The sequence below is a fragment of the Ochotona princeps genome, chromosome 31 (assembly GCF_030435755.1).
Source record: "Ochotona princeps isolate mOchPri1 chromosome 31, mOchPri1.hap1, whole genome shotgun sequence".
NCBI classification, from domain to species: Eukaryota; Metazoa; Chordata; class Mammalia; order Lagomorpha; family Ochotonidae; genus Ochotona; species Ochotona princeps.
In genome coordinates, this window is record NC_080862.1 from 13,536,396 (window position 1) to 13,608,484 (window position 72,089).

At 43.2% G+C, this 72,089-nt stretch overlaps 1 protein-coding gene across 1 annotated transcript; it reads right to left on the minus strand.

The window, feature by feature from the left end:
- Positions 1-3,297: 3,297 nt before the first annotated feature.
- LOC101532669 (integrin beta-1-like) lies at positions 3,298-38,174 on the minus strand. Its single transcript, XM_058657309.1, is given in 16 exon segments — positions 3,298-3,363; positions 9,173-9,339; positions 10,712-10,938; positions 12,331-12,361; positions 12,364-12,579; positions 13,539-13,733; positions 14,586-14,619; positions 14,745-14,885; positions 16,566-16,655; positions 16,960-17,055; positions 18,421-18,576; positions 21,413-21,660; positions 29,472-29,627; positions 31,188-31,414; positions 35,218-35,299; positions 38,034-38,174. Coding segments are annotated over 16 exon segments (2,199 nt in total). The 5' UTR covers positions 38,101-38,174.
- Positions 38,175-72,089: the final 33,915 nt, after the last annotated feature.

Genomic DNA, 72,089 nt, shown 5'->3' on the forward strand with positions numbered 1-72,089 from the left:
CCTTATGTTCACTTGAGGGTAGCTTGAGGACCACATGTCTGGGTGACGATCTGTTTGGATCATATCTACTGGGGGTCCTTTGTCCTTCCTGAATTTGTGTTGGATTTATATTTCCAGTGTTCTGGAAGTTCTCCTGTATTATCTCATTGAGCACTCGTTGCAAGCCTGTCTCCTTTTCCACTCCTTCGGGAAGGCCTATTATTGTAATATTTGATTTTTTGAGGTTGTCTTTCATTTCCTGTATGGACCTATTGGCTTTCTCTAGATTTGTCTCCAACTGTTTGATGAGCTGCTGCCTTTCATTCTGATTGTCTTCCAATTCTGATATTCTGTCCTCTGCTGTGTTCATTCTGTTGGTTAGGCTTTCAATTTTGTGCTCTATATCGAGGATTCCCTTTTTGACTTGATTTATTTCTGCAGTGACATGGTTTTCAAATACCTTGGACTCTTCCCAACGCTTCTCACTGTCTCTGTTGAATTTCATCACTAGTTTCTTAAATTCCTTATTTGGTATTTCCTCTATGTCTTCATCTTGCATCTCAGATATTGGGATTAGTTTTTGGTTATATTCGGAGGGAGTGCTTGATCTTTCCTCTGGGTCATTGCTTTTTCTGATACTTCTCCTCATTGTGTTTTTGCTTCTTGTTGTTTTGGGATTTTAGCGTTGATTCAGCTGAGCTGGCTCTGGTTTGGGTTCTCTGGCTGAGCCCAGCTGAGTCACCAGCTACTTTCAGGGTCTGTAGATCACAGCCCCGAGCTGGGTCAGGAGGCTTTGTGGGCCAGCCCAAGTGCTAGGCCCCTTCCCCTGTGGCTCCCTCTCAAAGGCGGTGCCCCACAGAGATTCACTCAGCTCTGGGCTAGCACAGCGGGGGTTTCTGCCTCAGTGCTGAGCCGAGACTCTCCTTCAGGGCTTGAGGTCAGCACAACAGAGGCCCCTGCTGATTGAAGCCTGATATCCCCAACTTTGAGCTGGGCTGGGCTAGAAATCTCCGCTGGTCCCAGTGCCGAACTGCGCTCTCTGGGATTCCTGCTCAGAGGCGTTGCTCCACTGACACTGCAGGCAGGTCTTTCCTAGCGGGTTCCTGCTGGGAGAACCTGTTGGGCCAATTCCCCCAAGCCCGCTCAGGTCAGGCCCTTCCAGCTGCGCCCAGCATGGGACTCCTCCCCAGAGAAGCCACTTCCTCAGCTGCACTCTCTCAAGGGTGAAAGCGGATTCCCGAGAGGCACAGAGCTGTGAGGGGCACGCAGACGTGTCCCCACTAGTCTGCTCCTCTGCCCAGGACGTGAGGTCCCTGCCGGGCGCTGCCCGGCCTCTGGAGCTCAGGCTGAGCCCAGCAACAGGATCCACTGGACGGGGCCAATCCACAGCTTGGAGCCGATATGGGGATCTCTGAGCCCCAGTCCCTGAGCGCGGCTCCTGTTCCCTCTGCACTCTCCCAAACACGCTGTGTGGCTGAGAGGTGCACCTCTGGGAAATCTCCCCTGCTTGTCCTCCACTTCTGCAGGGGATGATGCCCCCAATGATCAGTCCAGTAGCCTCCTCTCGGGGCTCCTGCCCTCCAGAGGACTGGTGCCCCTGCCGGTGTGGGCGCCTATCCTTCTAGCCGCCTCTGTCCTTGGGACGGTTGAGTCTCTGCCGCCTTCCCCCTGCCTGGGATCGTGACTCACCAAGTTCCCCGCAGCGTGCTGTATTTTCTTTCCCACTTTTTGCGGCTGTTCCTTCACGTCGTGTAGATCTTCTTGCTTTAGTGAGCTCCAGTGACCTTCTCGCTCTTCTCCCTACAATTTTCTGTTTCCTAGCCTGTTTCTCTGCTGGATTGGTTCCCCTCTTTCCCTACTGCAACCTACACCAGCTCTCTGCAGTCGGCCATCTTTCTCCTTCCCATGAGCTTGTACTTTCGCAGTGCTGTCACAGAATTAGCCTGCTCCCCACAGCAGCACGCCAGGAGCTGTCCAGCAGCATCCGGGCAGCCCGGCCGGCCACAGTCACAGGGTCTGTGTTTTGCTACATCCCCTGCTCCATGTCTGTGGCTCGTATCTCTTGACAACTGAGGATTAAGGGTCGCACAGGAAACTAACCAGTCAGAAATACTATTCCTCAACTTTTTAACCTATGAATTGACATAAAATATAACAACATGCTCAATTCAAGTATTTTAGGGTTTTTTATTCAATAAATAACTTCAGAAAATAGCACTGTAAAAAGTGATCTGTTAAAATTAGAAGGCACTTAAAATAAGGTGGTGAGGAACAAGTCAAGCTGTGAGAAGCACAATACATGGTGGGGTGGTCCTTGTGGCATTAACTGAAGGTAAGTATGGCTTGTATTTGGGGAGAGGAACTCTCCCACAAGCCACAGGAGGACTTCACAAGTTCACTGAAAAGCAAATTACAGCTAACATTTCAAAAGAAAAGCATTGATAGGAAGTCTTACCCAACATGGAAACAAATATGCTATTAGATTCGAAGAGGAGATAAAAAAAAAGTACCAGGCTCCAAACAAAATAACAAAATAAAATTCAATGCAAAAGATCCCCCTTGAGCAAATGCTGTGTAAATTATGGCCTGTGTGTACAGTGCTAAACCAAGGACGTATAATCAAAAACTGTAGTAATCTTACCCAAGGCTGGAATTTAAAGAGAACGCATAAAACGTACCATGACTAAGTAACTCTTATAAAGGCACACAGGTTTTAAAGCTATTGGTTTTTCCTTCCTAACTCTCTGAACCTTCCCCATGGCCTTTGCAGATCAACCATTTCAAAGCTGTTTGATCTCAGTAACTCCCAACACAATTGCCTTTCAGATATGTCATCAGGTATGTAATGAAAGGCAATTGGCAAAATAGCAGGTTTAAAATAATCCTAAACTAGCTAGTGGAACCTTCACTTTTGGAATCTGTAGAACTGAATGCGGATATATCTGTCAAGTTAAAAATTCATTATAACACATGATTAACAGAAATTCTCCCCATGCTCATTCCCCTACCCCTTGCCCTTCCAATGACCCCACAAGTATCACCAATGCAGTGGCAACGTGATTTCAGCAGTCCAGGAAGAAAAAGTCAGAAGGCACAATGTGACCTTGGCTGACAAGGCTAACATTCTGTCTCAAGTCTCTGTCAGGCCCTGGCATGCATTAGAACATTTTTTTCAAAATAATAAAAATCCTTAAAAATTATGCATACTGTACATTTTCAAAACCTGCCCTTAAGTAAGACCATAGCGCTACCTCCCTAGAGTGACTACACTGTGACTATGAGGACAGCTACATCAGTGCTTGGAGTCTGTAGGGCAGCTCACTTTCCCTCATAGTTTGGGTTGATCACAGTTGTCACAACTCTCCTGTAAACAGGATTTTTACCCTAAAAAGAAGAAAAAAATATTGCACTACAAAATTGTGTGGTATTTATACATCAAGATTAAATGGTAGTCATGATAAGAAGTCATTTCTATCTTATTTGGAAAGCATTAGTAACTGCCTGCACAACTGAGAAATGGAAGCTGTGCTCTGCTATGGTCGGTCTTGGTTTGGCTCCCTGTCACTCTGTCTCTGGGTCCTTCCTGCAGTGGCAGATTTGGAAGCACCCTCCATCCTCAGCAGCCAGGACACGGCATCCCCGGACTCACTCCTCCTTAGGGAAGCATCAACGGTGCCTGACTTCTTCACTGCTTGTTGGACACCCAGATGCTTGGTAATCAAGAGACCCACAGTTTCCACTGCAGGGAGGGAGGCATGGGTCCCTCCACTGAATCCACTCAGAATGCTAACAAAGACAATCATGGCACTCAGGATACAGCTGTCATCCCAGGAGAAATGCTTACTGCAATGCCAGATTTTAATGAATAGAACTGAAATCAAGCTTCAAGCCAACCAAGCCAGTGACTCCAGGCCATAAGCTCAAGATCTTTCAACATGCAAATCACTGCTGGCAACATTTTCAGCAGAAAATGAATAACCACCATTATGCCCCCAAGAAGGATACAGTTTGGAGAATGAAAGAAAACAAGCACTCTGATACAGAACAAAGTAGAATTTTGCACAACACAATACAGCAAGAGAACAGGAAAAGTGAGCACCAAATCAGCGGCTGGTTCATGGTGAAATTTTACAGAGTTAAAAATACCAATCAAATCAACATGTAGGAAACAGAACAGTTAGTTCATACAGAAACGTACATAATTCAAAAGTTCTTAGGTGCGGGAAAAGGTCTACTTGCTGAGGTGCTGAGCAAGGAGAGGTGACAAGACAGACAAATCACCCAGGTCCTGTGTGTCTGAGTAGAGTGTGGGCATGTTACCAGGGAGAGGGGGGACAAGGGCAGGGAAGTCCAGCACACCAAGGGTGGGTCCTGTAAGAAGCCAGACCACAGAACAACCAGAACAACCAGGCCAGAACAACCGTGCTGCGACATGGGCTTAGGGTCCCTCTCAAAATGGGTCATGCATCTGTCAAACTCAACAGGACATCCAACCCCATGTCCCACCCTCATTTGGAGCCAATCCACTGCTAACCAGACTCCCAAAATGGGTTTTTGTGGAGTCGGGAAAAGTGGATCCAATGTTCACTCTCTTAGAAGGTCCTGGAGCATGTGAACAAGACTCAGACTACCTGCACGAGACCATTTACTTGGGAACCACTCCACCTTATGTTTTCTAATTAAGAATAGCAAGGGATTAACAAAAAAAAGAAAGAAAAAAAAAGAACACAGAATGACAAAGACTATTACTGACTGATGGACCCCAAGTACAACCTAAATTATACTTTGCATAGTGAAGAAGCACTTGCTTTTGGGAAAATGTTTATTTTGTTATTACATTATCTCAAAGTCCATCCCAACAAAAGTTGAACATGCAAGGTTAGAGGTAAAAATAAGCTCACTCTCTGTATTAGACATCTTGGAGGTCAACTAAATACCTGAGATTAGTCCCCAGCAACCCAAGTGCAGTCCCATGGCAGCAACAAGAAGCAAGTCTAACGTGCTGAAGTACCACCGTGCCCAGCAGAACCCGCACATATTCCTGCTGTCAGTAACATCATCATGTCCCCCTCAGATATGTTCTTGCTGTGACTCATTAATGAACCAGCAAGGGTTGGTCCTGTACAAGAAAAGTGCTTCACAATGCATCGTCATTTCACTTGCTTGATTAATGGCTTATCCCTTATTTTTTTAGACATTTATTTTTACTGGAAAGTAAGATTTACAGAGAGGAGAGAGAAAGAGCTTTGTCCACTAATTCATTCCCCAAGTGGTTGCAATGGCTAGAGCTGAGTCGACCTGAAGCCAGGAGCCAGGAGCTTCTTCTGTATCTCTCAAGCAAAGGCAGGGTCTGAAGGCTTTGGGCTGTCCTCCACTGCTTTCCCAGGCCACAGGCAGAGCTGCATGGGAATTGGGGAGGCAAGATATGAACTAGTGCCTATATGGGATTCCAGCACATGTTAGGAAAGAACTTCAGCCACTCATCCCTTAATTTCTACTTTGTTTTTCTTGAGGACATTTCAGAATAATTTGCAGCCAAAACTTTAAGCTACATTTGCATGGATTTCACTGGTACAAAACATTTTTACCAAGCTTTGGCCTCTTCTGTGGTATAAGATGCCTAATTTGGTTGAACAAGTAACAATTTAGGCAAAACTTTAGTCAATAGTACAGAAATTGGACTTAAATAATAATTCATATTTTTTGATGTTTTCGAAGTTTAACTAAACATACAGCAAGGGTGAAAGTTTGAGTAGGACAAACAGAAGTAACCGCAGACCTGTGGTGTCTGCTTGCTATCCACCTATAAAATCAGTACAAGGAAATATGCAAGGAGCTTGCTATTCCTCTCAAAATCAATTCTGGGGGTTGGCACTGTAGTGTAGCATGCTAAACTGCTGCAACACTGGCTCGTGTCCCAGCTGCTCCACTTCCATTCCAGCTCCCTGCTAATACGCCTGGGAAAGCTGATGCAACCATTTGGAGAATGGACCAGAAGACAGAAAATCAGTATTTCTTCTCACCTGTGCCTTTTAAACAAATGAATAAATCTTTTGAAAATGATGAAAATGACTTTCTGTGGAAGTCTTAGAGTACAGGATGCAATGAGTTTCAAATTAAAATACATGAAAGTTTCTTCCTGTATCAGTTTCATTGTACTCTTCTACCCTTCTGACACCAAATGTAACTTTAAGAAGTCTTAACATCTGCTCAGAAATAAATGAGAAATCTAATAAGTAAAGACTTTGAATGCTATCCCTTAAAAATACAGAACAACTCTGTATTTCAAGATCTCCAGAGAGCTAAGTGGGTACAGGACAGAGTTGACTTCTATGCAACAAAGTAACTTCATCGTGAAAATATTGCCTGCAGCAGAAGTCACTGTGCTAATAAATTGAAAAAGCTCTATGCTTCTCAAGAGTTTCTTTGTAAAAATGCTCTGGGATCTGGTGTGGTAGGTGGCTGCCACCAGCATGGAGGCCAGACCATGAGCGTCACAATGACCTGTGATGCTCTGTGCAACAGGCAGAAACACAGGCCCCACTGTTTTCAACAGGAACATACACACAAGTGAACTGGAAGTCAGCATGAAAAGGTGGCAAAAGTGAGAACAGACAAATCCTTTATGTACCATCATAATCCATGAGGTGAGACAAGCAACAAGAGCTCTGATCACACCAGGAGGGAAACTGGGCTCCAAACACCATTTTCCACTCTATTGGTCTGAGGAGCTTACAATTATATTAATACGTGTTTCAAAGTATGCCATCCAGAGTTTGGGACGACACACTGTGCACATTCCTGTCTTCTGCCTCCTAAAGGAATTTCATGCTGTAATCACTAACTGAAGAATCTAGAAATCCTAGAATTATTAGGTATAACACTGTAGTTTTGTACTACACAAACAGCACAGCAAGTCATGCTTTTTCACTTTGCAGTTTGGACTTCCCAGGTCCAATAGTCACTGTTTAACCCTGACATTGACAGCAAATTGTTATGCCAGGACATTCCCACCTCAGGCATAGGACTGTCATGAGGGTGAATACTGGCAGAGTGACTGCATAACTACAGAGCATTGGCCCCAGTCAGTTACTCCTTCTCAGAGAAATGCCCACCTCCTACCAAAGACTAGAGGAGCTAATGCCCTGTGAAGTGTGGACACATGGCTGTCCTGATTAGTATGTGGGGAGCTGGGCTTTGACCCCAACTCTGGCTCATCACCACAATCTAATTGTCCCTTCTATATTCACCAACTCACTGTGTTGGTGAATGGCATCACCCCGAAGGAGCAGCATAGGTCTTCCAGTGTCCAAACTACTCCATTTCTGTCATTAACTTCGCATATCATCAGCTTTAGTTACAGCTCTCCCAGAAACCCTGTTGTGTCCCTTCTCATTCAATGCCATTTGAGCCCAGTATAATGAAATCAAGCATGTTGATCATCACACACAAAACAAGGATGTAGATTATCACTCGATGTGCTAAGAACTGCACATCCAGAGAGAAGTTGAGCGCCCGAGCCATTCTCAGCTACCATTGAAAACAACTGCTCTGGCACCACACACTGCTGAATGGGCATGTGACACCAAGGGAACTCAGGGCCTTGGTGAATGGCATCATCCCAAAGGAGCAGCACAGGACTTTGAGTACCAAAACTACTCCATTTGAGTCATTAACTTCACATACCACTTTTGTTTAAAAGCCCTTCTATGAGACTGAGTGTACACACAAAAAACAAAAGCTGCAGTTTAGACCTATCAATAAAGCCAGACTTCCAAAAATGTAGCAGCAACAGTGATAAATGGACACCCAGTGCAGTCAAAAGGGCAAGATCTCACATGCAAGGCAGAAAGGGAAAGGAGATACTGGTGGCAACTCGGGGGCCAGCTTTACATCCATAGTTTGGATTCTTGAAATTATTAATAGGACTCTTGTAAATCGGATTTTCTTGCTAAAGCAAAAGAAACACTTTCTAATGATTTCATCAGAAAGAAAATGGACATCCCAAGTGTTAAAACACTATTACAATTTATTATTTCCATGCCCCAGAAATTGACAATTCTTAAAAAGTTCAAGCAACCAGTAAAATGTAAATGACTAAAATACATTTGTATCTAAATACACTGTCTCAGCTTTCCCCTGTTAAGAAGACAACAGTGGGCGTGGTGTGTGTCATGCCTTACCCTGATTCCCTGTCTGCTAGCAGTAAGCAACTTGGAAACATTCACACTTCAGAGTCATTGTATAAAGCCAATTTCCTGAGGTAACATTTGTATAGAATAAAGTACCTTTCTGAGCAGAGAAAGGTACCCACATAAACATATCCACATACCTAAACATACCCACATACCTAAAGGCAACAAGACTCCTGTGCCCCTGTGTGACTGACCCTTTTCCACAACCCTCAGCAACCGCTGGTCTGACTCCTGTCCCCACAGACTTCTCTTTTCTAGAGCATCATGGAAATGGAGTCTAGCTGCTCGCCACTCAACCATCACTGTGTGGAAGGAGAAGGAGCCCTTCACGGAATAGCTCACCACATAGTGACACTATTCAGGGTTATCTACCAGACAGTAAGGCAGGTTTAACCCCCAAACCAGTGAAGAATCAAACACACTGGACACAGTAATAAGAATAGCCATTCTTTTTTTAAAAAAAATATTTATTTATTTTTATTGGAAAGTCAGATATACAGAGAGGAGAAGAGACAGAGAGGAAGATCTTCTGTTTGATGATTCACTCCCCAAGGGACTGCAACGGTCGGTGCTGCACCAATCTAAAGCCGGGAGCCAGGAACATCTTCTGGGTCTCCCATGTGGGTGCAAGGTCCCAAAGCTTTGAGCTGTCCTTGATTGCTTTCCCAGGCCACAAGCAGGGAGCTGGATGGGATGTATAGCTGCCGGGGTTAGAACCGGTGCCCATATGGAATCCTGGAGCATTCAAGGCGAAGACTTTAGCCACTAGGCCACAGCGCTGGGCCCGTGAATAGCCATTCTTGCAAAGTTTTGGTTAATAGAAATACATTTAAGATGGTTTTTATTCCTCACTAAATGCTAATTACTTGAATAATAAACTTTCAGAGAAAATTCTAAGCCTAACTAAACAGGCAGTCTCAGACCCAGGCACAATCCTTGCATTGTCCTCTTTAGTAGTGCATGAGCCACTTTATATTTTTAGATGTTTTGCAACTTACTGTGTCCCATTTGGCATTCATTTTCTCCTTTTCAAATTTAGCAAATTTCATTCTGTCGTGAATTATCATCAGGAGCTTCCAACTCAGCAGCAACGCGAGGCCAATGAGGATAATGCCAGCGACCACACCAGCTATGATTGGAATGATGTCAGGACCAGTGGGACACTCTGCAAAGCCAGAGGGTTGGATGTAAGCACAGTGCAGCCAGAGTGACACTGAGTCTGCCATAAAGCTGCTGTGACCTGGGAGTCTGCCAGGTCCCAGGCTAGATGATCCCAAACAAAAATCCTGAATAAAAATATATTTCTGCATATTAAAAATGGCAATTTTAAAGTCACATTTTAGTGCCATCAAAATCATGAAAACTATGTTAGTCTCATAAAATACAGGAAAGATTTGTACATTTAAGATTCCTAGCAGTATTAAAAGCAATAAAAGTAAATTGAAATAAATAGACAATCCCTGTCCAAGAACTGAAATCAGCCCTGCCATGATTATCACTGGTTCCCAACTTGAGCTGTAAATACAAACTATTTCCAGTCAAAATCCTGATGGGACTTCTTTGAAAATCAGCAAACTAATTTATATGAAAAGTGAAGAACTAGGTAAGAGTTTCAGAAACTCTTTGGGAGAGAACAAAGTCTGGAGTGCTCACACTAGCTATTTTCAAAACTCAGAGGAACAGACTAAGAGCCGAACATAGTAAGAGACATGTCTGCACACATGCATCAGGGAGACAGTGGTCCAGTTAAAAGGACCCACTGAACCCTGCTCCACATGCTAAGACACAACCGTGCGTAGGATGCTCTTAGGCACAACAGTCAAGTGGGATCCACGGGAGAAATCTTGGCCAATTATTGCTCGAGATCACAACCTTTGGTGTTGAATGGACAGTGCTCAGGAATGACCAGGAGGCGCACACTAGGAAGCAGTACTTGCACAAGCTTGTCTGAAAATACACTCTATGCTACAACATGACAACCACTGCAGAACGACTGGACAGTTCACTACCACATTCAACACAGGCTTGCCACCTGTTCCAGAGTTCTAGTCCTAAATTTATCTGAGATACAACTGAGATTTTTGCATTCACAAAATCTTGACTACTTGAGAAAAATCTGAAGAAATCCAGTAAAAAGTTGTTAGAAAATCCAAGAAATGCTCCATCTGCCGAGAAGTGGAGCAAATTCAACACTTCCATTCATCCCTCCACAGATTATCTTCCCCAAAGTCCAAACCCAATCAAGCTCAAATCTCAGGTCATCAATGGTAACTGTTACTGAGCATGGCCTGAGTCTGCATGTTCTACATGCCTGCATCACTCATCATGACATCTCCACACTCTCTACTCAGAGAACCTGAAACTCAACTTCCCTTCTCCCTAATACTACACCAAGAGATGAAAAATGCCCCCAGATTGAACATAGGTAATTCAACTGGAAGCTGTTTCTGGGTGCCTGGGAACTTGACAGTGAGCCTAAGCAGTCTGGAGAAGACAGGAGAGGATGGGAGGGATTTCTGGGATGCTCAGGTTCTGACCCGGAGTCTCTATGACATGAACAACGGCCTCATTGTTGCCACTCACCGAGTACATGAAGTAGAACCAGCAGTCATCCGCGTCCTTCTGCTTGCAGTGGGACAGGGGGTCCACCTGGCCAGGCTGAGGCAGCTGGTCCCAGTTTTCCACCTTGGTGATGGTGAAATGTGAACACTCTTGTGTTCACTTCTTTTCTCCTTTATTGAAGGCTTGACAATGAACACATTCTCTGTAGACACAAAAACCATTACATTTCACATTTCCCATTTAAGCTAAGTGTTTTCTTAAACATTACCTTGAGTGTTAAATTTGGGTGATCAAATTCAACCAAGTGCAATGAAAGGGAATTTTAATCAGCAGAGGCATGTTGTCTCATGGATGGGACAACTGCATCAGAAGATGACAATTTCTGGGAGTGGGCCTTTTGCATAGTGGTTAAAACACCCACATCCCACCAGAATACCTGGGTTTGATCCAGAGCTCCAGATGCTGACCCCAGCTTCCTCCCAGTGCAGACCCTAGGAGGCAGTCACAGTGCCTCAAGCTACACTTTTTGCCACCCTTGTGGGAGTTGCAGATTCAAGCCAGCCTAGTTTACTCATGAAGGACATTTGAGGTATGAACCGGCAGACAGAAAGTCTTAACAAATGAAAACTTAAAAAAATGGTAAGTTTTCTAAGCCAAATTACAAATTAAAGCTTCAAATTAAAATCACAATAAAGAAATAAAAGGTCAGCCTATGGAACTGTATCATAAAACAATAATAATAATAATTAAAAAAGAAGCAATTTTTTTAAAAAATAAAAGGTCATAAAATGAAAGTTCTGTAACATAGTAAATACATTAATACAAAATTATTATAACAGGCCTGGTGCAGTAGCCTAGTGGCTAAAGCCCTTGCCTTAGATGTCCCGGGATACCATATGGGCTCTAATCCTGGGTCCTAATCCCAGCAGCCCCACTTCCCATCCAGTTCCCTGCTTGTGGTCTGGGAAAGCAGTCGAGGATGGCCCAGGGCCTTGGGATCCTGCACCCGTGTGGAAGACACGGATCAGGTTTTGGGCTCCTGGCTCCAGATCAGTTCAGGTCTGGCCATTGTGGCTACTTGAGGAGTGAAGCAATGGCCAGAAGATCTTCCTGTCTGCCTCTCCCCGTCTCTGTATATCTGACTTTCTAACAAGAAGAAGAAGAAGAAGAAGAAGAAGAAGAAGAAGAAGAAGAAGAAGAAGAAGAAGAAGAAGAAGAAGAAGAAGAAGAAGAAGAAACCATAATAATTTAAGCAGTGTATTACTGGTAAAATAATGTTCCTTCAAAGGAAAAAAAAGCCTTCTATTTTGCCAAGTCAAAAAATAGTACTTAATAAATTTAACAACAACAACAAAAAAGGTAACTGAAGAGAGTCCCTTAGAAAATTCAAGTCAAAATATCCTTACACCTCTCCATGACACATTTCAGTGTGCTAATAGTCATTAGCTGCTGAGAAAGAATATTTAAGGACTGAAGAGTGGGCTTCCACAAAGCAGACATTTAGTTTGGACACAGTCTAACGCAGTCCATGCCCTGTTCTGGTGACAGCACCCACTTACGCATCAACGCTCACCAGCAATCAGGAAATGCGTAGTTATGTTCACCACAGACACCCAGGCAGGTCTGCACATCTCACAGGTTTGCCCTTGAAACTTGGGATCCGTGCACTTGCAGATGCCACACTCACAGATACTCCAACCGTTGCAGATCTGCCCGTTTGTGGCCATGCAAGAAGTCGTATCCAGAGAACAGTCACACGCGCTGCCAGTGTAGTTAGGATTGCACTCACACATGCGACACTTGCAGACGCCTTTTCCTGCAATTAAAAATACAATGTTTCCAACTAGTGGTAAAAACATAAAATCATTCTAACTATAACCGAACTATGGCCCTATTTTTACCTGAAAAGTACAATAACTCCCTCCAAGAAAGTATAGGAAATTGAACAGAAATGGGCCAGCCATATTGGCTAAAAATGTGACGTGTTCTTCAAAAACAAAGTTATCCAACTGAGCCAGACTTTACGGAGTTTTTAAAATATAACTAACGCTCATGGATACTGCCAGCTGATTCTGCATGTGGTGAACAGAGAAAGAGAAGAAAGAGAAGACATGTTCATGGGAATTCTTCAGGCTAAACATTTCTCTAAAGACACAGTCACATGACTCAAAGAGAGCACATCCAGCAGCATGGAGTAGGAATTGATAACATCTGGATGGCTCTGCACACAGACAACTGCACTCAGGGCAGCCATGTGTCTTCCTCATGGTTGGCACCCTGCCAGCCCAGTCACCTACAACCTACATGGACATCAGATGACCCCATCTCCTTCTAAAGAGAAAGCTATATTCAGGATACATCCTGTTTCAGTTTTTAAGTTAAAAAGTAATTAGAGTGTGAAATAACTTTACTGATGTTACATTTTATATTCTGAAAAGTATCATTATTTTAATTTTATGTCACATACATATTTTTAAGATTCCAACAGTGCAGAAGCACAAGTGGTGACAACTGAACATCTTTTAGCACAACATCATCAGTCCTGCATGTCTTTCCAAAACATTACCTGGGCTTATTCACTACAAATTCACAGTACCGTCTCATGACAGAAAAACAAAGTGCAATCTTAGACTATGAGGTTTTCATTTGAAAGATGACAGAGACAGGAAAACAGAATGCCATGTGCAAAATCACCAATTTGGAATCCATTTCCTCATTTGCTCCGGGTAGAGCTCCCCTACAGCAATCCCAGTGCTCTGCCCACCCCGTGCACATCTGGGTCCTGCTCCACGATCCTGGCTCACCTGCAGGCCCCACACTCAAACGTGCCATTCCCATCATGGCACTGGGGACTGGCCGTGATGCCTGCGTCCTGGCACTCACACTCACAGATGAACTCAAGAACCACCACGACCTCCTCAGTGAAGCCCAGAGGCTTGATTTTAATGGTTTCAGAATTCTTATTCGGACACTGATTTGAAGTTGTTGGGGTGCAGCCTGTGATAGCCAGCACCCATTGACAAGTGGACAAATGAAATTTGGCTGGGTCCCCCAACCTCTGTCCTGAAGGTGGGTCCTACAGCAATGGAATAGTAATTGCATCCTCAACCACTTCCCCCACATCCTAAATGAGCCAGGATACTGGAAGTCCAATTAGTCTAGGTATTTTTAGCTACCAGCCCTCTTCCTGTTCCTGTCCATCCTAACGAGCACTAATCAACTCCTTAGCCCACAACACTTAAGTATTCGCTCCTGCCCACCTGTGACTCACCTATCAACTGAGAGGGGATGGTATTGGGTTGTGTGTAACCACTCCCCTCACAAGCCCCTTTAAAATGCCCGAGAAGCAGGGGCTCTCTCTCTTTCTGGCCAGGTGCTTCCGTTGCTCTGGCACCTCGACTCTTGGCTGACCCAGGATAGGTAATCCCCTGAGCATGGTCCCTGTGTGCTACTTAGATGGGACAATGGTTATAATGATGTTGTTTCTGGTCTGTGTACTATCTGGAGTTCCAGGAGGGGTGAGGCCTAGCAGTAGTAGAATGTGGGCAGAGAAGCCAGGGAAAGGTGACTGTCTGCAGCTTTGTAACTGTGTCTTGGTTCTTTGTGAGTGTGTCCAGGTTATTTGTTGCATGTCTCTTAGGATAACATATATTGTTGGGGAAGCTGGAACATAGGTCTTCAGCTTAATGGATGGACTTAAGGATGATGACCATTTGTTTCTTTTGGGATTATGATTAGGTGGATTGCTGTATGGACTTGTAATTGCTATTGTGCTCTGTTGTCTTCAAGCTTGATTAATAAAGACTCCTTAATAAACCTTAGACATGTCTGGTGTGATCTCGCTCGCACCATGCAACAAAGTAATGCTGATTTCAAACTGAACCTTTAAGGAGAAGAGCAAGATAAAGTGAATAATATGCTTAATAATACTAATCCACTGAAAATATTTCCAAAAGCCTTCATTTCTTTTAGCATTTCTCCAGATATTTGTTTATAAACATGCAATACCTCATCTCCAATGGAGATGTTGGAGCACTTTCTTCCATTATCCCCTGTGCCATTCACCCCATTCTTGCAGTAATTTTTGTAATTTATGGTTACTCCTTCTGTCAATTTGCTGTTTTCCAAGATGACTTCTGAGGAAAGGGACTGAAACAAAACATGATTATATACAGGAAAGCCAAACAGAATATACTGGGATGCATGAGACCAACAGGTAAAATGCTGACAGGACATATCCATTCAAGACAGGGTTTTGAAGCTCAGGTCAACATAGTGGTTAGGAAACAGAACTCAGACCAGGCAGGCTCCAGTCAAGCAGGACTGGATCTGCAAACACAGACGCTGTAGAAAAGAGCATTCTGCCCCATGCCTGTGGTGAAATACCAATGAGCATGCAGTCCAGGCCTGACCCAATTACCACTGCTTGCCTGGGAAACACACACAAACAAGCCACACCTTAAGGGAAAAGACTCAAGCCAATACTTATTTAAAATCTCAGGGGAGGTCAGCCTGGAGGTTAACAGTCACACCTACAACCACCACCCCAGTTGAAGTAGGATTCCAGGCTTTTGATTTCAACCTCCCACCACAGCTCACTCAGGACAGCAGCATTTCCCAGCACCCTCCTAGGACACTCCTGCTCTCAGCTCCCAGCTTCAGCCCATCCCAGCCCAGTGCTGTGGACATCCAAGAGAGGAGTTCCATCTCTGCCTCTAATAAAACTAGCATTTTGTTTTAAAAAAAGAAAAGAAAGAAAAGCAAACAAGTCAACCTCTCAGGACAAATAGAGAAGATGGTAGCGGGAAACGACCTGTTACTCACATTCTTGGACAAGACAGAAATTGGGAATACAGTCTGGTGGGGGAAAAAAACAGCTTAGGGAGGATGTAGGAATTGCTGACAGCCTGAATTCCTGGGCAGGTGTTTGTCCTAGTGCTCACAATACCAACTAGGTTGCCCATCAGTGTTTGTTTCCCAGCTGAGCAACTCCTGGTCCACTGGGAGACAGCAGCCAGGACTGAAGCAGTCTACTGCCTGCGGCAACATGGGAGACCTGGGTGGAGTTCCCAGCCCCAGCTTTTGGACCGCAAGCCCGATAATGGAATGAACCAAATGTTCATGTCTTCAAACCAGATCTTTCCAAAATATACTGAGATTCCCAAGGGGAAAAAAAATACTCAAAACTCAACCAACACCAATTCACCAAAGGTTAATGGGAGATCAAAGGAGTATGCAGTGCATGTAGAGTTAGGATAACGCTTCCAAATGCCTGCTTACACAATTTTTCATGGGAACCAAAGGTTTACGTTTGGAGGGAAAGCACAGCTCCTCCTAATATCAACTCAACTCTCCCAGGTGAAGAAAAAGAATTCCATTATCCTTTTAAAGTTGCCCTGTTGCAGACAAACTCATATTTAGATTTTATATATATATATCCACTTACATTTATAAACGAGTGCATACACTTACTAAAAATAGAAAAAAAAGTTCTCTGCATGTGTGGGAGGAAAGAAATGGCATAAATGCTTGTCCACCACAGTCCAGCAAGCACAAGAATGTATAAAGAACACTTTGGAAAGGGAAGGAAGACTGAGGACCCCCACAAATCCAGGTTGCTACCTAGCAACCTTGCTTTCACATAGTGACACACAGACTAGAATTTTCCTTATGTGCTTTTATACCATTTTTGCTTGCTTGAGGCTATGTTTTTCACACAGTACCGAATGTAAGTTTTGTGTTGCCCCCTGGGCTTCCTGCACTGTGTTTTTGAGGATTTCTACTTGCACAAGGCACAGTGCAGAGCCCCTGGGATCTACTACCACTCACACTGTAGGCATTGATGATCAGCTGGGTGACATTGCTGGAGTTTGCAGACAGTATTCCCACTGCTGACTTAGGGATCAAGTTTTTCACTTCCTGCAATTAAACAATATAACACATCAAGCACATCTACTATTCACTAGCTGACTAACACCTACTGAACAAGCAACCTGCCTCTTAATAAATACCCTTGGCCTATACATCTCCTAAGAAACTCTGGGAGTTAAACCTGAAAAACACAAGTTTCAAGGTATGAATAACATCAACCTCTTTTGTAAAATCCAATTTACCTAGCTTATGGCATCTTCCTACATTTCAGTTCATATATACTCCTCTATCTCTCTAAGGCAACAACAAAAATGAACCAGCACTTTTGTCTCTCTTCTTAGCTCACACATACCTTGTAAACAGGCTGAAACTCTTCAGTAACACCAGACATGGTCTGAATGTTATTTTCACTGAGTTTCTAGATGAGATGAGCAACAGAAGGATAGTCCTAAGAAATGAAGAGACGTAGCTTAGAGCACAGGTCCTCTTCCCAATCTGTTCTCTGAAATGTTCACACCTGTACAGGTGACAGGATGATGGCATCATCAAAACTACCTCCAGGTAACAGTCTCCATGCCAGTGACAGCCAAAGTGAGTGGGACACACAACAAGGGTACCCAGCTGATCCCCTATTTTATAGGTACATATAAGAATATCCACTCTAGGGTCTGGTGCAGTAGCCTATCGGCTAAAGTCCTAACCTTGCATGTGTGGGATCCCATGTAGGTGCCCATTTGTGTGCCAGCAGCCCCCACTTCCCATCCAGCTCCCTTCCTTTGTCCTGGGAAGGCAGTGGGGGACAGCCCAAAACCTTGGGACCCTGCACCCATGTGCGAGACCCAGAGGAAGATTCAGGCTCCTGGTTTCGAATCTGCTCAGCTCCTGCCACTGTGGCCACTTGGAGAGTGAATCAGCAAATGGATAGTCATCCTCTCTTTCTCCTCCTCTCTGCATTTCTGACTTTCCAATAAAAATAAATAAATCTGAAAAAATATGGATTCACACTGGACAAAATCTAAAGCAAGACAGTCTGTGTGTGTATACTGGGTGGCCAAGAATTGGAAGGGTTATTATCTGTCACTTCAGAAAAAAAAAGATTCAATGCTGTTCATATTTCTTCTAGAACTTGAATAATTTGACAATATTTTCAGTGAAGGCAGATGCCTACTTTAAAAATCAACTAATAGGGACCAGCACAATAGCCTGGTGCCTAAAGTCCTCTTGAATGCACTGGGATCCCATTCGTATGCCAGTTCTAATCTTGGTGGCCCCATTTACCATCCAGCTCCCTGCTTATGGCCTGGGAAAGCAGTCGAGGATGACCCAAAGTCTTGAGACTCTGTATCCACAATGGGAGACCTGGAAGAAGCTTCTGATTCCTGGCTTTGAATTAGCTCAGCTCTACCCATTGCCACCACTTAGGGAGTGAATCAATAGACAGAAGATCTTCCTGTATCTGTCTCTCCTCTACTCTGTATTTCTCCCTCTCCAATAAAAATAAATCTTAAAAAAAAAATCAACTAAGATTAAAAAATGCTTGAATGAATCATCAACCTTGCCAACCAAGTGTTCCAGCAAGCAGACAGGGCAAGTCAGGTGTGAAATTGTGTCTTAGGCAGCCCCTGCTTCCCGGGCATAGACCTTCACTCCACAGAAGGAAGCAGATTCAAGTCACTCCCCACAAACAGCGCCTCCAGCATCCCTGTACATTTAAGTTACCATATCACCAAACCCCGAGAAACACACAATGCAGTCACCCACCAAATGTGCAGAGGAAGCACTGCAATTCACCCTGTGAGAAACCAACACTTACATAATAGCAGTTCATGGTATACATGTTGTTTTCCAGGTGGCACTGTCCATTGTTGGGTAAAACAATGCCACCAAGATTCCCATCTCCAGCGAAGCGGAAGCCAGCATCCGTGGAGAACACCAGCAGCCGGGTGACATTCCTCCATTTGATCAGTGACTTTAAGAGAAAGGCAAGGCTCAAACAGCGTCCCTGGGGTCTGAGCACAGATCTGGTGGCTTTCATGCACTCTCCTGCTGATTCTAGGTCGTCTTCACTCTCAATGCTGCTGCTTATGCTCAAGAGTGCAGCATCCACTGAGACTTCTCCCACCCAGCATCATCCCTCTGCCTGGCTGTCCCCATCTCTGCTTTATAAAAACTGGTTTAGGTTTTGCTTATCATCCTTTTCTCTGGCAGCTGACACAGAGCTTGGCATACAGAATAATTGCCGAGTGAAAGCATGCCATCCTGCGACTGTTGCCATGATCCATCTACATGCGCTCCATCTTCCACACCATCTGCTCCTGCAGTGGCTCCCTCTTCCATTACAGAAAAACTTAACAGTCCAGGAACTTGCCTGCTCAAGCCTACCCACTCAGCAATCAATACTGTTTATTTGTTCCTTTACTTTTCTTATCTAATTCAACAACAGCAAACTTAAAAGGCTCTCTCTAAAATTCGTTTTATTTGTCTCAATGTACTAAATTTAACTGTTTGTACCTTTGTGAATCCAATCCCAGAAATGCAAGGAACTGCATTGATGCTAGAAGTCCATCTCCTTTACATTACAAAAGCAGAAAACATGGTGAACATGGTGAAGATGGACAACAGCCATGACCATGTGGCTGCTGTGCTTTGGTCCTTCGGGTTTAGGCATTGTTAAAAGGCTGCTCAAACATGGCCGGTGTTGTGGCACCCCACATCGATACTCCTTTATAGTCTGGCCAAGCCCTGGCTGTTGCAGCCATGCAGGGAGTGACCCAGCAGCTGAGAGACCTCTCTATCCCCCACTCTGTAACTGCCTTTCACATAAATAAAACAAAAATTAAAAGGAAAGAAAAGGCTGCTCAAGTATATGACTAGAAACTAAATGAGATGAAACATTGCTGAAATTCTATTTTCTAATCTTTAAAAGCAGTCAAAACTAATAACTTCTTAGCTATTATTTTTGAGAGCTAGCTGATACTTTAATAATTACCGTACTCGAAATTTACAGCAACCCTGGAGAGACTAAGCAGTCTAGGAACAACAGTGTGGAAAAATTCTTACTGCTCCATAATGCTGTACTCATTATCCTGGATACCAATTAGACCTGAGTAAAAGTTCACCGACAAATAACCACTGAGAGACACCTAAGGGAAGGTGCTGCTCCAGAGCTGGACAAACCTAAGATAACCCACTTTCAAACCAGCTTTCCGGGTCAAGTCTTGGCAGGACTTGGGGGTCTCTGTCACCCATGTGGGAGAACCAGTTGGGAATTCCAGGTTCCTGGGGATCAGCCTGCCCACCGACCCTGGCTGTAATGGGCATTTGGGAAGTGAACCAGTGGATGGCAAATCTCTCCAACTCCCAGGTGCTGTGCCTTTCAAATACAAAGAAGGAAGGTGAAAGAGGGAGAGGAAGGGACGAAAGGGGTAAAGGAGGAAGGAAGGGAGGGAAGAGAGATTGAGAGAAAGGCCTTCCATGGATAGGTGTAATACAAGGAGGAAAACAGACAACAACAAACATTCAAGAAAAACTGCCTCCAGGTGCTGGTACAATGGCTCAACTGGCGAATGCTCAGCCTGCAAGTGCTGGCATCCCATATGGGCATTGATTTCTGTCTCAGGTACTACACTTCCTATCCAGCTGCCTGTTCATGGCCTGGGAAAGCAGTGGAGGATGGCCTAAAGCCTTAGGATCCTGTAACCCATGTGAGAGACCAAGAAGAGACTCCTGGCTTCAGATAGGTTCAGGTGCTGTCACTGCTGCCAACTGGGGAGTGAACCAGCAGATGCATGATCCTTCTGTCTTTCCTTTTCTCTGTAAATCTGCCTTCCAATAGAAATAAACAAAGCTTTAAAAATTTAAAAAAAAAACAAAACCTATATCTACTGCCCAATGCTCATTCTTAGTCTCATCTCAAAACCCTCAGATACATACAATGTCAATACTGGGACAGGACAGATGAGCTCACTACCACAGAGAACCTTGCAATTAGAAATGCTATCTTGGGGCTGGCACAGTGGTGTAGCACACTAATCCGCCATCCTGTGGCACAGGCATTTCACAAGGGTGCCAGTTTTTGTTCTGGCTGCTGCATTTCTGATCTCTGCTTATGGCCTGGGAAAGCAGCAGAGGAAATCCCAGACCTTTGGGTCTCTGCACCCATGTGGGAGACCCAGGTGAAACTCTTACTTTTGCATCGGCTCAGCTCCAGCCATTGTGACCATTTGGGGAGTGAACCAGAGGATGGAAGAACTGCTCTAGACATCTTTCATCCTCTTTCTGTAAAGTCAAAAACAAAAACAAAACTTTAAAACTTTAAAAATGCTATCTCACTTCTAGAAGGCATGTTCTCTTCCAGCTTACAAATCAAGGCTTACAAGGTCACTGGGACAGCATCAGCAAGTGAGGAAAGAAAGCCAGAGCTAGACACTCCTGCAGCTAAGCCCTTTCACAGTCTCTGTGACACGCCACTCAGCACTGATCTATCTCTAGTATGAAGCCTCTACTAAAACCCAGGACAGCAACAAAGACAGCCACTGCCACAGATGAGCACCAACCTCAGAACTGAAGCCACTGCCTGCTTGCCTGCTTTAAATGGGAATTAATGATTAAAGGAATTTCAGAAAGCATTTATAGCTGGAAAAACAGGGCACATGTAGCTGAAGGCAATTTAAAGGGCTAATAACTAGATTCTGCTGGGATAATTAAACACTACAATAAATAAGGCCACTTTTTCTGCGGACAGTAAAATCACACTTCACATTTATACAAGTAACACAAGTGACATCCCCTAGTAAAACACAAACACACTCACCCCTACACACTGCAACTTGCATGATGGCATCAAATCCACCTTCTGGAGAGTCCAGATTTCTGGAAATATGCTGCTGCCCGACGAGCCTGTTAAACACTGTTCCATCCTCCATGAGGCTGAGTACATTCTTGCAGTTGAAGAGGCTGGTACAGTTCTGCTCACTCGTGTAAGGGTTCCTGAGCTTAGCAGGTGTGGTGCTAATATAAGGCATCACGGTTTTCTCCACAAAGGAGCCAAACCCTAGAATAGATAGATATACAAATAGGCAATAACCCTGGTCCCTACACAAGCTGCTATGGACTCAATGTCTATGTCCATGGAAAGCCCAATTTTCCATGTGACACAGAGACATGCATCCCTGTGCCTTACCATGTGCTTATAGCAGCACAGAAGGACCAGACCATGCATCCAGCTTCTGCCTTCCCACTGCCTTTCTTGCATCTCAGTTCTTCACACTGCCATGCTGAATGAATGAATCAAGGTTCTAGAATTCTGACCATTTCCTATTTCCATGGTCCTAGATCTAGATCTGTGCTTACTGAAGACAATGGAACTATAACCAAATGCTATTCTCTCGCGGTTTCTGTTGAAACAGAGTTCATTTTTAAAGGCAGCTTTTCAGCTGCAAGGAGGTGTCAAGGCTTCCCAGCACCCTGCTGCTGTACCCCAGGTGGAGCAAGGGCTGGAAATAGCTTGCAAAAAGAGGTGCATCTGGAGACCACCACACAGGAAAGGGAAGGGCTGGAAAGAGGAGCATTCCAAAATGGCACACTTGGCAGTCTGGAAAAAGATGGCCGACTGCAGAGAGCTGGTGTAGGGTGGAGTAGGGAAGGAGGGGAGCCGATCCAGCAGAGAAACAGGCCAGGAGGCGCGAAACTGTAGGGAGAAGAGCGAGAAGGTCACTGGAGTTCACTAAAGCAAGAAGATCTACACAGCGTGAAGGAACAGCTGCAAAAAGTAGGAAAGAAAATACAGCACGCTGCGAGAAACGTGGTGAGTCACGATCCCAGGCAGGGGGAAGGCAGCAGAGGCTCAACCGCCCCAGGGAAAACAGAGGCGGCTGGAAGGATAGGCGCCCACACCGACAGGGGCACCAGTCCCCTGGAAGGCAGGAGCCCCCAGAGGAGGCTACTGGACTGATCTTTGGGTGCATTATCCCTGCAGAAGTGGAGGACAAGCAGGGGAGATTTCCCAGAGGCTTGCCTACCCGCTGCTCAGCGGCTGTGGGAGAGTGCAGAGGGAACAGGAGCGGCGCTCTGGGACTGGGGCTCAGAGATCCCCGTATCGGCTCTGAGCTGTGGACTGGCTGCGGGAGAGTCCGTGGATCTTGTTGCTGGACTCGCCCGGAGCCCCAGAGGCTAGGCAACGCTCGACAGGGCCTCACGTCCTGGGCAGAGGAGCAGACTAGTGGGGGCTCTGTGCCTCTCAGAGATCCGCTTCCACCCTTGAGAGAGTGCAGCTGAGGAAGTGGCTTCTTCAGGGCGGATTCCCCAGCTGGGCTCAGCTAGAGAGGCCGGACTGGAGCGGGCTCAGCTGAACTGGCCCAACAGGTTCTCCCAGCAGGAGCCCGCTCGGAAAGACCTGCCTGCGGTGTTGCAGCCCTCAGCGGAGCAGCGCTTCCGAGTTTGGCACTGGGGCCGCAGAGATCTCCAGCCCAGCACAGGCCAGGATTGGGGATTTTAGACTCCCAGCAGCAGGAGCCCTTGCTGTGCTAACCTCAAGCCCTGAAGGAGAGTCTCGGCTCAGCACTGAGGCAGAGACCCCCGCTGTATTAGCCTTGTGACCCAAAGCCCAGGCGCGGCTCAGCAGAGTGAATCTGTAGGGCACTGCCTTTGAGAGGGAGCCACAGGGGAAGGAGCCTGGCACTAGGGCTGGCCCACAAAGCCTCCTGACCCAGCTCGGGGCTGTGATCTACAGACCCTGAAAGCAGCTGGTGACTCAGGCAGTAAGACCTGCTGGGCTCAGCAGGAGACCCCAAACCAGAGCCGGCTCAGCTGAATCACCGCTAAAATCTCAAAACAAAAAGAAGCAAAAACACAATGAGGAGAAGTATCAGAAAAAGCAATGACCCAGAGGAAAGATCAAGCACTCCCTCCCAATACAACCAAAAACTAATCTCAATATCTGAGATGCAAGATGAAGACATAGAGGAACTATCAGATAAGGACTTTAAGAGGCTAATGATGAAATTCGTCAGAGAGAGTGAAAAGCGCTGGGAAGAGTCTAAGGCATTCGAAAACCATATCACTGCAGAAATAAATCAAGTCAAAAAGGGAATCCTCGATATAGAGCACAAAATTGAAAGCCTAACCAACAGAATGAACACAGCAGAGGACAGAATATCAGAATTGGAAGACAATCAGAATGAAAGGCAGCAGCTCATCAAACAGTTGGAGACAAATCTAGAGAAAGCCAATAGGTCCATACAGGAAATGAAAGACAACCTCAAAAAATCAAATATTAGAATAATAGGCCTTCCCGAAGGAGTGGAAAAGGAGACAGGCTTGCAACGGGTGCTCAATGAGATAATACAGGAGAACTTCCAGAATATTGGAAATATAAATCCAGCACAAATCCAGGAAGGACAAAGGACCCCCAGTAGATACGACCCAAACAAATTGTCTCCCAGACATGTGGTCCTCAAGCTACCTTCAAGTGAATACAAGGAAACCATTCTAAGACAAGTAAGAAAAAAGGATAAGATTACTTTCAGGGGAAGGGAAATCAGGATCACAGCCGACCTATCAGAAGAAACGCTCCAAGCAAGGAGAGAATGGGGTAAAACCTATCAAATCCTGAAACAAAACAACTGCCAACCAAGAATAATGTACCCAGCAAAGCTCTCATTTATATTTGAGAATGAAATCAAATACTTCAACAGTAAAGAGAAACTCGAAGAATATATCAACACGAAACCAGCTCTGGAAAATCTCCTCAGGAAGGTGCTAAACCCAGAAAGAAAAAATACAAACCAAAATCAAAGATGGCAAATGGGAAGACCTCCCCACTAAAATCCATACAAGAAAAGTCAACCAATCAAGAACTCTAATAGTCGCAAATACACACTTGCACACTTACACTCATGGCAGCCCAAAACCAATTCCTGTCAATATTATCTCTAAACACAAATGGCTTAAACTCACCAATCAAAAGGCATAGATTAACGGAATGGATCATCAAACAGCACCCAACTATATGTTGCCTACAAGAGACACATCTAACCAGAAAATCGTGTAAGAAATTTAAAGTGAAAGGATGGAAAAAGACATTTCATGCCAATGGACGAGAAAAAAAGGCTGGCGTAGCTGTTCTAATCTCAGATGACCTAGACTTCAAGCTGACAGACATCAAAAAGGACAGAGAAGGACATTATATATTGGTGAAGGGACTGATCCATCAAGAAGTAATTACAATCGTGAACATATATGCACCTAATTCCAATGTGCCTAGCTTCGTGAAGCAACTACTTACAGACTTAAGGGGAGACATAGATACACACACAATAATAGTGGGCGATCTTAACACCCCGCTAACAACTATAGACAAATCAACAAAACAAAAACTCAACAAAGAAACAACAGAGCTCATACAAACATTAGAACAACTAGACTTGGTAGACATTTATAGAATTTTTTATCCTAAGACCACAGATTATACATTTTTTTCAGCAGTGCATGGCACCTTCTCCAGGATCGACCACATGATAGGACACAAAGCAAATCTAAATAACTTCAAAAACATAGGAATCATACCATGTACCCTCTCAGACCACCACGGAATGAAACTGGAAATCAGCAATTCAAAATGCCCAAGGAAATACAGAAACTCTTGGAGGTTGAACAATATGCTATTAAACGAACAATGGGTCAGGGAAGAAATTAAAGATGAGATCAAAAAATTTATGGAAACCAATGAAAACTCTGATACAACATTCCAAAACTTGTGGGACACTGCCAAAGCAGTGCTACGGGGTAAACTCATCGCAATTGGAGCTCATGTCAAGGCCCAAGAGAGTCGCCAAATGCAGGAACTAACCACACACCTCCAGGAACTGGAAAAGCAGCAGCAGATGAGCCCCACACACAACAGGAAACAAGAAATCATCAAAACAAGGGAGGAAATCAACCAGATAGAAATAAAAAAAACCATACACAAAATCAACGAATCAAAAAGCTGGTTTTTTGAAAAGATAAACAAAATAGACACCCCGCTGGCCCGTCTGACAAAGAAAAAACAAGAGAAAGCAAGAATTAACAGCATCAAAGATGAAAAAGGCAACATAACAACAGACATTACAACCATTAAGAACATAATCAGAAATTACTACAAAGCACTGTACTCCAACAAATCAGAAGACCACCAAGAAATGGAAAAGTTCTTAGACTTCTACCACGTGCCAAAACTTAGCCCAGAGGCAACAATCAACCTGAACAAACCCATACCTGAAGCAGAGATTGAATCAGTGATTAAAGACCTCCCAACAAAGAAAAGCCCAGGCCCAGACGGCTTCACTACAGAATTCTACAAAACATCCCGAACAGAACTAACCCCAATCCTCTACAAACTCTTCAAAACAATAGAAAAGCAAGCAACCCTTCCAAACTCATTCTATGAAGCCAACATTACCTTAATCCCAAAACCGGGCAGAGATCCTACAGAGAAAGAAAACTACAGACCTATCTCTTTGATGAACATTGATGCTAAGATTCTCAACAAAATCCTAGCCAACAGAATTCAAAAACACACCCGACAGATCATTCATCCAGATCAAGTAGGATTCATCCCTGGAATGCAGGGATGGTTCAACATTCGAAAATCCATAAATGTGATACACCACATCCAAAAGCTGAAAAACAAGAATCACATGATAGTATCAATAGATGCAGAAAAAGCTTTCGACAAAATTCAGCACAACTTTCTGCTAAAGACCCTAACCAAGGTAGGCATAGATGGAAAAATCCACAACATAATCAAAGCAATATATGAAAAACCCAATGCCAGCATCATACTGAATGGAGAAAAACTGGAACCCTTCCCACTGAGATCTGGAAGAAGACAGGGATGTCCGCTTTCTCCGCTGCTTTTCAACATAGTTCTAGAGGTACTCGCTGAGGCCATAAGACAAGAAAAAGAAATCAAAGAAATCCAAATGGGAAATGAAGAAGTCAAGCTTTCACTATATGCAGATGACATGATTTTTTATATGGAAGAGCCAAAAGGCTCAACACAGAGACTACTAGAACTTATACGAGAGTTCGGTAGAGTGGCAGGGTACAAAATTAATGAATAAAAATCAACAGCCATAGTGTATGCTAACAGCCCCAAGTTGGAAAAAGATCTAACCAGCAAGATACCATTCAAAGTAACAAAGGAAAGCATGAAGTATCTGGGAATTAACCTAACCAAAAATGTAGGAGACCTATTTGAAGAAAACTACAAACTACTTAAAAAAGAAATTGAACAAGATCTCAAAAGATGGAGTAACATCCCATGCTCCTGGATAGGTAAAATTAATATCATTAAAATGTCTATACTGCCAAAAGCAATATATACATTCAACGCAATCCCAATCAAATTGCCCAAAACATTCTTCACAGATCTGGAAACAATGATTCAAAGGTTCATCTGGAAACACAAAAAACCACGAATAGCTAGAACCATTCTCAAGAACAGGAAGTTAGCAGGGGGAATCACAGTTCCGGACCTCTGGACATACTATAGGGCAGTGGTTATCAAAACAGCCTGGTACTGGCAACAAAATAGAGAAGAAGATCAATGGAGCAGAATAGAAACACCAGATGGGAACCCACAAAAATACAGCCAAATAATCTTTGACAAAAAGACAAACGACAACCCAGGCAAATGGGAAGGTCTGTTCAATAAATGCTGTTGGGACAACTGGTTGATAGCCTGCAGAAACAAAAAGATAGACCCACATCTCTCACCATATACTAAGATCAAATCCAAATGGATAAAAGACCTAAACCTACATCCAGAAACCTTCAAACTTTTGGAAGAAAATGTTGGAAACACACTGGAACACTTAGGGGTAGGCCCTCACTTCCTAAAAAAGACTCCAAATGCAGTAGAAATCAAGACCAAAATAAACAATTGGGACCTCATCAAACTAAGAAGCTTCTGTACAGCTAGAGAAACAATCAACAAAGTAAAAAGGCAACCCACAGAATGGGAGAAGATCTTCGCACACGACTTAGGTGATAGAGGGCTGATCTCCAGAATATACAAAGAGCTACAAAACAACCAAAATGTCAAAACAAACAAGCCACTCAAGAAATGGGCACGGGAAATGGGCAAACACTTCACAAAGGAACAAACCCAAATGGCAAATAAACATATGAAAAAATGCTCAAGTTCCCTGGCAATAAGGGAAATCCAAATTAAAACATCAATGAGGTACCACCTAACGCCAGTAAGACTGGCCCACATGAATAAAAGCACCAACAACACTTGTTGGCAAGGTTGCGGGGATAAGGGAACCCTACTCCACTGCTGGTGGGGCTGCAGGCTGGTACAGCCTCTATGGAAATCAGTATGGAGAACATTCAAACAACTCAAATACAACATACCGTATGACCCGGCAATAGCACTCCTAGGAATATATCCAGAACACTTGTTTTATGAGAAACCAGCATGCACTCCTATGTTCATAACAGCACAATCAGTAATTGCAAAAACATGGAAGCAGCCAAAATGCCCATCAGCAGAGGATTGGATAAGAAAGCTATGGTTCATCTACTCCATGGAATACTACTCAGCTATTAAAAAAAACAAAATGCAGTTCTTTGTGGCCAAATGGGCCAAACTGGAAACCATAATGCTAAGGGAAATGAGCCAATCCCAAAAGGTTAAATACCACATGTTTGCCTTAATTTAAGATGACACGATGTTATGTATGACAAGTTATGTTATGAATGTTATATGTTGTGTATAAACCAAAATTGAAATGTCAATGAGGTGGTCACAGAAGGTGGATAAGAAATCGCATTTACTTTTACCATATTGGTTACTCATTACTATGTCAATTAATTCCATGGTGATGTAAATTTTTGCTGATGGTATGTTGGAGCTTTTAATTGATCAGGATGATAGTCTGCTGGCTCTGTCTTCAGACCAGAGAGTGTATACCTAAGAAGCCGTTGAACTTGACTGGACAATAAGATGCTGGACTCTATGTTTGGTATATGCTTGCAATGGGGGAATCTCAACTGAACTTGAACTGTGGTTATGCAACAAGGTGGAAGAATCCACCATGGTGGGAGGGTTTGGGGAGGGGTGGGGGGAATCCCAGTACCTATGAAACTGTGTCACATAATACAATGTAATTAATGAATTTAAAATAAAATTAAAAAAAAAAAGAGTTAATTTAGACATGACACATTTAAAGTTCTCCAAAAATAAATGTTTTATGATAAAAACAAAAACAAAAACAAAAAAAACACACAAAATACAGGGCCCGGCATGATAACCTAGTGGCTAAAGTCCGCCTTGCACATGCAGGGATCCCATATGGGCGTCGGTTCTAATGCTGGCAGCCCCACTTCCCATTTAGCTTCCTGCCTGTAACTTGGTAAAGCAGTCTGGGATGACCTAAAGCCTTGAGACCCTGCACCAGCATGGGAAACCTGGAAGAAGCTCCTGGCTCCTGGCTCTGGATCAGCTCAGCTCCAGTTGGTGGGGCAGCTTGGGGAGTGAATCAGTGGATGGAAAATCTTCCTCTCTGCCTTTCCTCCTCTCTGTATATCTAATTTTGTAATAAAAATAAATAAATCTTAAAAATACACACACACACAAAAAAATGGCACACTTGGTATGAGGTGAGACGAGGCTACAGCAGGTAAGGACAGAATGTATTTCATCACCTGCACCACTCAGAGGGACAGAGGGATGGTTTGCACAGGACTGACATTTCATTTCAGAAGGAAGAGCAAAAAGCTGGCCCACTGATTTCCCAAGCATGTGCTGGAGAAGCAAGAATGAAACCTGCCAAGACATGTGCAGGCGAAAGCCACTCATCTTCCCAACATTCCTACCGAGTCGGAAGTCTGAAATCACTGAACTCATCCTGTTCAACAGATCTGTCCCCAGACTCTTGACGTTTTCCAGGTCGTCCTTCATGGAGTAGGAGAGATCCATGAGGCAGTAGTCCTCCACATGTTTGAACTTCAACGTAAACGTCTGTGGCTCTCCTGAGCAAACATGGGTCAGAAACGACATGAGTGTGCCAGGCATCAAGAGCAAATGAGAAAATCAAGCAGCTCTGACTGCCCTGGGAAATGCCGGAACATCAGAAAAACAGGAGATTTCTAGAAACAATTCACTGAGTCTACACTCAATTTCATTCAACAAATGCTTCACACATGAGACCTTGCAGGTACAAAGATGAAATAAACAGCATGCCCAAACCACACTAGGTAACTTGTGTCTCAAATATTAAGTTTCGTAACTGACTTAGGATAGACAGAGATTGCAGTTTTAACAAACCTCAGGTGGTGGTCCCAGGAAGCCACCACATGCATGTCAGTTACCAAATATTATTTTTACTTTAGAAAACTTTTGGAAAAAAAAGTCTTTAAATTGTATTATAGTTACAAAGGCTAGTTAGCAAATAATAGGAAAAATTCAACAGGGAGGTGACAAAGATATGAATTGAAATGATGAAGATGGAAAAGAAGAGAGAGATGTCAGGCACATTTCCTACCAGAAACAGGAGAATGAGAGGTTTAGTTGAACCACTGTTAAATTCTGTCTGAAGAAACTCCTGGTAGGCAGATAGGAGAAAAGCAAGCAAATATTGTTAAATCTCAAGGAAAACCACTCTGTCAAGTGGATTGCAAAAGGGGTGGGGGGAATAGAAAGTCACAAAAAGCAGCCTGGAAAGCGTTGGTGAAGATGAGAGCAGTCAGGAGCCATGTTCTGGAGAAAGCACGCTGCTCTGCTGGGTACAGAGGGGCTAGAGAGTCCCGACAGGATCCACGGGCTGTGGTGTGTCAGACTGAGCAGCAGGTGTGCTGCAGCAGACTGGGCGTGGATGTGGGGAAATGGGTGGAGGGTTGCTCACAAAGGCAATGCTTCCAGAGACAATACACAATGTTTCTTAAGTTCCAGCACTGCCACAGATAGTAGAACTCCAGTAATTTTTTAGAACAACAACAGAAAGAACACATTAAAATGTTACTTTTATATTATGGAATAGAAAGTGAATAAACACTTGTGAAATCCAGAAAGTCAAATTAATACTTGCTGAATGTTTGCAAGAACTTATTTGATCTTAGACAAAATTTAGTATTGTCCTTTTGAAAATCTTAAGAATTGTGCATTTGGGGCCCTGCAGCGTGGCCTAGCAGCTAAAAGTCCTCGCCTTGAAAGCCCCGGGATCCCATATGGGCACCGGTTCTAATCCTGGCAGCTCCACTTCCCATCCAGCTCCCTGCTTGTGGCCTGGGAAAGCAGTCAAGGATGGCCCAATGCATTGGGACCCTGCACCCATGTGGGAGACCCGGAAGAGGTTCCAGGTTCCCGGCTTCGGATCGGCATGCATCGGCCCGTTGCGGCTCACTTGGGGAGTGAATCATTGGATGGAGGATCTTCCTCTCTGTCTCTCCTCCTCTCTGTATATCTGGCTGTAATAAAATGAATAAATCCAAAAAAAAAAAAAAAAAAAAAAAGAGAATTGCCATTCTGACTGGCTAGTCTGAGGGCCTCCATGGAGGCTGAGGCAGAGCAGGAGGCAGAGGGCTGGGTCTCACCTGATCGCAGCTGCAGAGCCAGCTGCTGTGGCTGGATCTGAGTGATGTCTTTGGGCTGCAGCTTCTCTGCTGTTCCTTTGCTACGGTTGGTGACATTTTTGTTTTTCTTGATGGCTGTGGAACCTCTGGGATTCTCTATGCCATCTGGATGGCAGCCTTTCTTTTTCAAGGCCTCTAAATCATTACACTGTGCAGAAGTATGCATTCCTTCTTGTAGAAAGGTGTAAAGAACACATGAAAACATAAGTAAAAGGGGGACATATGACATATCTCACTCCTCTCCTGTAAATAAAGCACTCCCTTCACTCAAATCATCAAAGTTGTCACTTAAAAACAAAATCATGGGCCTGATAAAATGGATTATAAAAAAAAAAAAAAAAAAAAAAAAAAATCATGGGCCTGGCGGCGTGGCCTAGCAGCTAAAGTCCTCACCTTGAACGTGCCTGGATCCCATATGGACACTGGTTCTAATCCCGGCAGCTCCACTTCCCATCCAGCTCCCTGCTTGTGGCCTGGGAAAGCAGTCAAGGACGGCCCAATGCACTGGGACCCTGCACCCGCGTGGGAGACCCGGAAGAGGTTCCAGGTTCCTGGCTTCAGACCGGCTCACCGGCACGTTGCGGCTCACTTGGGGAGTGAATCATCGGGTGGAAGATCTTCCTCTCTGTTTCTCCTCCTCTCTGTATATCTGACTTTGTAATAAAATAAATAAATCTTTAAAAAAATAAAATAAAAACAAATCATTCCAGAGAAAGTATCACCTCTTTCAAGAACTGACATAAGTGTTTATTTCAAATGTTCCATTTGTGAATTCAAAAAATAAACTTCTCAGTGAAACCATGTGTTGAATACAGTCGACAGAAACTGGTAGCCTACATACCCAAGCATCAGGCAGTTTCCCAGAATTTCCCCTAGCAGTGTCTTTACAAAATCCCACAGCACCTCCCTCAGCACAACTTTTGGAGTTTAACTGTAAGTTAAGGAAAAGCACAGCAGCATAAACACATCTCAGTTAGTGATGGTTGCTTCAAAAATGAGACTAAGAACTTAATCACTGATTTAAGTATTCCTGAGAGTCAGAAATTGTTTCTAAGTATTGGCTATCATTTTAAGTGTTTACAAATGATTTAAATCAAAATATTTTGCAAGAGCAGGAATTCTGTCTATTGAATAACATGCCCACATCTCACACTGACATGCCTGGTTCTAGCTTCCGATTCCCATCTCCTGTTAATGCAGACTCTGGGGGAGGTGGCAGGTGATGGCCTAAACCTTCCATGGGAGACCCAGATTAAGTTCTCAGCTTCCAGCTGCAGTGCAGCCCAGTCTTGATGATTACAGGGATTTGGGCAAGGAGCTGGCAGATTACAGCTCTCGGTCACACTCTGAAGTAACTTAAGTATTTTGTGAAATATGAAAACGGAGGGAAAGGTAAGGGCATGATAATCGTATCTATTCTTCTGCACCAATTTCATGACTTTTACATAAAGTATGAGTGAAGATACATTCTCAAATGTAAAGAATAAGCAGGGGCCAGCACTGTGTCACAGCAGGTAAAGCCTATGCTGTAGGCATCCCATATGGGCACCAGCTCAAAACTCAGCTGCCCACTTCTGATCCACCTCCCTGCTAACACATCTGAGCAAGCAGAAGATAGCCCAAGTACGTAGGTATCTGCACCAACATGGAAAACCTGAAGAAGCTCTGGGATCCTGACTGCAGCTGCCATTTGTAGAATGAGCCAATGGAATGCAACATCTCTCCCTGTCTCTAATTATGGCTTTCAAATAAAAACAAACAAACAAAAAAAACCAATGACTTCATAAATGTTCAAGTGAAACACAACACTGCTGAGGGCACATTTGAGAAACAGCTGGGAGAGACCACCAAGATACAAATGGCTCAAAGCTGGGACTAAAGCTTCAGCTCTGAAATAGCTCCTGACCCAAAGCACAAAATCTAGGTGGGGATTATACTTTCCCATGTGTCAGTCAATTCACACATTTCAAGAACACATTCTGAAAGAGTTTTTAATCATACTGGTTACTCAAAACCATGTCAATTCCATAATGTTACAAATTGCTGTTGATGTTATATTGGGACTCTTAATTGACTGGGATGATATTCCACCAGCTCTAACTTCGGACCAGAAATGGTCTCCCCAAGAAGCTGTTCAACCCATCTGGACAATAAGTAGCTGGACTCTATGCCTGATATACGTTTGCAAGGAAAGGATCTTGATTGAATTTGAACTGTAATGCTACATCAAGGTGGAGGAATCCACTAGGAGGGAGGGGTATGGGGAGGGGTGGGGAGATTCCCAGAGCCTATGAAACTGTCACATAATGCAAAATAATTAATAAAAAAAAGAGGGATTAGAGAACATCCCAAATGTCCCCCATTTCACAGTGTCTACTTAAAGCACTTGAGGCATTGTGAAATAAAAATATGGATTTATTTTCTCTATCAATGAGATCCTATCAGGAAAATAGAAATCCTTTTTTGAGATTTTACACAGAAGAAATTGGCCTTGCCAGTGCCGCAAAGATGGAAGAGTCAAAGTGAGAAGGGAAACCCGAGGGAAGTAGGAGGGCATCTGCCAAGTAACACTTAGAGGAAGCAGACATCTCCCCAGGGTGGGAAGCCACAAAGGAAAAAGTGATATTCCTTTTTCCATCACAGAGATAACTTACAAAGGTGGAGAGAGGAAGAAAAGCATCTTGTTTCATTTTCTCTTAATAGAAAACAAAAACAAATACAGCATTTCTGTATTGCCAAAAACAGGGTACATTTGTATGAGCTGTATCTAGTAAATGAATAGGAGACTGTTTAAATGGAGTAGGGCAATACCAGTAGGTGAACATTGATTCTCAAAACTTGTTAGTCCCTAGCAGTAAACAAATTTGGAAAAAAACTTCCTTTAAAAAAAAAAAGTATGTCCCAAAATTCTGAAGCTAAATTTTTAGGAACATCCCAGGCCTGAGTGAATCCCATTGCACAGCAAGCATCACCTCCACTTCCTCAGTCAGGCAAGCTCTGTGCTAGACCCAGAGGGCAGTTGATGTCCCTGCAATTGCCTCCCACTCAAGCCCACATCGTGTATTCCCAATACAACCTGCAAACCATTCTCAAGAGAACACCAAGTGTCAACAGGAAAATTCTGTAAAGAAACAAAAGTTTCTCAATGTTCTTCCATGGTCAAACCACAAATCTGATTATGTGAGCAGCTATGGCAACAAAAACAAGCAAATGGGTATTAAAATGTAGGTCCAAATGCCTGATAAAAAATTATGCTTTTATGTTCTGATATTAGTTGTTTATTCTGTGAATAAACTGCTTGACTTCTGATCTGGCCTCCCTACCTCCTGTTCTGATAATAGGGCCTATGCAAGGAAAGGGTTAAAAATGACAGAAGGGGTAGAATCCAAATGCCAACCACAGCATGTTCTTAAGGACACAAATCAATTCTATATTATTTTAACTCAGACTTCACTGGGAAGGTTAATTTGTACACACACACACACACACACACACACCAGAAAAGTTATAACGAACAGCTTAATTACTTTGAAAAGTTACCCAATACAAATATGACACATGTCCTAAAGGTGAATCACACATGTTCTAAACCTATCCAGCATTCACAACAAAAAAAAAGGAAAATTAACTCTAAAATTACATGTTAAAATATGCAAAATATGCATACATTCAAAATGACATTATTTCAACATTATGAATGATTCTTTTATACTAAGTTTTAAAGTACAATATATATTTGAAACTTATAGCAATTTTCAATTTCTAACACCCAAACAAGGGTATTGCAAGAAGTTTGTGGAAACAGAAAAGTAAGCCTTGGTGCAGACAAACTTTACTAGCTTGAGCAGCCTTAAAAGTCAGAGCCCCACAGTCTCAGGGCCCATGGGCTGCTATGCTGAATGGCATAGTTCTTGGCCATCACATATTATATAATACACATCAGGAACCTGAGGACTGCAGATTTTAAACAGGAAGCTATCTACTTACCAAATTCATGCACCACCCACAACTGGGGCCTGCCTGTATGCATTCTCCACAGGATTTAGCATTGGCTTTTATACAACTATTTTCATCTGTCAAGAAAATGAACAGAACATTTTCCATGAAGTTGCAGAGAGAATACAATGAAATAGGATCAATAAAACAAGTGACGCTGTGTGAGTGAGCATGACAGTTATCAAACTGTAGGCACTGACCGACCCCAGAAGTGGTACTGCAAGCCATGGAAGAACAGTTGTCTTCCTTGTTTTCCATATGAAAGCCAGGTACCTTCTGTACACTTACATCCTTGTGTTCAAAGGCACAAATTTCAAACTTTGTCATTTGGGATGGTCACAAATGCCCTATACTTTCTTACAATCAGGTAAAGGGCTAACACTTATCCAAAATGACCCCTGGGGACCTACCTTTAGGAATATGAAGCCACTGAGGTGCTCACTGATCCAATCCATAACCCAGGGCTTCTGGTCTGTTCAGTGTGTCCTTAAATGTCTCTGAACTTGCCTAAGGAGCAGCATGCCTCTCATACACTAAACACAGGATGGACTGGCTGTTATGTCTTTCCCTATTATTAACTTCACATGTTCTCATCCACAGAAAATTTGAAAAATTCATAAAACCATAAATACAAAAAAGTCATCTACACCACTACCAGATAACCACTGCACCCCTGCCACCTATTTCTTTCCAGCTGTTGTCTTGAGCAGACAAGGGAAGCAAGCACACATAGTCCATTCAAGTGAAGCTGATGACACAATTTGCACAGCATTTAATATGCCACTTTTTAAGTAGTTTGCTGTGTGATTACAAATTCTTCAATAACATACCTTGTAATTATTATGGAGCTTCTCATTACTTGAATATATCCTACTTAATGTTGGGACAATTCCATGTGTGTAAGCAATACATATGCTTGTTCATATGTGCAGACTCCATGCAAGGGCACATAATTACTGTACATATACACATATGTCCAGCACACATATACAACACACTACACTTTTCTACACACATACCACACTCATACACAGTGCTTTGCACATGCACACACGCACATATTGTGGACACACACATTTATCCATGCACTCTGGAACTGTTTTTGCTTTGTTGTTTTTTTTAATGTTTACTTATTTATATGAAAGCCATAGAGAGAGAGAGAGAGGAAAAATAGAGCTCTTCCATCTGCTGGTTGACTCCCAAAGTCCCACAGCAGCCAGGACTAGGCCAGGCCTGAGATCAGAAGCAAGGAATCCAGCAGGGGCCCAAGCATGTGTGCCATCACTGGCTCTCTCTCAGATGTAGTAGCAGGAAGCTGGACCAGATGTGTAATAGCTGGGACTGAAATAGGCACTCCAACAAGGGATATAGGTTCTGAAGCAACTGCTGAACCTGCTACACCACAGCAGCCATTTCAACCACTTATATCTAATATACACACTGGACATTCCAAAAGGGGGACGTACTAAACATTATATTAATGTTTTCACACTTCTCAATACATTCTAATTTCTGCTCAAGTAATATACCTATTAATATTCTCACATGCCATGTATTAACACCATTTCACCAAACCTCCAATACCAAGTACTTAATGTCGCAAATGTTACTCCTCGATGGACACTGAGTCTAGTGGTTAAAACACGCATGTCCCATACTGATAGACAGTGGTGATGGTTCAACTACTTGAGTTGAACCCACACTGAGTACCTGGATTTTCCTCTGGGCATCAGCCACAGTCCAGCTCCTGCTGTTGTGGGAGTTTGGGTGGTAGAACAGCACATGTGAACTCAGTTATGCCTGTCTGACTCTATCTCTGCCTCTCAAACAAAATACAATGTAAAAGTGTATTATAATTTTACTACGAGGCATAAAGAAAGCATCAAACTGTTAAGTTATTTAAGGCTTCAATTATTCATGTTTACTGGTCACTTATTTTTTAAGTTCTGTGTTTGCTTGCAAATTTTTCAACTGTCACATTTATTGTTTTTATTGATTTCTGTTCACATTACTTAAGGTATAAACCTGTTTAATTTCTAGTATGATTTATCACATTCCAAAACATACGGTTTTCCTTGCTGTCATTGGTAATTTTGTGTAATCCACGTAGGCCAACATGTTTTCCCTGATGGAGCCTCCCACTACTTTTACATGCAGCAAGGCACTGCTCCTGGGCTGGACTCCATACAGGAACAAACAGATCATGATCTACTTGTAGACATGTTACCTGCCGGGACTTCTCTGCACACTCAGCCATTCCTGTCCAATCCATGCTTGTAAGCTCAGCCTTTAGCCAGACAACAGGACTGGAGTGGGGGCAGCTTGGCCACGGAGGCCCCTTGCCCTTCAGTCTGAGGACATGGTGTCACTGTGGGACTTCCAGGAGAGTGGCAACATTGGACTTGAGTTTTCTCCAGTAGCCCCGGTCAAGAGTGAAAACAAGAGGCTGCTATCATGGAATGGCAGGTTGGCCACCATCTGCCACACACTGGCGTTCCATGTGAGATATAAGTCCCGCCGCTCCATTTCTGATCTAGTCTTTGCTAACACGCCTGGGAAAGCAGCAGAGAATGGCCTGAGTACCTGAGCCTCTGTGACCTCACAGGAGATCCGGATGAAGCTCCAGGATTCAGGCTGGGCACAGCCGTGGCTCTGCAGCCACTTGGGGAGTTGAAGAACACCAGTGGATTGAAGAACATTCACTCTCCCACCCTTTTTCCTACTATGGCTTTCAAATAAATATTTAAAAGCAAAACAAAACAAAACAAAACACCAGTACCAGAATGAAAAGTTGAGAAAACTTTCTTTTACCTGTTTGGCCAAACACACAGTAAATTGAACCGATCAGTCCAATGCAGAACATCAGTTGTAAATGCATCTGAAATTTTAAAAATGTGTATCATTATACCAAAAAAAAAGTAATAAATGAAAATGCATTTAGTACAAAATGTTCCAGTCCATCTCCTGACTTTATAAACCTTCATAGCCATTGTCAGCCCCTCCCCCACTAGCACAATAACTTTCATGCCACACCCAAGGAAGCATTCTGGCATTTCTCTCAGAGGCATCTTAACCTTTAACAGTGCCGGGTGTCCTCCAACAGCATCAAGGCTCTCCTAACTCCAGGGGAGGACCCAGAGGCCTAGTCAGAGCACTAGGCATGGTCACCTTGCTCAGTGTGAGCAAACAAATCCTGATCCGGATGGCCCCTCTGCAACTATTCAAGAGTTTTCATCCTCTGCAGGCCAAAATCAACAAACCTGCAGAAGGTCCCAAATAAATTTTTGCATCTGAGTTCCCATCAATTTTTTTTTAATTAGATGTGGGTAAAATAATTAAAATATTAATTCTCTACATTTTGCAGGTCTGAAAATTAGGCAAAACAATTCTTTTAAAAAGCCACAGTCTCTGGGGCCAGCACAAGAGAGCCTAGCAGCTAAAGACCTCACTTTGCAGGGGCCAGGATCCCATATGGGTGCTAGTTCTAATCCCATCAGCTCTGCTTCCCATCCAGGACACTAACAAGAGGAGACAAGGAAGTGCATCAGAGCAGTGGATACTCAGCTGGAAAAAGGACAGGACGCCACCACATTCACAGGACACAGTGGACACACAGACACAAGAGGAAAGCAGAAGTGACAGCATATGAACCACCAAGCAAGACCCCTGGAGAAGAGATAACACCACAGAATACAGCAGGGTGTGTGTGTGTGTGTGTGTGTGTGTGTGTGTGTAGACAGCACCATAGAAGACAACACATGCGTGCTCACATGTTCATTTGTCACATTGCTTTTTAATGAAAACAATCAATCTTGTTTGTTGGTAAGTTTTGGCCAGTAACAAAGAGCTAACTGAACTCCAAGACCAATGTTCTCCCTTGCCGGAGACCTGCTCCAGCTGACTGAGAGCTTGCAAAGGATGCGTGGATCGGCGAGACTGTAAGAAGAAGAGATAAGACACGGACCACTATGGCTTGATGCTCATAATGGACAACTCAGAAGAGCTGCCTTCTTTATTTATACACAAATCATCACAAGCTTTTGCACAATATCCACTTGTTTCATTTTTACACTATGATTAAGAGAATACAAAAAACAATCCTAAGGAAAACATTTTCAACAATCATTACTCACTGAAACCTGCAGTCACCTGGCTAAAGCCAGGAACTCCACAGATGGCAGTGCATGTGGTTACATAGTGACAAATGATTTACTTGTTCTTAAAATCAATTTTTACTAAACACAAGCAAACTAATATTGCTTAGAATATTAAGAGTACAGAATTAAAAGATCATAAAAGGATCTTATAAAAGCATATAACAGATTCTTTGCTAAATCTTATAATCAAGTCATGCATTAATTACCGTCACCTTCACCTAGTGCTGATTCAATTGTTTTTTTGTTCTTTTGTTAAAGGGCAGTGAAAGGGATCAAGGCAGCTCAGCCAATCTACAGAGGGCCTTTACAAGAAACTTCCTTTTATCTATATAAACCGTTTTCTTTCCCTAAATATAAGTGTCAATATAAGACAAAAGTTTTTATGAACTGTTTTCTTTCCCTAAACATAAGTGCCAATATAAGATAGAGATTTTAAGCCATTTTGAGGGGGGTTCACATTTGTTTCCCTTTAGAAGATGCCACATATACTTTTGCTTTCTGTGGTGAGAAACTAGAATGCGTCATATCATGTGTTGTAACAGTTCGAGGGGCATGGTAAACAAACTCTTTGTACCTCCATGATTGCCATCAGTTGCAAGATATTATCAAGCCATTTCTTAAGGAAAACATTACTTATACTAGGGCAAATTCCAGGACAAAAGTGGGCACATAACAGGATGTTTGGAGACATTGTGGGCTCAATTGTACTATTGTATACTTTTAGCTGTGTGTCATAGCCTTACATCGCTAAAGATGTTTTTATCATAACATGATTGATCAATCTGAGGTGTCATACCAGTTACAGGAATCACTTCCCATTAGCAGAAAAACAACAACAACACCCTCAGGAGAATTCTATGAAACATCAGAGAGGTAATTGAGTGTCCACACAACGGGGTGAGGCAGCAATGAGGTGACCAGAGACATTCCGCCGGGCCTTGCCTCGCTGCTAGAAACTCCTCGTAGCCTTGCTAACCAAGGAGCAGTGCTCATCACACACCCATGCCATCCGACCCAACTGCATGGCTCCCCACACTCCCTCCTGGGTGTATTTCCATGCTATGGTGCCATACACATCAACAACATCTGTGCCACCCCTGCTCCAGGCTGGCTCCTCCAAGGGAAACACGAGGAGAACCTGCACAGGCATCAATGATGTAAGCCTTGCTTCTGTCATGTCTCGAGATTAGTTTTGCTTACACATTACCTGTGACTGCATCCAAGAAAACAGCAGAAGGGTAGGGTAGCAAGTAGAAAGCATACAGCAGTTCACCTTCTAAGGCCTGCCTGAAATGTGCAGTCCATCAGAACAGACTAGAAATCTATACAACCCAACTAATGCTGACAATTCCAAGGGCATGAGTTCATGGAGCCATGCGGACACACACTGCCTGATGAAGATGTCTGAGTAACTTCCACACACAGTGAGCATGGAGACTAGCCACTACATAAATGGAGTCACATTTGGGATACCCAGGCTACTTTAATGGCCACAGAATTCCAAGAATTGCTCCTAGGATAAGGGTACCAGGCAACAGAAAATATGTCCTAATATTATTCTAAGACTATCAGTTCTAAAACATCGCTTTAAGGAACACTGCCCTTTTCCTTCAATAAACCTTGACAAACCAAAGATGCACCTTCTGAAACCCTCCTGTCTCTGCTAAGCTCCCAATCCAGAACCAGGTGAGACCAACATGAGCACAGGAGAGCAGATGAGCCCATAAGAGGTCTGTAACAGTCCCAGCATTCAACTCCTCTCTCCTGGGATTGCTGAGGTCCAGGCCAGAAATAGGTGTGCTCACTAGCTGATGACATCTGGAAAAGGCCAGGCTTTCCCTCCAGGCAATGGAGATGCAGGAAAGTAACAGAGATGACAGCAACACAGAATAAAAGAGATGTGGGCATCTGGCCTAGTGATTAAGACATCCACACCCACACTGAAGTATGTGTGTTGGCAACGCCTGCGACGCCACGTACCCCGAGCCGAGTGGAGGGACTAGGGTTACAAAAAAGACAACACTCAGTGGACCATTCTTGTCAGGAGAATGCCGAATGTGAATGATCTTTATTGAAACTCCAGGCTTTCTTCTATACTCTGCCTAGCTCCTCCCAGTGTTTATCCAGTCCTCAAGTGGCCACCCTAAATCCCTCGAGTTCCTCCCAGTGTCTATCCAATCCTCTAGTGGCCACCCTAAATCCCTTGAGTTCCTTCCAGTGTCTATCCAATCCTCAAGTGGCCACCCTAAATCCCTCGAGTTCCTCCCAGTGTTTATCCAATCCCTTGGCAGATAACTTGACAAATAGGAAGCAGGAACTTGCGGTTAAGCCAGTGGCTAGATGTATCAGGCCAAAATTGCCCATCCTGTTACCCTGTGAGAAACAAGCTAAGCTGTGGAGTTAACCCTTGGGAGACCGGGGCCTGCATATGTGGGCTCTGGCTCCCCACTCCACTTCCTGCTAATGCACTCTGGGAGGCAGCAGTGAAAGCTTAAGTGGTTGGATTCCTGCCACCCACACAGCAAACCAGAGTTTCTGGCTCCCAGCTTCAGCCCAGCCCAGCCCTGCCCCACCATGGCAGACACTAGTGAACCAAAGCCTGAGGGCTCTCTTGCCTCTTAAAACAATGAGGGTACAGCAGTCTGATCTGGAAGTTGACCTCAGGAGGATAGGTACTAAACAGAGTGAATCAATAGAAAGAGGAAAAAGCCAACACACGGGTATTTATCTCAGAGTGGGCACCTGGAGGCTCAACCTTGACATCCAAAGCAATAATGTGCCCTCAGAGGAGCATCAGTGCAAAGCACCTCTTCAACTCCAGGCTCCTGCAGGGAAACTGTGGCCTTGCTCAAGGAGCACTTGCTCCTCCACACTTCCAAGCAGTGCCCACCTGAGAAGGTCCCACTTGGTCACCTGGTAGAGACCATGTGACATCACTCAAAGCCACAGCTGGATTTCATGGAGGGCTCCTCCTGCCTACAGCGGACATCGTGGGAAAGACTTATTCCATGACAAGGCCAGACAGTCCGTTCCCCAGGAATGTAGGAGATGTGTTCTAGAGATTCAAGTACTTGAATGCATGAGTCACTTTACTTAGAACTTTCAATACTAGGCTTTTATTCCAAAATCTTCAAGTAAAAGAAACAATGACAATAATAATAGCATCTATATCTTTGTCACCCAGTGAGGTTCAAGAGTCATTATTTGGGGAACCAAGCCACAGACAAGGTAAGGAACTAGCATGGGTGGGACTGAAACCAGACCACCTGAGCCCAGATGCGGTCTGAATATGAATGTTATTAGCTCTGAGTTTTTGAAGGCTTGCATAATCACTATTTTAAAGGAAGCAACATCATGTTAGAACTGACTCAGGGTGCAGAAATGTAAAGAGCTTGTCATGCTCGATGAGTTGATCCTGTGGGTTCTCAGGCTGACTGGAGGCCAACAAGAGCTATTTTAACTTTGTTACTTCACAAATACAGACACATGGGTTCTGTCCCAGTCCCACCAGAATATCTCACTCTGAGGTCATTTTCTATCATGTTCAATTTTATCTACGGGGTCACAATTCACCTCCTGAACAATAATCTTTGGCACTTCCCACACACTAACCTCATCTTAATGACTAATAGCAGCAAATGTGTGCAATGCTGCTACTGTCAGGAAAATTGTATCCAATTATCTTAATCCTCACAGTACAGGCATCTTTATTCATGAAGGTTAAAGATGGTTTTATATTCTGCTCAAGCTTTTAAATACAAACTCTGTTAACTCACCTGGCATTTTCTTTTACATTTGTGGACAATTTTAAAAGTGCAAGTACAGGTTGAAATCCCTTATTTGAAATACCTGAGACCAGAAAGGTTTGGATTTCAGATGTTTGGGGATTCTGAAGTGAAGTGTGTATGGGGTAGGGAGATAAAAGCCTGTAGAAAATGGAATTAAATGATAATTCAAATTTTCCATTAACTTTTTGAAACTCTTGCTTGCATAGCAGGATATATCAGATATGGGACTCAAGTATAAACATGAAATTCATTATATGCACATTTTTTTTATACAGTTGGAGGAGATGATCTGCAGCACTGTTAGTGTACCTCCAGTTTGCGAACTCTTCCCCAGGTCAGGTGCACAATCTTCCACTCAGGGTATCACCTCACATTTCAGATCCCCCAGCAGTACATATTTTGGAATTTCAGATTAGGAATGCTCATTCTATGCTGTATTTCTAGAAATTACACTTCACAGAAAAGTCTAACTTTGAAAAATGGTAAGTGACATTTACATCAAAGTTTCAGGGTAAGATCTCCATAAACTAACCCATACAGGAAGTAATCCACAAGATTTCTTCCTACACAACCCCTATGCTTTAAAAATATATATATTTTTTATTTTATTTGCTCGCACTTTGAGATACAGCAAAGTTGGATGTATCCCAAGTCTGTTCTATCACTATTATTTCCTATATTTTTATTATGTATTTTTATTTTCATTTGAAAGCTGAGCAAGCCAAGTGACAGAGAGTGAAAAGACATCTTCCATCTAACTGTTTCACTCCCCAAATGCCCACAATAGGCAGGGCTAAGCCAGGCTGAAATCAAGGGCCAAGAATTCCACCCAGGTATCCCATACGTGTGGCAGAGGCCCAAACATCTGGCTGGTCATCGGCGGCCTCTCGGAGTGCACATTAGCAGGAAGCTAGAATCAGAAGCAGAGCTGAAACCTGAACTCAAAGACTCAGATATGGAATGCAGGCTTCTCAAACCAGATCTTAACTACCACAAATAGTCACCCCACTATTATAACTTCCTGTATTTGCTTTTTTGGGGTAGGTAATTTTATGGTGCCCACCTTACCAGGTAAGGAATACTTTGAAACCTGAGAAAGCATTATTGTGCCTGTGAGGGTGCTTCCAGGCAAGTTTAGCATGCAAGCTGACTGTGCTGGGTGGGCAGACCTGGCTTCCATATGGGTGGGCATCCTCAATGGCCAGGTATCTGAAGAAAAAGAATGGGACTGCAATTTGGACTCTGAGCACAGAGGCAAGCTGACCCCTGCCTCACTTCTCAGCTGTGAGTATAGGTATCTGGACTCCAGGACTAAACCCGGAGCCCCCTTGCGGACATTCCGATCTTCTGCCCCCATGGACACATCTTCAGCACCCCTGGTCCTGAGGCCCTGGACATATTTAGATGTGGAGTGAGCATGCTAGGACCTTGTCAGCTGCCACAATCACAGGAGCTAAATCCCTAATATATTCCCCTTCACGTACTTGATTTCCTACCAATTCTGTACCACTAGAGAACCTAATAATACGCCTTTTCTAAAAAAAAAAGATTTTATTTTTTTTTATTGAGAAGTCTGATTTACAGAGAAAGATCTTCCACACGCTGCTTTTACTTTCCAAGTGGTCATAACAGCCAGAGCTGAGCGGATCCAAAGCCAGGAGCCAGGAGCATCTTCCAGGTCTCCTGTGTGGGTGCAAGGTCCCAAGGCCTTGGGCCGTCCTCAACTGCTTTCCCAGGCCACAAGCAGGGAACTGGAAGGGAAGAAGAAAAACCAGGATACAAATTGACGCCCATATGGTGAGGATTTTAACCACTGAACCATTACACCAGGTCTGACTAATACACTTTAAAGCAGGAAAAAAGAAACAGGCCAATAATGGATTTTAATATTGAAAAATCAGTGTAGAAGGCAGAAAGATCTTAGTTGGACAGGAGTAATAAGCAATAACTAAAAACATCACAAGATACCCATTTCATTCCTATATTTCTTTGGTATCCTATGTTAACTGCCACATAGCAAAGAAGGCAGATCACTCTTTTCCTTTTGAGACTGGCTTATTTCAGCGATAATAATGGTCTTACTTTTTACTTAAATATTATAGTTACTGGTGAATTAAGTCTGTGATTATACAGTGAGCTGAAATTATGTCTTTGTAAAAATTAAAGGAAAAAAGGAAGGGGAGACTAAGGGAGGGAGTGAAAGAGGGAAGAAAGTACAGTTATCTTCTTACACCTGTTTATGTTAATAACATTTTAAAAAATATCATGATATACTTCAGTAGCAGAATGATAGACTTATGACTGTTGCTGAAGGACTACACTCCTGTGATAACATAAGGGAAAATGGGGGTGGGGGAAGAATGCGGAGGGAGGAAGAGATGAAACCCTGGGCCTCTTGTAATGTATAATAAAAAAATACAACATTTAAAAGAGAGCTTTTAAAAGTCAGTGTGCTCTGGAACAGACTTGATGAGTCTAGAACCACTCTATGGAAGTTCCCACTTATCCCACAAAGAGAGTCAAATGGGAACGGAAGTGGGAAACCGAGACTTCTCACTGAGCTTCGTAGCATTTGAAGGTGAGGCGTGGGGATGACATCACCCCTGGCCAGAGCACCCCTCCCCTTATAGGAAGAGTAAGCAAAATTTCCCTTCTATCTGGCAGGAGGAGGTATGGTGATGACTAGACATGTTTATGACCCAAATAACATCAAAGGATTAATGATTAACAAAATGTAACAGAAAAGAAACTGCAATGACTGAACGAATGAGTGAATAAGAGGAAGACAAGACAAGAGGCTATGTAACACAAAAGACAAAAAGCCTAGGGGAGCGACCATTTGAAGCCCGTCCTCTACCACTCCACGAACAGCAGTCTGAACTGGAAACCTCCTACAGTTCAATATCCTCAACCTGTTGAAAAAAACTCTCTAAGGAGTATCAACACCTCTTCACCCAGAGTTGCTGTTGGCCTGAGTTAATGAGCTCCAACAGCCAAAGTCTGAAATCTGAGAGCAGCTTGTAACAGGGCCAGAGACTCAAAACTCACACAGCAACAGATTGCAAACCTCTTCCTCCCTGGTGCCTACCCTAACCACCTTCCCCAGGAAATGGCACACCAGGCAAGGTCAGCTACTACTAACCACTAACCAGTCCACAAGCACGAGGAGCACAGAAGGACATGCTGCCAGGTCAGCTATCAAGAGGCCCAAGAGATAAGCAGAGGCAAAGGCTGGGGACACAGGATGACAACACACCACATATTGCTTCTCCAGGACAAAAAGTGAGAGTGAGGGAGGAATCTTCTCGGGAAGAAGGAAATCTACATGAACTCATTTTGTTCTTTAAGGAATTGGAAAACCTCAAATACATCTTACCCCAGTGATCAAAACATGAAGATCACAAAAAAAGAGGAAAAGTAAGGAAGGAAATGTAGATCAAGATCCTCTACAGAACTCAAACATCAACCAGCACAAAAGGAAGATCAGATAAGAAAAATGTACAAAATTCGAGACAATCAACATGACCCCCAAAAAAAGAACAACTGGTCAACCACATAACCACCCTCTCTCGCCAACACAGCCTTAAGTACAAGGGGGGAAAAATTAAGATTAAATTCAAAGAAAGGGAATACAAAATATATTCAAAACAGCAGGAGGATAGCTAGCCTAGGGAAAGACAAAACAAGCAGGCCATACAAAGCTATCCAATCCCCCAGGGCTGAGCCACTGAGTACCTCTGGCTCCAGGAAGATGAGTGCCTAAGCCAAGGGGTGTTAAGCCAAACCCAGACTGCTATGATGGACAATTTCTAAGAACAGTGTTGGACTTTCCCCATGAGAAGAAACAAAGTTAGCAAGTGTTTGAGTTTTGAGTTCAGAAACCTTACTCTGGAGCCAAGCTTACTCTGAATGCAGGCAGAAGGGACTTCCTGATTAATGATAACCACAGGCACTTATATTCCATAGAACTTGTCAGGAATTGTGAGTCATGTCCCCAAACTGCACCATCTCACCCACTGCTTAGGTAGGACCATTCAAAAACCCTATCTTGACCAAACTAATGCCGGTCATGATCTTCTGCCCTATCCAATCAGGAGCAAAAACAGCACTGGCTGTGTCTCTAATATGCAAAACTGAACTATGCACAGGGAGGAAGACGTCATTTAAGTTTTCATTTTGCTCATCAGGAGGGTATCATAGGATTATGACTGTGAAATTTTTGGGTCAGGAAACATCTTTATAGCGATAATCACCTCCTAATCTACTTGCTTGCTCCATCTTCTTCATCAACTCATTCACTTGCCAAGAGCCTCTACAATAAGAACTCAACTAAGCTTTATACATATTACTCAGTCTTTAACTCATACTTCTTTAATTAGCATCAAATTTATTCTCTATTAATTGTAATTGTATTATATTTGCCTAATATGAGGATACTTAGAAGGTTGTGGGAAAATGGAATTAAAGCAAAATTTATTCTGATGCACAGAATTTAAAATCCTTGTGCAGCTTTTATATTATGCATTTTCTACAAAATTCTTAAAGCATCCGGGCATAACACTATAATACTAAATGTAAATGTGTTCACTCAAACTGTAACTTCTTCCCTAATGTTCAGATATGACTGCACAACTACCCGTTTTACAAGCACTGACATTTTGACACACACAAAAAAAACTGGAATATTGGTTGCAGGGGTGAATGGGAGTAAATCACTTTGCCTAATTTCACAAAATCTAAGTGTTTAGTAAATTCAATCAATAAAAATGCACTAAAATGTCTTTCACATGTCAAATGGTACATTCCTGATCCTAAACAGAAGAAAGATAATCTCTCTTACACCTTTCTTTTTTTTTTTTTTTTTTTTTTTTTTTAGCTCTTACTGGTTCTTTATCTCTTTAACAATAAAACAACAATACCAAAAACTCTTTCTGATTCCAAAGCTTTCAATGATGCCCAGCAACACAGTATAGGGTTTTGTTTTGCTTTGCTTTGCTTTTTAAAAGACTATTATTATGATTATTATTATTGGAAAGGTAGAAATACAGAGAAAAGGAGATACAAAGAGAAAGATATTCCATCAGCTGGTTCACGTCCCAAGTGGCCACAATGGCCAGAGATAAGCCAATCCAATGGAAAGACACAGGAGCCTCCTCTGGGTCTCCTACATGGGTGCAGTGTCCCAAGGCTTGGGCAATATTAAATTGCCCTCCCAGGCCACAGGCATAAAGCTGGATGGAAAGTGTAGCAGCTGGAACACGAACTGATACCCATATAGGATCCCAGTGAAGGTTTAGACTCTATGCTATCACGCCAGGCCCACTGTCTAGGTTTTAATCAAGCACTGGCTGTAAGCTATTCTATTCACGTCCATGGCTAAACAGAGCAGAGCTGAACACCGGAATTCAGACCTTCATGGCATATACCCACACACACATACAACTTCACAGCAATATGCAGTTGAGTGATCAACTAATAATGGAACATTAAAACTGGCCCCATTAGCTCAGCAAGCATATTCTCTACCCTATGGTGCCAGCAGTGTAGACGGGCCCCAGTTCATGTCACAGCTGCTCCACTTCTCATCCAGTTCTCGGATCATGGCCTAGGAAGGCAGTAGAGGATGGCCCAAGTCCATGGGATCCTGTACCCATGTTGGAAACACAGAGGAAGTTCCTGGCTCTCAGCTTTCATCAGCTCAGCTCTGGCCATTCTGGCCATCTGGGGAGTGAAGCAGCGGATCAAAGATATTCTCTCTCTCTCCATCTCTCTCCCTAAAATCTGCCTTTCAAAAAAAAAAAAAAAATATATATATATATATATATATCTCCCTATTGGGGCTAGCACTACCAGCATCCCACATGGAGACCAGTTCAAGCCCCAACCTGGCAGCACCACTTCCCATTCAGCTCCATGCTAGAGGCCTGGGAAAGCTGTGGAGGATGGTCCAAGTCCTTGGACCCCTGCACCCATGTGAGAAAAGCAGAACAATCACCAGGCCTCTGGCTTCAGACCACCACAGCTCTAGCCAGTGTGTGTTGAGGTCTGTTGTGGGCTGAGGAGCTGATTTACATTCCTTTAGCTGAGCACTCAGCCTTAGCAGACTCATTGGTGTCCTATTGTTCTGTAAATGGGCTTGGGGGAAAGAGGATATAATATGATAATAAAGAGGCTTGTGGCAGATGGCTCCAAGCACTTCTAACACCATCATGGTCTCCTTGTGTTGGTGCTTTTCACTCGGACATTCGCCGTGCCTACTATGCCTGCTCAGCTAGCCGCGACAAATGGTGCCGCAACCTGGGGCACAGCGCAAAGGACATCCGAGGGACCCCTGGAACTATGAAGGTTAGGAATTAAGGAATTTTGAATTGAGAATTTGGAATTTGGGAATTTTGCAGGGGCATAACTGATTTAATCCCCAGACCCTTTCCCTGTGCTAGGGCACGAGGGACAATCTGAGGGACCCCTGGAACTCTGGAGGGGCAAATTAATCTCATCCCCAGACCTTCTCCTCATTCAGGGGCACGAGGGACAATCTGAGGGACCCCAGAAATCCAGAGGCAAGTTTAGGATTTAACTCTAGAGGGGCATAATTAATTTCATCCCCAGACCTTCTCCCCGTCTTGTGGCATGAGGGACAATCTGAGGGACCCTGGAAATCTAGAGGCAGGTTTTAAAATTTTTGCAGGGGCATAAGTAAAATTTATCATGGGGCAAGAACTCTCTAAAATGCAGGTAATTAAGGGAATCCGAGATCTGCTCCAGTCACAAGGCATCGACACTAAGCTTAAGGCCTCGCAGAGTTTTTTTGAAACTGTCTGCGATGTAGTCCCATGGTTTGCTTTCATTGTAGTCATCCTTTTTCTCTGGCGCTTGCTAAATATTACTTGGTCATCCCGTCAAGCAGTGGTGGAAGCCCGCCATAAGAAATTGTCCGTTAAAAGTAGGAGACAGCTGCAAACCAGGGTGAATAAGGAGAAGGAACCCCAGACAAGACAAAGTCTGGAGAAAGTGCACGAAGGAGATTTGCGGTCCTCTTCTGAGGAGGCTGAGGAGGAAAAGGATGGAAGTGAGTTTGCTGAGGATCCTCCACCTGTAGAGCATGTGCCAAACAAAAGTCCCTCTTGGACAGGCACAGAGCCCTCTGCGCCGCCTGAGCCATTGGCACCATCATGTCTGAGCACAGTTGTAAAAGGTTTACAGGAGCAGCTTCAGCGCCTCTCCCTTCAGTTCAGGCAGGAAAAGAGTGGATGCACTGTTGGGGCTTGTGCTGGACCCCCGCTTTCAACTTCTCTCTCAGCTGTGGAACGTGCAGTAAAGCAAGCACAGGAGCAGGGAGACTCTGAGGCAGCTACCCTTGCTAGGCGCTTTACCTTCCCGGTAGTTGAGGTAGAGAATCAGCAGGGGCAGAGAATTAGACAGCACCTGGCACTGTCCTTTAAGGACATAAGGAGTCTGAGGGACGCTGTTGCCACGTATGGTCCATCGGCCCCCTTTATTGTTTCCATGATTGAAGCCTTGGCACCTAACAATTTGACTCCGGCCAATTGGAAACAGCTCTGTAAGGCAACTCTGGATGGGGGCGATTTTCTAATGTGGAAATCTGAGTTTTTTGAGCTTTGCCTTGACACAGCATGGCAAAATTCCCAGGCAGGCTTTCCTGAGAGAAATCATGATATGTTGACAGGAGAGGGGAATTTTGCTAATGTACAGGATCAGATTAATTATGACCCAGGGGTTTATGCACAGACTGCTGCTGCTGCAGTGAGGGCCTGGAAGTCTTTATCACCAAAGGGCTCGCTACATTTACATCTCTCTAAAATTGTCCAAGGCCCGGACGAGCCTTACCAGGCCTTTGTAGATCGCCTACTGGTAACTGCAGATAGGGTATTTGGTGATGCAGATCAAGCCATGCCTTTTTTAAAGCAACTAGCATATGAAAATGCCAACAAATGGTGCCAGGAAGCAATTAGACCTTGGAAGCATAAGCCCCTTAACACCTATCTTAAACTTTGTAAGGACATTGGGGAAGGACAGATAATGGGTGCAGCCATTGCAGAGGCATTGCATGGTGGCACAACCGTGGGCTCGGGAGCTCGCCCAAAACAAGGATGTTTTAAATGTGGCCAGCTAGGGCATATCCGCTGGAACTGCCCACTCCAAGGTTGTGCACAGGCTCCTGTCAAAATGGACAGGCAGTCCCCAGGAGTTTGCCCTCGATGCCAACGTGGGAAACATTGGGCAAATGAATGCAGGTCCAAGACAGACATCTCCAGACAGCCATCTGTGCCGGGAAATGGAGGCAGGGGCCAGCCCTGGGCCCCCACAAGCACCAATGTACGGGGCAGCGATTCAGTTTGTTCCTCAGGGACAAAGGCCATTCATGACCTTGCCCGAGGAGCCCAGGCAGTGGAGGATGGGACCTCCATACCACCTCCTACATCGTATTGACACCCCAAATGGGGGTACAGGCTATTCCTACAGGAATTTATGGGCCACTACCCCCTGACACTGTAGGGCTGCTGCTGGGACGTAGCAGCATGGCCTTGAAGGGAGTTCATATTACCCCAGGAGTGATTGATGCAGACTATTCAGGAGAAATTCAAGTTTTAGCCAGTGTTCATGCTGGAGTTGTAGTTTTGCTCCAGGGGGCACAAATAGCACAGTTAGTGCTGCTCCCCACAGTGAAGTAAGATAATGCTTGCAGGGCTGGACAGAAGAAAGCAGGGTTTGGTTCCAGTGGTGAAGCCTCTGTTTATTGGGTCGCTGATATGGCAGGCCACCCTACTTTGGAGTTGAGTATAGAAGGAAAGAAATTTACTGGGCTTCTAGACACTGGTGCCGACACCACTCTTATTTCACAGAAATATTGACCCCCAGGTTGGCCTGTTACACCCACCATGACCACTCTACAAGGATTGGGGATTACCCAAAGCCCTCTAGCTAGCTCCAGGCCTCTAGTCTGGAGGGACAAGGAAGGAAATGGTGACCATGTTACCCCCTATATAGTACCAGGTCTGCCAGTTAATTTGTGGGGAAGAGATGTTTTGCAACAAATGGGGGCAGTATTAGTATCTGGTCAGGAATTAGCTATACAGCAGATGGAGAGGTACGGCTACATTCCTGGAAAAGGTATAGGAAGAAAGCTGCAAGGAATTACTCAACCAATCTCCGTGGAACATAAGAAGGGTAAGAAAGGGCTAGGGCATTTTCCCTAGGGGCCATTGTGATGGCGGCTAAGGTTACTCCACAGAAGATTACATGGAAAAGTTCTCATCCCATTTGGATTGACCAATGGCCCCTTTCTACAGAAAAAATAGCCGCCGTTAAGGAAATAGTTCAAGAACAGCTGGCTGCTGGACATATTGTCCCTTCCACTTCACCATGGAATACACCTATTTTTGTGATTAAAAAGAAATCAGGGAAGTGGAGGCTTTTACAGGATCTCAGAGCAGTGAATGCTGCCATGGAGATAATGGGATCACAGCAGCCAGGATTACTGCTGCCTTCTGCCATTCCAAAAGATTTTAATATTGTTGTGATCGATTTAAAGGATTTTTTTTTTCCATTCCCCTTCACCCAGAAGATTCGCCTCGTTTTGCTTTCAGTGTGCCTTCTGTTAATTTGCAGGAACCATTTGAACGGTACCAATGGAAATTTTTACCCCAAGGAATGGCTAATAGTCCTACTATGTGTCAGATTTATGTGGTTGCCGCCTTAAAACCGGTGCATGCCAGCTTTCCCTCTGTTATGATTGTTTATTATATGGATGATATTTTGCTGGCAGCTCTATCTACTCAGGTGTTGCAATACTGTTTGTGTAAGTTACAGCAAGAGTTAGAAAAAGCAGGATTAGCTATAGCCCCAGACAAAATACAACTTGTTTCTCTATTTAATTATTTGGGATTTCAACTTTTTCAGAATTGTGTTAAACCCCCCAAAATTTCCATAGCCACAGAAAAGTTGCGAACTCTTGATGATTTTCAGAAATTGTTAGGGGATATAAATTGGATGAGATCCAGTTTGAAACTTGCTAATGCTGATTTGAAACCTTTGTTTGATATCTTAAAACGTGACTCCTCTCCAACATCCCCTAGGGTGCTGACTATGGAGGGACGTCACACCCTATGCAAGGTTGAGATAGCTATTGAACAATCCCATTTGACCAGATTGATTACAGTACACCACTTTTATTTATTGTTATAGCATCCTCATATACACCTACAGGAGTATTTTATCAGCAAGGACCTATTTTGTGGGAACATTTGCACATGTCTCCTGCTAAGACAATTGTGCCTTACTATTTGGCCATAGCAGAGTTGATACAAAAGGCCACTAAGAGCAGCCTAAGACATTTTGGAAAGGTCCCAGATACCATTATCGTTCCATACACTCAGAGGCAGCTTTTGTGGTTGCAGAATATGGAAGAGACCTGGTGTATACTTTTGAGTACTTTAAATGTTAATTTTGACAACCACTATCCCAAGGACCCCATTGTACAGTTTTTTATTTTGCATCCTGTTGTTTTTCCACTTGTAACCTCTCTTCAACCATTGCCAGAAGCTTTAACTGTTTTCACTGATGGGTCGTCAAACGGTCAGGCAGCTTTTGTAGTAGATGGCCAAGTTACCACCATCCCCACGTCTTTTGTCTCTGCACAGGTTGTAGAATTGGTGGCCATTCTTGCCGTCTTTCAAACATTTTCCATGCAGCCCTTTAATTTGTATTCTGATAGTGGGTATGTTGCCCATTCCCTTCCTGTACTGGAGACTGCGGGCCAAATTTCTTCCCACTCTGCAGCAGCATCTCTATTTGCTAAAATTCAGGCCTGTATTTGGGCCCACAAAGATAAATTCTTTGTGACTCATATTCGAGCCCATACAGGTTTACCTGGGCCCTTGACATCAGGAAATGTGGCTGCAGATTCAGCCACCAAATTGGTGGCCTCAGCTCTTGAAGAAGCTCAAAAGGCTCATGCTAGATTTCACTTGAATTCTAACACGCTTCGTTTGCGCTTTAGTCTGACTAAGGAACAAGCCAGAACCATCGTGAAGCAATGCTCAGTGTGCCCTCAATTTTTGCCTGTTCCCCATTATGGTGTAAATCCCTGAGGACTGTTGCCCAATCATGTCTGGCAAATGGACGTGACACACATCCCAGAGTTTGGGACACTAAAGTATGTGCACGTTACTATCGATACTTGTTCTGGATTTATTTTAGCTACTCCTCAGACAGGAGAACAAGTCAGACATACTCTAGCCCATTGCTATGCATGTTTTTCCATCTTGGGAACTCCTAAAGTTATCAAAACTGATAATGGTCCTTGCTATACTAGCAGCAAGTTTCGTGATTTTGCTGCCTCCCACCACATACAACTAATTACAGGTATTCCTTATAATCCTCAAGGACAAGGTATTGTGGAACGTGCCAACCGTACTATTAAGGATTACCTTATTAAAACCAAAAAGCACTCCCTGAGATCATTTGAATCTTGTATTATTTATTTTAAATTTTCTAACATTGGATGCTGAAGGACGGTCTGCTGCAGATCGTCATTGGAATCCGACTCAGAAGCAGAAAGGTTATGTTATGTGGAAGGACCCCTTGACTGGTAAGTGGCAAGGCCCAGATCCTGTCCTCATCTGGGGGCGAGGATCAGTTTGTGTTTTCCCAGAAAATGAAAATGGTCCGAGGTGGATTCCTGAGAGGCTTGTCCGGCAAGCTTCTGCTGCAGAGTCTTATGAGAGCTCGGATACTGGCCAAGATGATGGCATTTGAGTCAGAAGATCGACGGGACAAGCAAGTATATTAGGCCTTTATATTTAACATAAGTATATCAGTATTTTGTCGCTGTTCTTCAGCGTGTTCCCTGACTGATGGCAAAGCCGAAGTTTATCAGTGGCTTTGGACTTTGTTCTCTGAGAGCTATGTGGGATGGGGGAGGAAGTATTGAGCCTTGCTATTACCCATCCCTGCTTTGATTTGAAACTCCTTTTGTTTTGTTTATGTTTTCCCCACCTTGTCTTGGATTCAACTGAGCATGTCTCTCCCAGGACAAATGCATATCTTAACAGGTACTTACTTCCCTAACAGACAAGGGTGACATTTGCATTTCTATTCCCCACCTGAAGCCTCAGCCCATTTCTGTCTCCAGCCATTGCCAAGGGGGAAGGCTTCAGACTGGCCTCTTTATCATTTGAAAAGGGACCAAGGAAGTGGGCCAGTGACACCTTTCTGGCCTTTTGTCCCAAGGCCAGGTACCTTGGGTACCAGGAATTTTCTTTGTTTTTGGAGAAACAGCTTTGAGAGGAAACTTTAAAAAATGCTCTTCCCACCATGAATACAGGCTTTTCTCTCTTGTTTTTCCTCCCGCCACTATGGCAGAGGATTAGTTCCTTCTTTCCTCTGAACCTGAGGACTCGCTCTTGTGAGTGAACCTTAGCTCATTGAATTTGAAGCTTGTGTTTGCTTGTGTCATCCCTATGCTTCTCTCTTAAGTACAGGAGATGCCTCTGAAAGGAATGACACCAAGTTCCAGTGCACCCTGACAGCATGCTGGAATGGCAATTGCGATTCTGCTGTTTTCCTGCAGCTGCCCTGAATCCCGCCTGTGACTGTTGGGACTGACAGAGAGGCCTTTGTTGGCCTGATAAGAATAAAAGAGACTTTGGCATAACGGCGACCATCATAGCCAGTACATCAACAGCCGCCACCGCCAGCTGCCGTGGTGACAGTGAACAAGGTCGCAGAACAGACTGCCAGAGTTATGGAACAACAGGACTGATGAACATGAGAGGGTGGGCATGCTTATGCTGGACTGTGGGTTGATTTGTTGGAAAAGAAATAGCAGATGCTGTTAGATTTCGCCTCCTGTAACCCATCCCATGCCTTTCTGTTGTATTGTACGCATTTCTGTTTTATCATCTGTGCAAGTGCAAATTGTTTTCCCAAGCCTGGGAACTGCTGTCTGCTCATTGTTACTGAGCTAAGTTACTCCTAAGATCATGGCCTCTTGTCTCCCATTGTGCCTTTTATGTATGTTTCACCTGTGAAGTGCTTTGCTTTCCCAAGTCCGGGAATTGCTGTTTGCTCATTGCTACTGAGCTGATATTCACTCCTAGCCTTGGAACAGGGTTACCAGCTTCCCCAAGTATGGTTTGAGCAGCTGCAGCAGACAAGGTGTTGAATGGCAGCCAGTGACGGGTAAGATGGACCGGGAACTGACCAACCTAGGACAGGGTCTCCGTCATGCTATGGAGGTTCCCGATGACGGGTAAGGCTGATAACTTGAGAGTCCACAACCTAAGACAGGCGCATTCAAGTCTGCTTTAATACAGAAGGGGGAATATGTTGTGGGCTGAGGAGTTGATTTACATTCCTTAAGCTGAGCACTCAGGAATCGGGCCTATGGCAGTAGCACCTAGCCTTTGCAGACTCATTGGCGTCCTATTGTCCTGTTGATGGGCTTGGGGGAAAGAGGAGATAATATGGTAATAAAGAGGCTTGTGGAGAGGCGGCTTGGGGAGATGGCTCCCAGCACTTCTAACACCATCATGGTCTCTGTGTGTCGGTGCTTTTCGCTCGGACATTCGCCATGCCTACTATGCCGGCTCAGCTAGCCGCGACATAGATGGAAAGATATTTACACTGCTTTTACAATGTCACTATTCATTTGACAGGATGAATGACAGAAAAACAGATGCTTTGTGAAATTTTTTTTCTGAATGCATTTACTAGCTGTGGCTGTGTCAGACTGACTCCAGGTCTCCCTCTTGTATCTCACATGTGGGTGGGACATATGCAAGTACTTATACCACCACCAGATGCTTCTCAGAGGCATTAGTAGGAGGCTGGATTGAAAGGGCGGAGTAGCCAGGACTAGAATCAGGTGCAATGTAATTGCATGCATTCACCCCACCATACTGACACACCCTTACACTGTTTTATTCATTTTAACACCGCTGTCAGCTTATTGTCAATATATCTCAGACAGGGCAAATTGCAGTAGTCAAGTGGCTAAAGTTCTCACCTTGAACATGTCAGGATTCCACATAGGCATCAGTTCTGATCCTGGAAGATCCACTTCCCATCCAGTTCCCTGCTTATGGCCTGGGAAAGCAGTCGAGGACGGCCCAAAGACTTGGGACCCTGCACCCATGTAGGAGACCCAGATGAGCATTTGGGCTCCTGGCTTCATTTTGGCAAGCACAGGACACTTCAGTCGCTTAGGAAATGAATCATTGGATGGAAGATCTTCCTCTCTGTCTCTCTAACTCTCTGTATATCTGACTGCAATAAAAATAAATAAATGTTTTTAAAGAATATATAAATCTTTTTATATATATATTGCACAAAACCTAGAGAGGAAGTTTCAGTCAGCTTTGACAGTTCCAATGTTTAGTTATCAAAATTTTACTTTCTTTCTCTCACATTTTTTTCATTTTTGCTTAAAAACTATCATCATACTCCTCAAATACAAGGTAAAGCCAGCTGAGAAGTAAACAAACAACTTATTGAAGGTGTGTTGGTGTTCTCTAGCCTGGGAAGCATGTAGCAGGCTGCAGGGCTACACCTGCAAGAGAAGGTGGAGACAGGGAGTTATGCATTGGTCTTGATTGTTCCTAGCCTCTTCAGTGGTTCCTACTGTGCTAAGCAATGTCAACTTGGAGGCAGACACAGTGGCTGGAAAATAAAGGCCATCAGCTTCCCTGCGCAAGAATAGTCCTTACAAAGGACAAGGAGGCATCCTGGAAATAGTATCAATAATTTCAATAATTGGCAGTGATTAAAGTCAAGTAATCATTAGGTCAATGCAAATAATTACTATTTATTTAGAACTAATGTTACTGGGACTGGCACTGCAGCCTAGTGACTAAATTCCTCACCTTGCTATTATGCCTGGAACACAGTGGGTGGGTTCCAAGAACCCCCTGGGAAACCTACATGGATTCCTGTTGCTGGACCAAGCATGGCAGAGCCCTGACATCTTGGGAGTGAATCAAACAGCTGATGGAACATCTCTCTTCTCTCTGCAATTTACCTTTCAAATATACACAGTATTTATAAAAATGATTGCAAAGAAACATACTGTATCTAGAACAACATATTTTAAGTTGATTTGAGGATATGTCTTGGTGAGTAATAAAGAATTACATTTCAAATTCAATTAAAAGAACTTCACAAAGACACTTGTACAACTGACATTTTTATACATATTTGGGCATTCTACTTCCTTGTTTTCCCCTCTATTTTATTTTTAGTTTTATGATACAAATCCATGGGCTCTGGGATTTCTTTAGTTCCCGGGCACTGCAATACTCTATGCTGTATGACCAGCAGTGATCTAGCACGCTACACCACAATGCAAGCATCAAAGATTAGCCTTTTTATTCATCCCTGGAATGCAGGGATGGTTCATCTCTTTGATGAACATTGATGCTAAGATTCTCAACAAAATCCTAGCCAACAGAATTCAAAAACACATCAGACAGATCATTCATCCAGATCAAGTAGGATTCATCCCTGGAATGCAGGGATGGTTCAACATTCGAAAATCCATAAATGTGATACACCACATCCAAAAACTGAAAAACAAGAATCACATGATAGTATCAATAGATGCAGAAAAAGCTTTCGACAAAATTCAGCACAACTTCCTGCTAAAGACCCTAACCAAGGTAGGCATAGATGGAAAAATCCACAACATAATCAAAGCAATATATGAAAAACCCAATGCCAGCATCATACTGAATGGAGAAAAACTGGAACCCTTCCCACTGAGATCTGGAACAAGACAGGGATGTCCGCTTTTTCCGCTGCTATTCAACATAGTCCTAGAGGTACTCGCTGAGGCCATAAGACAAGAAAAAGAAATCAAAGGAATCCAAACGGGAAATGAAGAAGTCAAGCTTTCACTATATGCAGATGATATGATTCTTTATATGGAAGAGTCAAAAGGCTCAACACAGAGACTACTAGAACTTATACGAGAGTTCGGTAGAGTGGCAGGGTACAAAATTAATGAATAAAAATCAACAGCCATAGTGTATGCAAACAGCCCCAAGTTGGAAAAAGATCTAACCAGCAAGATACCATTCAAAGTAACAAAGGAAAGCATGAAGTATCTGGGAATTAACCTAACCAAAAATGTAGGAGACCTATTTGAGGAAAACTACAAACTACTTAAAAAAGAAATTGAACAATATCTAGAAAGATGGAGTAACATCCCATGCTCCTGGATAGGTAAAATCAATATCATTAAAATGTCTATACTGCCAAAAGCAATATATACATTCAACGCAATCCCAATCAAATTGCCCAAAACATTCTTCACAGATCTGGAAACAATGATTCAAAGGTTCATCTGGAAACACAAAAAACCACGAATAGCTAGAACCATTCTCAAGAACAGGAAGTTAGCAGGGGGAATCACAGTTCTGGACCTCTGGACATACTATAGGGCAGTGGTTATCAAAACAGCCTGGTACTGGCAAAAAAATAGAGAAGAAGATCAACGGAGCAGAATAGAAACACCAGATGGGAACCCACAGAAATACAGCCAAATAATCTTTGACAAAAAGACAAACGACAACCCAGGCAAATGGGAAGGTCTGTTCAATAAATGCTGTTGGGACAACTGGTTGATAGCCTGCAGAAACAAAAAGATAGACCCACATCTCTCACCATATACTAAGATCAAATCCAAATGGATAAAAGACCTAAACCTACATCCAGAAACCTTCAAACTTTTGGAAGAAAATGTTGGAAACACACTGCAACACTTAGGGGTAGGCCCTCACTTCCTAAAAAAGACTCCAAATGCAGTAGAAATCAAGACCAAAATAAACAATTGGGACCTCATCAAACTAAGAAGCTTCTGTACAGCTAGAGAAACAATCAACAAAGTAAAAAGGCAACCCACAGAATGGGAGAAGATCTTTGCACACGACTTAGGTGATAGAGGGCTGATCTCCAGAATATACAAAGAGCTACAAAACAACCAAAATGTCAAAACAAACAAGCCACTCAAGAAATGGGCACGGGAAATGGGCAAACACTTCACAAAGGAACAAACCCAAATGGCAAATAAACATATGAAAAAATGCTCAAGTTCCCTGGCAATAAGGGAAATCCAAATTAAAACATCAATGAGGTACCACCTAACGCCAGTAAGACTGGCCCACATGAATAAAAGCACCAACAACACTTGTTGGCGAGGTTGCGGGGAAAAGGGAACCCTACTCCACTGCTGGTGGGGCTGCAGGCTGGTACAGCCTCTATGGAAATCAGTATGGAGAACATTCAAACAACTCAAATTCAACATACCGTATGACCCGGCAATAGCACTCCTAGGAATATATCCAGAACATTTGTTTTATGAGAAACCAACATGCACTCCTATGTTCATAGCAGCACAATCAGTAATTGCAAAAACATGGAAGCAACCAAAATGCCCATCAACAGAGGATTGGATAAGAAAGCTATGGTTCATCTACTCCATGGAATACTACTCAGCTATTAAAAAAAACAAAATGCAGTTCTTTGTGGCCAAATGGGCCAAACTGGAAACCATAATGCTAAGGGAAATGAGCCAATCCCAAAAGGTTAAATACCACATGTTTGCCTTAATTTAAGATGACACGATGTTATGTATAACAAGTTATGTTATGAATGTTATATGTTGTGTATAAACCAAAATTGAAATGTCAATGAGGTGGTCACAGAAGGTGGATAAGAAATCGCATTTACTTTTACCATATTGGTTACTCATTACTATGTCAATTAATTCCATGGTGATGTGGATTTTTGCTGATGGTATGTTGGAGCTTTTAATTGATCAGGATGATGGTCTGCTGGCTCCGTCTTCAGACCAGAAGGGTATACCTAAGAAGCCGTTGAACTTGACTGGACAATAAAATGCTGGACTCTATGTTTGATATATGCTTGCAATGGGGGAATCTCAACTGAACTTGAACTGTGGTTATGCAATGGGGTGGAGGTGTCTACCATGGTGGGAGGGTTTGGGGAGGGGTGGGGAGAATCCCAGTGCCTATGAAACTGTGTCACATAATACAATGTAATTAATGAATTTAAAATAAAATTAAAAAGAAAAAAAGAAAAAAAACGATTAGCCTTTTTGACTCATTACTAGTAAAAATGTTCTCATGTATCTTAGGTGTCTGATCATATATTTTTTAATATCTTCCACCCGATGATTAAATCTCCAAGTGGCCTCAATGGCTGGTATGCACTGATACAAATCCAGGAGCCAGGAAATTCTTCCAGATCTCCCACACGAGTGCAGGGTCCCAATGCTTGGGGCTGTACTCGAATGCTTTCTCAGGCTCACAAGCAGGGAGCTGGATGGGAAGTGGGGCTGCTGGGATTAGAACCGGTGCCCATATGGGATTCCGGCGTGTTCAATGTGAAGACTTTAGCGTCTAGGCAAGCAAGCTGGGCCCTGATTGTAGTTTTATTATTATTATTATTATTATTACTTCAATTTATAACCAATTCTTCAAAGACAAGCACATTAATGTTTCCTTTCCCCAAAAACTCTGGACCTGAAACAATCACTGTAATTCATGTCACTGATGTGTGACCATGCCTTATGCTTACATTTATATTCAAATGCAAAATACCCTCTAGAGGAAAATCTGCAGATTACAGTTTGACCTAGTAAAATGCACCTGAAATTTTTTTAAATGATTTATTTCCTCCATTTACAGTGCTAAAAATCACCTAAGAACTCAACACAAAATTTACAAATTAAATTCATTGTTTTTTAATTATGACCATCACCAACATCAATTTTTTTTCTGCAAAGCCTTTCTTTTCTTTCTCCATTTTTAAGTTATATTTTTGACAATCATTGCATAGTTAATTAGTGTAAAACGGTTCAAGGGCTACAGCAAAGTGGGTAAGACTCTTATTTCCACATTGTTTCCTTTATGTATCTGAGGAAAAGGGGGATTTTAAGGGAGAAGCCCCGAGCAGTCTCCCACCCATCCCAGGTCCCTTATGTGTAGCATGCTCCAAGGGTGTTGCTCACGTGTTTTTGATAGTTGAACAGTAATGAATTGCAGCTAATCTCACCACTCCAAGCACGAAGAAATTGCTGCAGAACCCACTGGTTGACATGGTCCTTCATAGAGTCTCCATTTCCCCAGTTTTTCATTGCCAATATATAGCTGAGGCAGCACCATAAGTTTTTAGCTATTTATACCTTGTAAAAACTGTTAGAGTTGATCATAGTGGTAACATTTCTGATTGGGAGCAATACAACCCAGAGTGCCTGGTTTGAATGCAAGCACCATGCTTGATTCCATTCTACCTGCCTGCACAAATCCACCCTGGGACATCACTGAAATATGAAGTCCAAGTAGACATTTCAGTTATGTTGAATACTTAGATTTGACACATAGCTTCCCACTAGTAACAAATATTTATTTATTTGAAATGCAAGCAGACCTTACATCTGGTGGTTCATGCTACACACATTTACAAGAGCCAAGCTGAGTCAAGCCAAAATTAGAAAGGAGGAACTCTTTTTTGGTACAGATTATTCTTATTATTTGGAAAGTCAGGTATACAGATGAGTCAAGCCAAAGCTAGAAATGAGGAATTACATCCATGCTCCCATAGGGATAGCTAGAAACCCAGTTTGGTGGGACATTTTTGCTGTCTATCCAGAAAGTTGCTAATTAGAAGTAGCCAAATCCTGTGCTAGCAATCTTGAAGGATACCGTGGGTATACATATCACTTAATAAACGTGCTGTGATGCCATACATGCCTCATTAGCTCCCAGTTTTAGCTTGATCTAATATGGTACAACAATTTTGGTAGGAAACCAGCTTCTGACAGTAATCTCTCCATGCTCTCTGTCCTGGCCTCTAAAACAAAAACACACAAGATGGCACCAGCATCCTGTGGCTAAGCAGCCACCATCTGTGCTGTCATCCCATATGGATGCTGCTTCATCTTGGGCCGTTCTGCTTACAGTCCAGCTCCCTGCTAATGGCTAGGAAAAGAAGTAAGGATGGTCCAAGTCTTTGAGCACCTGTGCTTATGTTGGAAGGCTAGGATAAACTCCAAGCTCTTAACTAGCACCAGCCCACATTCAGCTAGTGAGAACAGTTAGGGAGGGAACCACCAGATGGTAGGTGCCTCTCTGTCTCTGCTTCTTTCTGTTTCTTTTTCTGTAATGCTGCCTTTCAAAAAAAAAAAATACATTTTAAGAGAATGTTTGTTTCAAAGAAAAGAAAAGAAAAAAGAAAAGAAGCCCAGTCCTCTTTGGACTTCTCCCTAATACCTTTAATACTTCCAATCCAAAGTCACTGCAAATGTGCTGCTTCTCCAGAGATTCACCCACAGTGGACTCTGCATATGGTGAAGATGGGATCTAGGTGTCCTCAGGATTAATAAAGAGCCTCATCACCCTGGCAGGCCCTGGGCCCATACCTTTCAGTATCACTCAGCCAGAGCATGGTTCTAGCAACAGGCAACTGAGCACAGAAAAAGCAGAGATGTCATCTGTTGGCAGTCAGCAGGAGGTGGAGGGCTGTGTTCTCAGTTGCAATTGCCTGGAGTGCAGATCAGGGAGGAACCAGTTCTAGGGTCAAATAACACTAAGTCTCCCTGCCTTGATCAAATCTTGAACTTTCTTCAAATATGTTTTTAAAAGAAGGTAGTTACCAGAAACTATGTTAACTGAGAATGTTTCAAAATGCCTTAGGTTTCTTTAGAAAAGGATTCACATGGACACAGGAAACACCACGTGAGGGTACAGGAAGATGGAGGCTGTGAGTCGGCCACGGAGTGACCTCGGCAGAAACCAAATCTAATACCACCTGTTCTTAAGCTTTCAATCATTAGAAACACAAGAAATGAATGACTGTGATTCAAGACAGACATTCTATAGTGTATTTTTATGGCAACCACGATACACTCTTATTTTCCACTATACTTCTTATTGCCAATGAGAAAGAACCCACCATCAGAGCCATATAGAAACCAAAGGTTATGACTTTAGATACCTAACACTTAAAATAACGACAGCAACAACAAAGTCAAATAAGCAACTTAATTACTGATCTCAAAGTCCCAGAAAAATTTAAAGAACAAGAAAACAAAACAAAACAAAACAACCTAGGAGTAGTTACAGGAAATTCAAAATAATGATTGGTGAAGAAATGAAATGAAATAACTATATTAAGCAATACTGAAGACAATGGAAACACTGAATTTTTTAAAGACAAAATTAATAAACCTTTAGCTAGATTGAGAAAAATTAAGGCCCGGCATGGTAGACTAGGGGCTAAAGTCCTCACCTTGCAAATGCCAAGATACTGTATGGGCACTGGTTCTAATCCGGGCAGCCCCGCTTCTCATCCAGCTCCCTGCTGTGGCTTGGGAGAACAGTCCGGGATGGCCCAAAACCTTACAACCATGGACCTGTGTGGGAGACACAGAAGAAGCTCCTGGATCCTGGTTATGGATCAGTGCTGCTCATGCTGCTGTGACCACTTGGGGAGAGAATCGATGGATGGGAAACATTCTTCTCTGCCTTTCCGCGACTTTGTATATCTTATTTGCAATAAAAATAAAATCTAGGGCCCGCGGCGTGGCCTAGCAGCTAAAGTCCTCGCCTTCAAAGCCCCGGGATTCCACATGGGCACCGATTCTAGTCCCGCAGCTCCACTTCCCATCCAGCTCCCTGCTTGTGGCCTGGGAAAGCAGTCCAGGACGGCCCAAAGCTTTGGGACACTGCACCGGCATGGGAGACCCGGAAGAGGTTCCTGGTCCTGGTCCTGGCATCGGATGGGCGTGTACCGGCCCGTTGCCACTCACTTGGGGAGTGGAACATCGGATGGAAGATCTTCCTCTCTGTCTCTCCTCTCTGTATATCTGACTTTCCAATACCAATAAAATCTTAAAAAAATAAATAAATAAAATAGAATCTAGGGCCCTGTGCAGTGGTCCAGTGGCTAAAGACCTCGCCTTGAAGCAACAGGATCCAATATAGGTACAGGTTCTAATTCCGGAAGCCCCACTTCCCATCCAGCTCCCTGCTTGTGGTCTAAGAAAGCAGTTGAGGATGGCCCAAAACCTTAGGATCCTGGACCTGTGTGGGAGACCCAAAAGTGCTCCAGGCTCACGGTTTCAGATCGACACAGCTCAGGCCGTTGCGGCCACCTGAGGAGTAAATGAGCAGAAAGAAGTTATTTCTCTCTATATAAAAGTAGTAAAGGAACACATTAAAACTGGTTTCACAAAAGTATAGTGATCAGAGCTATTTGAACCAGGTGGGTTCTGCCACTGCTTCTGATGTGACCATCCCACGTGGATGCCACTCCAAGTCCTGGTTGCTTCATTTCTGATCCAGGTCCCTGCTAATGCATGTTGGAATTCAGAGGATGTCCCAAGGGCTTGAGTCCTGTACTGATGTGGGGGAACTGGAAGAATTCACTGACTCCTGGTTTCAACCTGGTCCTGCTTTAGCCATTGCAGTCACTTGGAGAGGGATAAAGCCGATGGAGGTCTTGCATTCTAACTCTCTTTCTCTATAACTCTGCCTTTCCTATTGACAAAATTGATCTTTACTGGAAAGAAAAAACGAAATACAATGGATCACTAGAGATTACCAACAGTAATTATAACCAAATAAGTTGTTCATCATTTCTGGATACTTAGTATTAGCCTACCAAAGTGAATCAGAAAGACACTAAAAACCTGACAAAAGTAACAGTAAGTAACAATGAATCAGAAATAAAATGCCTTCAGCCAAAGGTCAACAGCAGGTGTTTCTATTACTAAATTCTACCAAATTAACACCAAATTTTCTAGAATTATTGTAAACCATTGAAAGGGAAAAAAACAGTTCCAAATTTATCCTGGGCGTAACAATATTTAGATTCCAAAACTAGACTGAATCAACAGTGGGTGACTTAACTTACATCTGACTGTGTTTCAAATTGACAAACACAATGTAATTGCTCAGTCAAAATGCAATCTCCATTGTAGCGTGATTAGACTTCGGTGTATTTATTTCTTAATGCTGCTTATAAAATAACTTCATACCCTGGAAGTCTAGTTTTAAAAAATCATAAACCGAGATAATCAAGATGGCAGAATTCTTTGAGGACGTGTTTAAACGGACGGAAGATCATTTAATCAGGATGAAGCAGAGAGGACATATTCCAGGAAATAGGAAAGGACAGAACAACAGCAGAGGGGTACCTGGAGACTGACAGACACAGGACAGCAGAAGACACAACGTTGTGATGTTGCAGTGACTGATACTCCAGCAGCATGGAGATCTGAACTCCACCAGCAGCCAGAACTCCAACAGCAACCAGGTGGGGAGGGACTTTCATTGGGAGCTCGGGAAGTGAACCCAGACAAAGACCTGTCCGTCCTGCTGGTCCGATTGGTTTGAGCAGGAGCAGAGACAGGGCAGCAGATCTCAGATGGGCAGTGCGAGAACAGAATGGATGCATCTCTATTTCCAGATAAAGATGGACTTACAACAAAACTGTTTACTATATCTTGACAATACGATTCTGGACTCTATCATATGCCCACAATGATGGACATATGACTGAGTATGAAGAACTAACTGTTAGTAAGAGGAACTAGGTGGGGGGAGAGGTTTGGGGAGGGTATAAGAGAATATGCAGCTGTATCATAAAATGAGAGCAATATTAATAAAATGTAAAAAAAAAATTTAAAAATCATAAACCAGTAAAATTTCCTCACATAATACACATAAAGTGAATTCAACACCATTCAATGCACACATGATAATCAAAGCATATCTAGCCTGAGGATGTAGAAAATAGGGCAACAAATGCAAATCAACACACCAAATCCTTCACACAAGCAGGATGAAAGATAACATTATTAAAAATATCTTTCCGAAAACATTCAGTAAAATGCTACATTTATTTTACGATAATGTACATAGATAAGTTGAGCAAACCTACAAATATTCAAATATACATCAACTGAGGTATATTGGTATAGTTCTTCCAAGATTCGCAATCAAATAAGAATGTCAACTTTTCACTGTTGTTTAATATTTTCCCAAAGAAAGTAAATAAGAGAAGGAAAGAAAATGCACCGAAATTGGAATCAAGAGACTCAACTTTATTTGCTTTTGAATTCTTTTTCCCTGATTTTGTTGATAATGAAACCTAACGGACACCAAGACTGTATTCAGCCACTAAAAATAAAATATTGTTATTCGCTGTAAAAGAAATGAAACTGGATAGGATAAAATCAGGAAAATGTGCAAATAGATCTAGCATGTTATATATATATAAAAGTCAAAAACTCTCAGCTGCACTTTGAGTGGTGATTATTACAGACTTAGAAGATGAGGCCTGGGGAAAGGAAGGAGGTAGAATAGGGAGCAAAGAAAGTGAGACAGAAAGAACAAGATCCAGTGTCCCATCCCAGTGTGTGGTGACTACAGTTCACAACAGGATAAGCTTATGCAAAAAACTAGACGAAGCACCCTGTTTTCCGTAAAAGCAAAGATACATGGAAAGCATGGGCACCTGGTTTACTCAGCTTAGGTTGTATATGTACACAAACACTGCACTGTACCTTGCAATAGTATTGAAGTACTTCGTGATCCAAATTATGTAGAAGTTTTAGAAATAAAATTCATCCGGGCCCAGCAGCATGGCCTAGTGGCTAAAGTCCTCCCCTTGGACGCCCCAGGACCCCATATGGGCACCAGTTCTAATCCTGGAAGCTCCACTTCCCATCTAGCTCCCTGCTTGTGGCCTGGGAAAGCAGTCGAGGACAGCCCAGTGCATCGGGACCCTGCACCCGTGTGGGAGACCCGAAGTTTCCTGGTTCCCAGCTTCGGATCAGCACACACCAGCTGTAATGGCTCACTTGGGGAGTGAATGATTGGACGGAAGATCTTCCTTCCTCTGTCTTTCCTCCTCTCTGTATATCTGACTTTGTAATAAAATAAATCTTAAAAAAAAAAAAAAGGAAATCAGAATCATCCCTTCACAGTAACATTATCTAAAAAGTTTAAACTGTACCGATCTACACAGTATAATACATATCTGGAGCTTTTTAAATTCTTTATTCTATTTTTGTTTTGTACAGTATTTATTCGTTTTCACTGGAAATTCAGATTCAGGAGAAGAGACAAGAGAGAAAGACTTCCCATCCACTGGTTCGCTGCCCACAACAGTCGGAGTTGAGCTGATCTGAAGCCAGGAGCCAAGAGCTTCTTCTGGGTCTCTCATGCACGTGCAGGATCTCAAGACTTTGGGGTGTCCTCTACTGTTATCCAGGTCACAAGCAGAAAGCTGGATAGTAATTGGAGCAGCCAGGACAATAATTTGTGCCCTAACACATGCAAGACTAGGACTGTAGCAACTAGGCTATCATGCTAGGTTCTTTTCTTTTCCCAGAATTTTACATAATCTTAATTAAAATTTTTTATCTTTCATCATTATCATTTTATGATAAATTTCCATAGTCCCTGGGATTTTCCTTACTCCCACCTTTTTGATTATTTAAAAACAATTCATTTATTTGCTTAAATGTGAAAATTACACAGCAAGAGCCAAAGACAGACAGACTGAGATCTTCCCTCCACTTGTTTACTCCCCATGTGGCCACAAGAGGCAGCAAGGTCCAGGCCGAAACCAGGAGCCTCAACTCCATTCTGATCCTCCACAGGGGTGCAGGTGTCCAAGGAAGTGGGACATTTTATTCTATCTTCCAAGCACACTAGCAGGGAACCACATCAGAAAATGAACATCACACTACAACTGATGTCTCTCACATGCTTTTCAACAAAAAATAAAGAAATTAATCAAAAAGTACACTGTGATTTTTGAATGTTGGGTCACTGAAAGTGTTTGACACCAAATGACGGTACAAACATTCTCTTTCTCCATTATAATGTCTTTCAACATATAAATTTTATTCAAAACGATACTACTAAAAATGAACAAAATTGTTGCTCTTGATGTTCAGTAAAAAGAATGACAAAAATTACACACAGCATAGGAGGAAACAGTTGAGACTATTCCTAAACTTCTCAAGAAATTGGGAGTATACCTGAAATTCTACAGAAATGAGACAGTGTTATTTACAATTGGGTTTAGATTATTTACAAATATACTTTACCGACTCTTTGGAAACACCCAAAAATTCAGGAGATACATCCTTGATATCTTCATAGAGGACAGAATATGCACCATCTAAAATATTCAGTTAAAATGAGGAGATGTGGGTGTCTAATAGAGTAGGAGACGCTCACCCTACACTGGACTTCCTGTGTTTGTGTTATGGCTCCACAACAAATTCCATCTTGTTGCTAGCACACTCTCTGGATGCAAGCAAGAAATTTCTCAAGTATGCGAGTCTTTGCACCTGCTAAAATGGACACAGATTTAGTTCCTGGCTCTGGTTTTTGGCTTGACCTTGTCAAAATCTTGCAGGAATTTAAGGAGTTAACCAGCAGATGGTAGATCACTCTCTCTCCACACATTTTATAAATGAAATATACTAATGCTTTTTTTTAAATGATAAGAGAAAAATAATTTCAAAATGAAAATTGGCATGGATGTTTGGTACAGTGTTTCACACACAATATTCAGGACCACATGCTTCTTCCCAGTAATTCTAAATAGAGCAGCACATTCTTTAAAGGAAATTCTCATAGAACAGCAAGGGAAGGTACACACTGACTGGCAGTAATCAGGACAAGTTAATGCTTCACTATCAGTGCCCAGCCAGTGGGAACAGCTACTGAGCAATGTGGTCAGAGATCTCAGTTAACACTACATGAAGAAAATAAAGTCAATGCAAATGCTAGAAAACTCAAAATAAGTGCACATGGAGAAAATGTTGGAGTGTAATCCTTCTACTCTACAAATGCTTCATACACTTCAGAATTTATGCACAGTCTGTAACATCATATTGTGCCATATGCAAAACATTTGCAATGAATTAGCATATGAGAAATAAAAACCAAGACAAGTACTGTCATCACATCAAAAACTAAAGCAAAGGCCAGCATTGGGGCATAATGTATAAAGTTGCCAACTGCAACACCGGCATCCCATATGGAATCAGCTGTTCCACTTCCAGCCCAGCTCTCTGTTAATCTGGGAATAGCAGTGGAAGATCATCCAAGTGCCTGGGCCCTGATCACCCACATGCAAGACCTGGAGGAAGCTGCAGGCCCTTGGACTTAGCTTGGTGCAGCACTAGCTATTTTAGCCAACTGCATAGTGAACCAGTGGGAAGATGATCATAGCCTCCTATTTTTCTTTGAAGATTTCTTAATTTTTAGCACAAAGTCACATATATATACATAGAGAGTGAGAGAGAAGAGAAAAGACAGAAATATAGTCTGTCCACTAATTTACTCCACAAGTGACTGCAATGCCTGTGCAGTCACGGTTCGGCTGTGCCAATGTGAAGCCAGGAGCTCTTCCGGGTCTCCCAAGGGGGTGCAGGGTCCCAAGGCTTTGGGCCATCCTCAACTGCTTTCTCAGGCCACAGGCGGCAGGGAGCTGGATGGGAAATGGGGCTACAGGGATTAGATCTGCATCCATATGGGATCACGCAGTGCTCACTTGAATTCTCATTTGAACATACACAAATAAAACAAAAAAATCTCTAAAATAAACAAAGACATATTTTGAGGATTTATTTACCATACCATAACACTTAAAAAAAAACTTCAGTTTACAAAATCATAAACATCAGTTGTCAGACAGTACTAGGATTTAGTCACCGCTGGGGATGGAAGATCAGAGAGACCGAGACATGAATTGACAAAGGCACTTTCTCGATAGGTACGCAGCTGATATTGTTTACAGTCTCACTGAAAAATTGCAGAAATAAAGTTGTCAAGAATTTACTTTTCTTTCTGTGAGACCATTGCATAAACTCAGGTTCCATGCAAGAGAGCAAAGATGCAACAACCCAATCAGGGCACAGCATTCCTGCCTAAGTGAGCAAACTGGAAATCGAAGCACCAGGACATGACAGAGAATGAGCTCTGGGAAGCAGCCTGCTTACACTTCACAGGGAGACCCACACACAGCAGCTTCCCCACATTCCCAGGCCTGGGGAATCACTCTCACTGAGGGCACAGTGCCCAGGGGGCTCACTGCACTAACTGAGGGAATCGTAAGCAGCCAGAAATGTGGCAGTGTGGGCCCAGGAACTCCTCACAGCCTCCAGTGTCTCCTCCAGCATTTTAGCTCTCTGATGCAACACATTTAACTACAACTTAAGTTTGCGTTCACTGAGACTGGTTTTATAACATCATTTGTGCTATTTTTGCTTAATACCAACTTACTACAAACAACTAATCACAGCACAATTCAATTATTTCATCATCTGCAGTTAGCAGAGGCCTCAGGATCAAGGCTCAAGCTCTATATACAGGTGCAGGTTAATGTTAGTGGATAGCAGGTGTCAGCTCTTTCTGGTCTTTTGTCCCCTTTAAGAAGTTATGTAGAGGGCCCAGAGCAGTATCCTAGCTGCTAAAATCCACTCCTTGCAGCGGTCAGGATATCATGTAGATGCCAGTACTAATACTGGTGACCCGGCTTCCCATCCAACTCCCTGCCTGTGGCCTGAGAAAGCAGCTCACAACAGCCCAAAGCGCTGGGACCCTGCACCCACATGGGAGACTAAGAACCAGATTCTGGGTTCCTGGCTTGGATCAGCGCAGCTCAGGCCTTTGCAGTCTCTTGGGGATTGAATCAGTGAACAGAAGGTCTTCTTCTCTGCCTCTCCTCCTCTCTGCATATCTGCTTTCCAGTAAAAATAAAATTAAACTCAAAAGACCCTTGTCCCAGATATTGAACACAAATAATATTAACTTTTTATTAAACCAAATATATTCACATTTTTTTTACCCTTT